The 72,089-nt window shown below is 35.3% G+C and overlaps 1 protein-coding gene across 1 annotated transcript; it reads right to left on the bottom strand.

The window, feature by feature from the left end:
* Positions 1-41,862: 41,862 nt before the first annotated feature.
* On the bottom strand, positions 41,863-65,882 carry LOC149789466 (uncharacterized). Its single transcript, XM_089975559.1, has 5 exons — positions 65,774-65,882; positions 61,647-63,115; positions 60,897-61,047; positions 49,006-49,144; positions 41,863-47,662 (listed from the first exon to the last, which is right to left on the bottom strand). Exons 2-5 carry the CDS (start codon positions 63,104-63,106, stop codon positions 46,839-46,841), a joined length of 2,574 nt encoding a protein of 857 aa, XP_089831685.1. The 5' UTR covers positions 63,107-63,115; positions 65,774-65,882; the 3' UTR covers positions 41,863-46,838.
* Positions 65,883-72,089: the final 6,207 nt, after the last annotated feature.

The following is a 72,089-nucleotide window of genomic DNA, read 5'->3' as shown; positions in this document are numbered from 1 at the left end:
CAATAATTTTATCTAGGAAGATGTTTTCCTCCTGGGTGTTTAACCCATGGCGCTCCTTGTAATTTTCCTAAGGAAGCAACGATATCATCACCTGTTTACCTTGACTTGTCAAGGGAGATAAATTTGTATTTGCTTGTACCACATTTTAAACACTTATCTGGAAGTGTACGCTTTGTTCGTTATTATTATTGTTAATCCACTTGGTTGGGTGAGTGCTCTGCATCGAATACAATATAAATTCATAAATTTATTATATTTATACAACATGGATGTCATTGATTTCTTAGCGACACGAAACCAAACATCATCCAGCGCTACCAAATTATATCAGAGCAATTATCATAAGTCCATGTGGGTCTGGCAAGAGGCATTTATTGCTTAATCTGATAATGAGATCGCTCAAGTGGGATAAGTTATATTTAGTGGCACCATCTTGTAGATGATCAGAGATGATACGATGTGCTTAAAGATTTTAACAAGAATGCAGAATTATTGGACAAGGATGGTAATGCTATTATTGATTTTATCACCGATATTGTTGAAGCCATATCCGTAGATGACCTCGATGGATTTCTTAATAATCTAGTAGTATACGATAATTTGATGCTGAACAAACAATCAAATCCAGCTAGGTATTTTCTCGAGGCGTGCGTACAAATACAGACGTAATTTGTGTTACTCAGCGATATACACAAATACTGAAAGTAATCAGAGATAACTGCAATATTTTAGTTTTGTTTAATGTAGTTGATACACATATTTTGCGAAACATTCATCAGACTTGCTGTTCGGGGGATATGTATGTGATTAAGTTCAGAAACTTAATTTCACTTCCACAAGCTATCTCACACGGATGTATCACAATACATGTACGTGATCCTCTGTCGCAATATCGTGTAGGTCTTGGTGAAATATTTGGTTAAGAAACAGCAGCAGTGAGGGTGACGAAAAACAATGAGTGTCCGGATGGGTATACAAACACACACGAACACAAACGTCAAAAATAAAGTTACCCAATTAGAGAAATCTCGATCGGTTAGGGGCTTTGGTTTAGCGTTATTAATCTTTTATTTTCATTTTCGTAGGAAGCTTTATATTCGCTAACGGACTCTTTTAAAACGTGGTATGTTCACCCTTCTTGCTGCTTAGCTACCTTAATTTAGTTTTAAATTGCATATATTCTAGGAGAATTTTAGGCAATATCTGTCATTTAAAAACACATTTCTGTAGTATTACATGCACATCTTGACCTTTTACTCATTCACTGCATACTATGAAAAGGCTGATAATATATTTGAATCTGAAATTGAAGAGAGATAAATGGTAATAGTTATAAAGGTAACTCTTGAGTACACAGCTTATTTTAATATTTTATCTGAGTTTCTTAAATGAAGCTCACACTCTTAAATGTTGCAGGAAATGCACCATTGGTTTTATTGAGTCATGGAAATTGTGATATAACTTAATATTTACTAACGTAATCTGTGATAAGCATTATTAATTCACATTTGGAAATGGAGGTAAATGCAGATTTGGTTGGTTTGGTTGACATAAGTAGATAGCAATTATTAAGCCTGTTGTTTCCATGTAATTTATTTTGCGTGCTTGACTTTTGTCCATGATTTAGGACAGATTTGTTTGCGATTAAATGACTTTTATATTTTTAAAAAGCGTTATTTACTGATATTTGAGTTGAAGGTCAAGCTTAGAACTAAGATTCATCAAGATTTGTATTTGTGGTATGTTCATTCTTTAACTGAGGTTTCTTGTTGCTATTCTTTCGCTTGGATTTTCTTTATATTGTCTATATCCATACAGTTGCTAATGTCACTTGTTAATGAATAGGAGTCTGAGCACAATGTTTTGGTTAAACTGTGTGTAATATGTATTTGGTTAACATTATGGGATTGAGAATGGTTAATATTAATGGTTACTTTTCACTCGATTTGTTTGATGTGTCCCTGTATGTTCAGTAGAGATCACCACAACAGTAACATGGCCTGAAGTTTCATTCGTTTGCTTAGCGTTAATCTTTCCCAGTCAGCTATATAATGGTATACCCTTTCACCCATCCATGTATTTTATAACATCACTACAACAACAAATCCAGATCGGAACGTTTGGTGTGTGTCCGTCTAAAATTCGTTTTCAAGAATATTATAAATGCAAATGTATGATAACATTTTTCTTACATGATACTCTTTAAAAACGTAACTAACACTTTTTCCAGCATGTAGTTCTATCATTGGATTACTACGAGTGTCTCATATTCAGTCACATTTTTGCAGTGGGAACATGCATTCTTAACATTCAGTCAACATTCGTAGAGAATGTGGGTATGTTCCTGACTATGATTGCAAATGACATGACCGACAGATCCCATTGTAACCAATTTTAGTTCTATTAAAGAAGGCAGTCTCAGCACATAGTATATACAATGCAATTGAATTTGCCGCCGTTTAGTAGTTCTTCTCGAGGAGGAATAGACTATTCATTTTGCACAACAATACTTTTGCACGTACAAGCGTACCAGATAATTTATAAATATGTATAAATATGGGATATGTACAAACCTTTTGACAGAACTTATATGAGACAAAATGCATAAGGTGGCAGGGGTGTAACATGATGAACCAGGTTCGGGTCAGATCACAGCGAGGACAGTAGGATTGATAGCGAAAATACAATTTTTATTTATTGATGATTTAAAAATAGGAAAACCCTATACCATACTAGTTAGCAACAAATCCAAAAATTGGATATTTAACACAATTATACGTACTGAGTTAAATAATGGATATAAAAAATACAGTTTCTAAGTGGAACGAATTGCAATTTATACGAAACATAGATTGATATTGAAGAAATATTAAACGCAAAAAGGAAACGTATTATTAATGACTGTTCAAACCATAAATAATGACAAAATGATTTACATAAACAATCACGAAATTTCCATTCAAATAATGATAAAATGATTTAGATAAACATTGACGAAATTTCCACTCAAAAAGTTACAATTAACAAGTTTTTACTCAAATAGTGATAAATGACAAATTCTAACACGTTTTCAGTCAAATAGTGATGTATGACAAGTTTTTACCTAATAGTGATACATGATAATACTACAAAATGAAGCGCATCTTTCGGCGTCCATTTCATCACCACAAGGTATTTCATACCCAATGCTCTACCAGATGGTCAAGGAGCCACAACGAATGATCAGCCCATCCCGGTATGCTTAAGAATATTTAGAACCTTTTGTTCCCTGCGGACCTGTTGGTCGCGAAGCTTTCGTCCCTCACCAATAGATAACCATTATCTTCTTCCGGTAAAAGGTCACCACCAACAGGAGCACACTTGGTATATTCCAAACCAAATTAGCACCACTGCTAAAACAATGCATTCGGTACGGTGCAACGGGAACATTCAGCATAGTTCTATCGCTCCGTCACTCCTTCACTCCTTTTAGGCATTCACCCCTTTCACAGCTCTATCACTGAAGTTATCGCGTCGAAATCAAAATAATGTATGCTATAGATACCCCCCCCCCCAAGTAACGCTTAACACAGAAATGTATCCTGACTACATTATATTCCAAGTAATATGTAAACAATATATATGCAGAATTGCCTGACAAGAAGACAGTTTCGTAAACTGGCCCTGGCAAATTTCCTAACTTAAGACTATGGTGTGATTGTTTGAGATAGTATTGTTTAATAATTTAAGATATGGATATATTTGGGAATTAGAGCTTCTCCCTTGTGTTATTCTTTAAACTGATATGAAAGACATACACCCTTACCAGTAGATACGTGGGATCAAGGCAAAAAAGTTAATCCCACTGTTAAACGGTATGTTGTTTATAAAGCAAGAATTAAGTGAGCTGTGTGATTATCTCTGATCCTGAGGTTTACAGCCATCTGAATAGGCACATTGGCTGATCGGTTGATGTTTTGTTGACATATATTTTATTTTCATAGTATGATAGAGTAAGATTGGACAGATGTTTCCAACAGTTGAATAACCCCTGCCGTTACAGGTCATACATATTTCAACACGATAAACAGTTTAGTGAAAACAAATATAGAAGAAATGTTTTTTTTTGGGGGTGGGTGGGTGGTAGTAGGCATACAATATTCAATATTGTTCATTGAAATAAACTATTGCAATCGTCAGGTATCATTGGCATGTTTGCACACGTTATATAATTCTATATTTTTCACTTGAATCACCGATAACAGAAAATCTAAGCAAACAGGTACATATGACAGTAGAGTACCTTTTTAATCAACGTATTTGGTTGCTGTCGATACTTCAGACAGAACATCAAACAAACGTTCGTTGGTTTCTATTAGAAAAGGAGTTCAAAACGTTGAAAACTATTAGATCAGCCTTTAATACGCTTACCTTCTGTTGCAATCTAAACATAAGGCTCGATTACTATATTTGATATTTGAACAGAAACACGTTTTATAGCAGAATATATTGATATACAGTTCAATCTAGCCCCATGGTGTCACTGGTGAGGGTACGCTGTATGAATCATTACATTGTTAGTTGAAATTCAAAGTGACTAAACTGTTTGAATGTCGAAGATTTTAATTTGTTGGCTCAGACACGAGATGGGAGGATTTGGATAAATCTGGAGTTTGCCTGGTATGAATTGTGCAGAGCGTTAATACCTTTCTTCTCTTTTATCTAGATTGCATACGTTCCAACTCATTTTCAAAATAAAGAAATTGGTCGGCTGTATCATTGATAATGCGGATCGTTTTAACATGCAGACATGTCATCGCTTTCGTACAGGTTTGACAGTGTGGTTTCTAAATCCCGTCAAAGGGTAACCAACATATGTAATGTGGTTCCAAACGATCAATGTCATCTTGTAAAATTTAGTTTCAATTACTAATATCTGACTGAATACTCAAGGTCTAGCAAAGTTAAGAATAGGCTAGTAACCAAACGAATGAAATTATCGCGAATTCATAATTCGTTTAAGTACAATGCCATGTATATGTAGAAGCATGCAAGATCCTTTTGAATTAAACGAACCTGTTTGTAACGTCTAAAGAAGGCGTAGTTCGGGTGCTATTAAATCTGGGTTAATTTAAGCCTTCTTTTGATATCTAAAAATGTCGCCGAATCAAAATGTTTATATGAATCTGGACTTAGGTGCATACTATTTTTATTCTAATACCGTCATTCGACTTGCCAAGTCATGTGAAATATATTTTTACGTTTTGCTAATTATGCATATATTCAAAAATATGAATCTCTTTGACCGCACTAGTGTATTTTATTTTTGAACGATGTTTTATATTAGTCTAGTGCATACTACATTAAACGTGTGCATAATAGTGTCCCTTGCACCCTTATGAAAGTTATTCTTTTCCTAGCGCTATGATTGACAACCGTTACTATTTTCTTTTCTATGTACAGTGGTCTCACTATATCACCTTTCTGTTTATTTTTCCCGAATCGCTCGGATCTGTGACAGCTTCATATTAAAGGGGATGTAACTACTTTTTGCACCTCTAAATTTCTGCTATTTTCATCAAGACAATGTATCATGTTTGGAGCTTCATGTAGTAGATAAGTGAAGTACTAACGAGGATTATAATGTATAAAATTGCTTTTCCTGAAGGTGTTAAGTACTCTACTCCTATTTTAATGAAAGTTTTTCTAATTTCATTACAGACAAACAAAATCATTACATTACGTGTCATCACACATTTTCCACAGTAATGTAATTCCACGTGATCAAATGCATTTTAAATAAATCATACGTATCTATACTGTTATGGATGGTGAATACTACGCATGGAACAGTGATAGAAAGTTCATATTGTCAACAATGTTACGGGACTAAAGACTTAAAAGTTTAAGTACCCCGGCTTGCTTTATACCTGCATGACCCGACTGCAATGTTGATATCATATATTCACATTTCACACCTTTGCCACAATATAAACTTTATAAAATTTCTATAACTGTATGTTGAAATTTGAAGAGTTATTAATAATAAAAGCAATGTCTGTAAAATAAATGGAGAATGTGTCTCACATCAATGGTTACGCTGAATGTATAATAGGAGCAACATTCTACCCTGTTAAGTCTACGCTATATGCATATTCTTTACGAGTTGATGGTTTGGCATTTGTGTAAAATGAATTTACATAAAGTTTCAAGTTAATATTTATTTTCCGATGTTATGGTGAAAAGTTCCATTGTATCGGATTTAAGATCACAGTTATTGCATTACATATAAGCAATAATGTTCAAACCCTGTCTGTTATGGATCGTAACAGCAGGAAAAGCATGTCACATTGATTTGCTGTTGAAATACTCCAATTAGTTCAGAACTGTCATTGATGTTACCAATGCAGCATTCCTCTGACATATTATTTATTGTACTGAGTACTTAATTAAATATTGTCAGGATCTAGTCCATCAGTGATATTGGTAGAAATAACTAACTTAAAATACATCCATATACATTCTGTCCCAAGAGCGCATACATTTATTACGACGGAGAGACTCAGACTCATCAAGAGTTGTATTTTGTGTTATGTAAAGTCTTCAACTGAATTTTATTCTTGCCATTCTTTCTATTGTCTATATCATCAAGTTGCCAATGTCACTTGTCAATGAATAGGAGTCTGAGAACAATGTTTGTGTTAATATATTTGCATTTAGTTAGCATTATGGGATTGAGAATGGTTAATTTCAATGTTTATTTGATGTATAACTATATGTTCAGCAGAGTTCACCACAACAGTAAACCATTCTTTCAACATGGCCTGATGTTTCATTCTTTTACATAAATTTCACTTTTCCAATTAACTATAGAATGGTATACAACTTTATCCCTCCATGTACTTTGTAACATCATCAATGCAACACAAAATTCAGATCAGAACGTTTGGTGTATGTGTCCGACTCAAATTCCATTTAAAGTATATTACAAATGTAAATGTATAGTGACTTTTTCATTGCCAGCAACTTTTTAAAAGTTCAACAAACAAATGCTTCCAGATGATGGTTCTATCACTGGATTACTTCGAGTGTTTAATATTCAGTCATATTTTGCAAAGGGAAAATCTATTCGTAGCATTTAGCCAACATTTTCAGAGAATTAGGATATGTTCCTGACTCTACTATTGCAAACGACGCGATTGAAAGATCACAATATACACAATTTTAGTTCCATTTAAAAAGGCAGTTTAAGCACAGAGTATATACAATGCAGTGGATTTTGCCGCAGTTTAGTCACTCTTAGCAAGAAGCAATAGACTATTACTTTTGCATTAAAATAATGTTCTACGTACAAGCTTGCCAGATAATGTATAAATATGAGATATGTGAAAACATTACGACGAACCTATTTGGCACAAGCTATTTAATGTGGCAGGAGTGTAAAAATGTGAACCGGGTCGGGATCAGATCACAACGAACATACCAAGAATGATTTGCGAAATACGATGTTTATTTATAGATGACTTAATGGGAGAAAAATCCTATACCACACTCGTTGGCGACAAAATCCCAATATTGGATATTTAACACAATAATCTGCACTGAGTTAAGTAATAGATATATATAATACAGTTCCTAACTGGAACGAGTTGCATTTTACACGAGAAATAAACTGATACAGAAGACAACTTAAACGAAAGAAAGAGATTGATTAATGAATATTAACAAACATTGATTTCCCTCAAATATTGACAAAATTATTTACATAAACATTGACGAAATTTTCACTCAAATAGTGATAAATGATTGTCAAAAAATAGATCATGTATCTTAGGGAGTCCAATCCTATTTTAGCCCCAGTGCTCTGTCGGATGGTCAAGGAGCCACCACGAATGATCAGCTCATCCCGGTCTGCCTAAGTATCCTTACAACCTCTTTCGGACCGTTGGTCCCGAAGCCTTGGTCCCCGGCTTCGAGATAACCATTATCTTGTTCTGGGCTTACGTCACCACCGACAGCAGCATATGGAGTAGCCAGTTAGAAATCCCATGCATAATTGTGCCACATGACGCGCTTACTTCTTAGAACCGCTAAGGTGGCCTAGTGGTTAGATCGTTCGCCTCGGATGCGGGAGGTCGTAGGTTCGATCCCACGCCGAATCATACCAAAAACTTACAAACATGGTACTAACAGCCGCATCGCTTGGCGCTCAACATTAAAAGGTTAGTGTTATGACTGGTCGGCCTGGGGTCAGTGTAATGTGACTGCTGTGGGACATCATAATACATGTCTGCGGCATGATGACCCAGTGCTAGACATCACTATAAACTGCCACATAGTAGCCATCGTAGCGATATGAATGAAAAAGTGTTAAAGCTAAGTTAAATATCCGAATCACACACACACACACACACACACACACACACACACACTTACTTCTTAGCCTTATTTATTTTACTTCAGGAAAACCATTATGCCGTTTTTGCCCTCGGTTTATCTCGGCGTTATTTACTATCTGCAAACATGTCATTACCCTGGTAAAGTACTAGTATCGAGCACAAATTAGTTCATGTTTTGTCTGAGTGTCACAAGCATTTACTTTGCTATTTATGTTGACAAATTACCGAGCGAACCCATGATTCGGAAATTTAGGGCAAATGATGAGTACAGACTATGGAGTACATAATTACATCCACATTTTAGCAAAAGCCTTAGATCCTCCACTTACCAAATTCGTGGTCCCTCTGCTGGCTACTAACCTCTCTACACATTGCTGCACCCAGTAACCAACGACACGTTTATCTTCCTGCTCAATAGGAAGGTAATTTTAAACGCGTATGCAGGCCACTCCAGTTTATACGTTGAATATGATTGATAGTGTAATGCCTGTAACAGCTTGAACGGAAAGCACAAAGTGTACGTAGACACATACATACATACATACATACATACATGCATACATACATACATACATACATACATACATACATACATACATAAATACAGACAGACAGACAGACATACAGACATACAGACCACCGGCCCACATTACGTTGTTACGACATAGCAATCATTGTTATGCCGAAAGACAGGAACATGAAATTTGCCATACATATCCCTTAGGTGTTACAAAACAAATTGTCGTTGGAAAAAGAATAGAACAGATTGGGTAATATATTTTAATGGCGAAATATTATCACAATATATTTATCTTACTTAATGCAACAGTTTTAGATTTATGTTCACATAACCTCGTGTGTTTTAAGACTTCTCTTTTCCCCAAGAAGTCAATGGACACACAATGCTGCCCCAATTCACAATGCGCAGGTAAAAGCTAAAGACACATAATTAGCTCTTTTCATGCAGAGCATCAATGTCAATGTGCTGTTTTTATGAACATCATACACAATGATACGAAAATAAGAAAATCATTGCATACGTTTTCATACTTGCTTTAACGTGGAGATCTAAAGGTTTGTATGTGATTAGGGTCCGAGGTTTAAAGAATGATTTCGCCAGGTTTTCTTCATTGATCATACTGCCTATTTAAAAGGATATTTTTATCTTAGATTGATTGGTGTCATTTGTGATATACAGTATACAGCTTGGCCATACTTCAGATTTGCACTAATTAAAAACTGACAAAGAGAAAGAATTTCACTTTCTAGACTTCAGAGACTTCAGTACAAAATTGCAATTAAAGAATGGAGAAAAATTCTGCATTTTATATATTTTGTAACTCATTCATTTCACTTTTAGAAGTTAGTCAAGTCTAGTCTGACTAAATGGGTGTTCTTTATTTTGATAAGTACTAAAGATATTCCACGTTAGATTAAATCAGGCTAATTTTTCTATACCAAAGGAGAAATCATTTTCGTTACGTGGTTGATTGGACCATGCACAAGTTCCACCAGTACATTATCTAAGGGAATATCAGAAAAATTACATGAAAATAACATATGAGGTATGCCAAACATATCTCCGCTGTGCATGTTGTATATGCAAACAACTTCACCTTACACATGATCTTCTTTCAAAAGTTCATAATATCTGTATCGCGACGCCTTCATATACTGCCTACGCTATGTTGGCATTGTATTTTCCGGTTTGAATTACAAGCATAATCTACCAAATTGGAAACTAAATTGTAGACAAGACGCATCAACTAAAATGTTCAAAATTGTCTTAAAAATTGTAAAACTGTTGTTCTTTCTTGAAACGTACCATGTGATATTATAATCATCCGAATAAGACAATCAAATGAAATGTTAACATTTCGTCGGGCCTTTTGAAATACGCTGTAAAATTAGAATCGGGACAGATGCACAAAACTTGGAGTGTTTGCTTTACATCAAAACATATAATTTCATGCAAGAAGTTAGCATGCGAGTACAATGTATTTTGCAAAAGTACACCTGCTTTACGCACATCTTAGTCCTACAATGTAGGCCGTCGGCCCTTATAACACTGCGGTACTGAGAATCTAGGAGATCGATTAATTATCAGCATGTCACCTAGTTGTGTAAACTTGATAACTTCATCCCGTGACTCTGATTTACTTTCAAAGCAATACAGCTCATGAAACAGTCGTAAGTTTAGTTTAATTTCTAACATATAGGGAACAGTGATTTTGTGTAACGGTTTAGCAAGTAATTGAATTGTTACACAGGCGTGGATTTATTGCTCGTGGTAAGTGTTCATTATTTACACAATTATCTTACTTGCAACCACATGTGATCCGTGACTGATCTTTTATCTCCCTGTTAGCGTGGGTCGTAGTCATTTGATTTCGTGTATTGTTTCGTTTTCATTGTATTTTATCTTCGTGATTTTCTTTGTGTACGTTAACCGTAACTGTTATAATGGTAATTTATCGATATCTAGGACATTAATTGATGGATATTTCTTTTTCCGAGACGATGACTATTTTCTGTAGAAAACGGACTGCCCACAAGTAAGACTTTTAATTTATCGCCAAGAGAATTATTGCCGGAAATGATAAATTTCACAATCTTTCTGGACTTTTACCTGACAAAGTCCAAAGCGAGATCATACTGGTTTTTTCAAATTAGATGAAACACAGATATTGCAAAAATATTTGATCGAAGAAAAGACTAACGTCACGTCACACTTTTGTAATTTTGATTGCAGAATGTTTTCATTAGCTCGAAATATAATAGATAAACAGTTGCTCATCCTGAAAAAGAATAGAATAATGAACACAACATTAGTAATACAGATATACTGCAACTGCAACTGACAAATCATCCTTGGAAATGGAGGTGAAAAGCACATTTGTTTAGTTTGGTAGACACACGTATATAAGAAATTTTAAGCCTATTAGGTCTATGCGATTTGTTTTGTGTGACTGACCTTTGTCCATGATGTACGATACATTTGTTAGAGACTAACTTTTGTATTTTGTTTAAAATAAATTTATTGATATTTGAGTAAAAGGTCTAGTTTAGAACTAAGAATGTTCTGGCTGCAAATTTTCGACCCATATCCCGGTTATTTTATTGTGTCTTAAGTTGCTGGATAGAAATGATCGGGATGTTAAATGGAAATTTGAACGTAATCAAAAGGTTCTCATAAAGCTACATCCTCTATACCAGAAATGGAATAATGACAAAGATTACAATTTTTACTTTTCAATGCATATTTAAGGGATATTATCCATGAATTGCTTAATGTTGATCACGTGTTTCATGTCATCTGCATACATTTTAATGGCAATCATTTAATGAGGACTCTATCAAAGATTCTACATTTTGAAACTGAAAACAAGATTATTGAAGTACAAATGGAATCACTTGAAGAGAATAACGATCAATACTGTTGCGATACAGTAGAGAGCTTAGGAAGAAATACTCATCTACTGACATATATATATATATATATATATATATATATATATATATATATATATATATATATATATAAACCACATTCTTTTACTTTCAATATGGTCGTATCTGTACACAAGAACGTTTCTAGTTCAGAATTGGATTGCTCATATGTTGCAGTATTAACTTTTCCTGTTACTAGTGCAATGTTAATTGAAAATAGTTCGTTTTGCAACTATGACAGCTTTAGAGAACTGATAGTTTTGTATTTTACCACCACGTATAGGGGATGCTACATAATTATGAAATCATCATTTTTAATCATCAAAAACTTACTAGTCTAGATAAAGAGTAAATGCAATTGTCTCTTCAAGACAATGTAGCCTGTCCTTGAGGAGACGTGTTACCAGTAACAATGTCTCTAGATCCAGGTTATTCATCGACATTTGTTTGGAATTATGACAACACTAGCAAGCTAGAATAGAATAGGTATAAAAACCTCTAATGACCTGTATATTAGTTGATTATGGATGGAGAAATGCATTATTAACAAAATTTGTCTTTGGTGAAATACAATTTCTGCTACAGGCTATGGTCTGAGCTATTAGAAAGCATTCAAACTTGCTGAAGAGTTTTAACTGCAGAAAAGACACTTCAGACGTTCGGTTGAATATTTATATTATTTCAAAAGCATACAGTAATATGTAAAGTTGCTTATATAGAAGCTACGTATTTACTAAAATTAGCTACATAATTGACTATTTATGGATTATTAGTACATGAGATTGATTAAAGGGAATTACTATCTCAGTGTTTGCATGAGAGAACTATTTGTAGTATCTAAATATTGTTCCTTCTGGAAAAGCCTTGCAGTATGTTAATATCGTGTTAGTATGCAAGGTCATTCGTGAAAACTTATAGGTATTGCGATTCAAAGCCAAAGTAGGCCATCTGAATCGTTGCTTTAGGATGATATTTTATACAGACAGAAACACCTTCACTGACCGGCAAATGAAAAAAGCGGATCAAATATACTACTCAGTGATGATAAACACACTAGATTAGAAAAGGATTAAATATGGGGATGCAAGAAGAAACGAATAGCATGTGGTATCTTGTATTGCACGACAAAGTCCTTATATGTAGGCAATTCACATATAAGGATGTCCAGTTTTTAAAGCAAATGAAACACAACCATGAAACACAGTTTCATGTTGTGGCTAACATACAAAAGGCCGTTAGTAATGGGTTTAGCTGAACCATACTCAAATAATGTGGATCACTGGTGGGCCACCACATACAGTCGTGCAAGAGTACACTAGCAGTTGTTTTAAACAGGTTAGAGATCATTTTAATCAGACTGGTCTTTGTGATATTGATTTGACAGCATGTGCAACTAAAGATTGACTCGCTGATCTTATGAACCTCTCTAGGGCTGACAAAGATGTAGTTATTGTTTTTCTGGATCAACATGGATGGATACAAACAAGCAATATTAGGTGGGTTAATATTGTCAGACTGTTCTTCGGTGCGGTCACTGATAATATTCTAGTATTTACTGATGGCGGAAGAATCAGAGACTCAAGCGTATTAATCGCGACGATCAGAAACGAGATCCACAATGAGGCAAGTAAACGTGTGCTGAAACGGTTGATTCAATGACAGACGAACTTAATGTGAATAACAATAAAATTGTTTTCTTGAGAGAACCAGCGTCTGACGATGACGCCGCAAAGAAGAAATACGTTGTCGACATTGGCACTACAGTTAGTGATAAAATAGCCACAATGAGACCTGAGTTTGACGTTTATGTAAGAATGTTTACAGATGTTCGAAAGATTTCAGAAACTCGACAAAGTCACCGATGATGTTTTTGGAAGTCCAATGGTCGTCAGTATAAGGCTCGCCGAAATTAATAATTCGATCATCCAGTTCGCTAAAGAATCGACCAATATTTTAAACGAATTGCCGCTATCAATAAAATGCTCCTGATATTACTAGTGTAACCCCAGGCAAAACTTAACTGCAACGCCGTATTGGTGGTGTCTTGAATTTGTCGCCCAAAAGCCTCAATTAATCATTTAGAGTATATTGTACAAAATGAGCATGTAGAACTTCAACGTCCACTCAGGCAGTCAGGCTTCTAGCGATCAAATAAACAGCCTCCATCTTCGAATGTAATTATCGGGTCAGGATCCACTGGACCCATACAGGCAATGGTATACTTACTATCTCGTGAATACATGGGACTGGAATAAACAGGATTCTGCAAAGTGTTGGGAAATTGTAAACGCGTACAGATTCAAACAAACGAGCAGCTCGTGGCAATCATCCCTGAAAAATATCATTCACGCCCATGCACACGCGGATAAAACATATCGATGACTCACGACAGCCATCGACGTTGTGGTTTATGCGTCATCGGCCATAGTATCCTGAACAACGACATATTTCGGCACATTATCGGCAACCTTCTTGATATCGGCTGTAATATGAATCGGTGTGGCCAATCTCGCAGTCGTAGCTAGTTTCCTCAGCATTATAGCTAAATGTAGATCATCCAGCGCTGCTATCGGCAGTATCGCATGTCCATGAGCGACTATCACTGCTATTATCAACAGGGTTCAACGACGGAATGATATACGATCACGAATTCTCCAAAATGAGCAAAATATATCAAACTATTTGCGAGCAGGTTGCTAGCATCCAGACAATCAGCGGCCCGAACACTCAGAACTTTAACGTTCGGGCTGCTAGTAGCCTGAGCGTTAACACTTTGGGTGATCGTACCCCATTAGACTTTGTATAAACAATAATGGCAGCGGCCATATAAATTTCTACGAGAGATTACACCGAAGAAATATATAGTTCATATATTAGAACCGTGATTGGATGGCTATTGGTATCATCACCAGCACCAATAATACCAGAGCCACATCAATCCGACTTAACCACAGACGCACGCGCGTGTATAAACCCACACGATTAGCCGTATGTTATTAATATCGAGGATGTATGATGCTATACGCGTCGAAGATAATCTCAGTATGGTTTATGATGAACACGTGCCTGTTGTCGGTGTCATATGGCAACTTTTTCCCCGCTATGTAATGAATACCACAATGAATACTTACGCGGATCGATCCACGCAAGCACATCGGAACTAAATACGGGCTCAGGCCGATTGTTATCGCGAAATTATCGTAGAATCGGTTATTTATCGGTTATTTATCTGATTCAAGGTCAAGATATGACATGGTAAGGGAACGAGTTTCTCATGCGCTATAATACCAATTGCGATGAATTAACATCGCGTTTAACTTTCCATGTTTTGGCAGTAGAAAAAGATCGACATCATTGACAAATATCTTCCAAGGAACATCGACACATGGAGCAAAATACCTTCTCCGAGGGTTATGCTCAAACACAACAATGGCGTTGATGATTCTCGACGATTTATATCACCTGGCAGTGCCTATATCACGTCGACTTTAGCAATTATTCCGCACATCTCATTGAGGTCAGCAGTCTCCTACTTATATAGTATGTCCGCCGGGTGATTTAACCATGTACTAATTAACCGTCATTGTGATTGGAAGTTAGACGCTGTACCATCGTAGAACGTTTATAGTGTTACATATATTTGATATTATTTATATTTGATTTAAGCTGTGTTTGATTTGATTTGATTGTTTGTTGGTTTTGGAGTCTTTACATTTTCTTTACATGTGAATATAATGTAATTTTGTTTACTTGGAATTTGATATTTTCAAGAAAAGTCAGTTTGACCTGCGTTTTCCTTAGATAATTAATAATAGAAACACTTGTTTCTATTTTTGGCTTAGTTCCTGGCCTTGATTGAGGGTCAAGTAAACAAACTTTTATATGAGTAAAATGATTGGTTCTTATTAAGGACATGCATGAGCTCTGTGACTTTTACATGTAAGCATGATCACGTCATCCTCTATTTCGCAATATATTTCGCAGTTAGGCATTTCCGAAATTGCGAAATACTTAGTATTAATAGTGATGTTTAGAGAGAGAGAGAGAGAGAAAGAGAGAGAGAGGATATCAGAGTCCATGGCGTTTAAACACTTGATGTCAAGATGCTTTATTATATTGTCATCATAAATGAACTTTTGAGTTTTTGAGTTATTAACTATTTTTTCTCCAAATTATTTGGATTCTAAAAGATTAATTAGTTTTTCTGGAAATATCATTGTATTCATAGATAATTCTTGAACAAGGACATTTATTGAGAACAAAATTATATTTCCAAGACCTGATGATAAATTTTTGTTTGTACAAGGAAATGTGCTTTGATTTACTAGAATATCCATACTGGTGGTAATTGTGAACGTTTAGAAATAATTTGTAATTGTTCATGGACAAATCCACGCTGAGAGCCGTTGAATCTAATCTGTAAATTGAGGGCCTGCTTGTAAATCTTACCACGCTGGAAATTGTATGTATGGTTATACTACACTCCAAATATGATCATTTGCTCCTTTTTTTTTTTTACTACCTTCAAGTTAACCAGGTTCATATAGATACCTGACAGTCACGTTACCGAGTAATGGTTCTTGTGAGGAAGCGTCATGTTGCTTAAATGGTATGTGTTTCTTCGAGATTGCATTCATGGGTGTCCTATAAATTCCACGAGTAATTTCGTTGTTTAACGAATTAATCACACCTGATAGTCTTGCAACCCATTCCAGAGATCTCTTGTCAGTGGAAAATACTTGAGCATACTGATATCCGACTTCTCTAATTGGGATCTTTAATTCGTAGATATAATAGTCCGTCCAGCCTTCCTGCTGATCAAACACAGTAGCACTGATTCGCTCTCTTATTAAGTAATTATTGCTTTGATAAGTTTACATTGTAAAAGAGATTCTGTAATGGGTAAAATGAATGCGCATGACATTAATCATTCAGACAAGAATATTAGCTCATGAACACAGTTGAAAAAGTGAAAATTGTTTCCTACCTTGGGGTTCATGTGATATTTTATGTGCACATGTGTATCGATCTTTTCTCCGGGCATTATGTAAGAACATTCATAACTTTTTCGTTTGTAAGAATGACAATAATATATTCATGGACTGCGTTACATCAATTTTGCATATAATCTATTCAGAGAATCTATAAACTTCTGGACTATTAGTAATTTTACATTATACATTTGTTCATTAATATAATGTTTTGATAATTCTCGTTACAGAATGGACATAAACAGTATATGCTGAATATATTTTATATCAATTTATTTTAATGAGTGTAAACATGAAATATCTATAAAGACACTTTGATGTTAATGATAGCAATGCCAATGTTGATTCCTTTATCTCACGATAAAAGTTGCATTATAAACGTACTATAGGTGATAACATGCAATATAAAATGTGTTTTGATTATGACGATGTTGGCTGGTATCAACCATAATTATGTTAGCTTTAAATCAAAGTTCTATCAATGTCATCCGCTATACTCCGAGTGCTCAGCAGTGTCTTACATCATGTATTTTATGATAATGTTACTGCAGAACGTATTGTATTTTGAACTGAATTAAATTCATATTGAAATCGATCGGGCTAGTGTTCTCAAACTCAACACAAGCATTTGGGTAACTTTCATTTCGGACTTAACTTAGCACTCTTTCAAAACTTTTTTCTTGTAATTGCTCACATTGGAACCAATTATTAATGGTAGAGGTAGCACTATACAACTAAATTTCGTATTTTCCTATCAGATGATTTTAAGCATGGTGCACCATTTTGAAAAGACAACCGGTTCATCGAAATTCACGTCTATATTTTCCGGTAGTTTTGTCATTTCAGTAATCTCCTATTACTATATGCCTTTAGGTGATCGTGATCACGGGTTGTGTTTGTATTCCATTCGCGCGGTCAGGAAGGTGGTTCCGGATTGGCTGATCGATTTAATTCCAATCAATCCATGATTTGTTTACCAAACTACTTACATGTGCCAGCCATGTAAATAGAAAGAAAATGTTTAAACTTATACAAATCTACCCCGTAAAGTAACAATATCAGAGTTAAACCAGTCATTGAAAACAAATGAGAGAATTAATAGATCTATACATTTGGGAACGAAATTTCATTCACGATATTATGATCGTCACAATTTCAAAGTCTATAATTCTGAAGCCATGAATTTGAATTATGAATCTCGCATTGAATTAGCACACAAAAGTTGTTAATGTCTAATTTAGAGAATTGGTCATTAAATGAAATGACATTTCGAAGTATAACGTTCACCCACAATATCAACTGTTCACAAACAGGATGAGTCATTGTATGAAATATGAAATTTATGAAGCTAATGTTTATATAGAGGAGAAACGCCCAATATATTTTAACTGCAAATATCATATTTATCTTCATATTCTCCTAACAAAATAAACATGGCAAGATATTTAGTAAGTCGGTCCTGCATTTGTATTTTTCTGGATATTGTCTTCCATCGCTATGGGTGGAGCCAGTCGAACCGCTTGTAGTGTCAAGGTCCGGAAAATATGAAAATCCTGACAGATAATGGCAGGCAAATCTTATAGTAGATCAAACATTTTGACTTACTGTAAAATCAGAAATAATTGTTGAATAAGATTTCGTGAAGGACAGTTACCTAAAAATCTAATAACTAATACAATTATCAGTTGCGTATTTATTATCATTGATAGGTATACCCAAGAAGATAAACACATTGAATACTCCACGGAATTTCAGACGTTTCATTGGACTAGTAACTATTACAGGAATATACTCAGCAAGTGAAAAATGGAAAATGACAAACATCAATTGATATGGAAAACGTGATTATGAAGGGAGTTTTTTAAGAAGGTGAATGAGAGTATATATTGACAGAAACACTTCATTTCAAGTGGAATTAGAGTAATGTTCGACTCCAGAAGCTTTTCACAGGTTTACAACATGATATGCGTTTCTGTCAATTATGTTCCCCGCCAATTTGATGATATATAAAGCAACATTTTCAATTTTATGATATGGATAAACCTGTACTTAATAAATTTGTTTTGGAATAATTTTGTTTCAGACATTAAAACATGTGGATTCACTACATACGTTTCCCGAAATTTTGTTCTTATAATATTTGAATTCCGTTTTATGCCTTGTGTTATGAAATGCAGTTTGACAAGCTTTTCAAGTAGAACCAGTATCTTGTAATTCTCTATAATCATCAATAACACATCACTAGATGAACAGCGCTAAAAATTAATCCACACTCCAGGAAACAAATTACAATAGAAATAATCGAACATATACTTTTTTAATAATTTGTCTGATTAGTAATATGCAGTGCTCGTGCATTGTGTATGGTTTTAAAATACAACAATACATGGACACCCACTGACAAGGTGTGAGGACATTACGAAGTACAAACATCATTTTGTGATAATTTTAAGAGGACGACTACATGTAAATATGGCCTTGCAGAATAACAATGATTGCTGCATTTGGTAGTTTTCTCTCGGATTTCCCCAATCAGATTTAAGACCTACAATACAAAGTGCTTCGTTTATGATCTTTATGATAAAATTAATCAATGCTCTTTTAGGAATAGATGTAGGCTTGCATGTACATTAATATTAGCTGTCGTACGTAATCAAATTCCTACTGTTTGATCAGATTGTGAGTATCTACAAATAAAAGTCTTGTACGAACACTTTGAGTACTTTATTTGCTAATTCATATAGCCTTGACACGACAAAGTAAGTATCATAGCAAGAAACAATGTATCTTAATGTTTGTTTGTAAACTCTAATGAATATAAAAACAAACAAATATGAAATCGGCCAATCCTTTTTCTACTACGTGTAAAAATTCTGATTTCGGATGAAATAAATGCAATCAAACAATCAATAAATAAATCAATCAATCAATCAAGTGTATCTGCAACTGGTCCGCTGCATTATACATTTTAATGTTTTAAAGTGCTTTGCTAATTTTTAGTGCATTTTCAGCCTGATATCAATTACAGTCATATTCTTCTACCTCTGCAAAGAGTCTTATATATATACACACACACATATATATCTACATCTATCGATCTATCTATGTATCTATCTATCTATATCTATCTATATATATATATATATATGTGTGTGTGTGTGTGTGTGTGTGTGTGTGTGTAACGGTGACCCCTAACTTTAGAAGATTTTGTAATATAATAACTGTCACTTTCCTGTTTTTCAGATACCAATAAATATGGTTATCAGGAGGAGGAATATCAAGATACTCATTCCATTTGTCTTGATAATGCTCCTTATGTTGTATGTTATTTCATGGATGTCTAATTTGTTACATAAAGGCCCAAACAATTTTGTCAAAAGAAAACAATCCACCGCTGCAGAAACAACAATGCGGAGTATTGTCCAAGATAATTCCACTCCAATGAAATCAATGAATGATACCAAACGGAGCTTGGGCAAAACCAAAGGACCTGTACTTTCTCTTGAGTACATGCATATGCTACTCGATGGAGGTTGCGGTAAGAATGACAGTAAAAGTTATGAACTCGTTCCAGAGAAAAATTCCTGGATACCTAGAAAAATGTGCAAAACATTTATGGGACCATATTACATCAAGTCAGAAAATGGAAAAGAGATCCCATACACAAATTATACGTTTATGCCACTAACTCTTCATTCGAAATATTTACTTAACAATCCAAATATCTGTGAAGATGTTCCAGAAAATCTGACATTTCTAATATTGGTGCATAGCGCGGTACAACATTTTCACAAACGAAAGGCCCTACGCGAGACCTGGGCAAACCCTTTGCTCTTAAAAGAACACATTTCTCGACTTGTATTTATTGTAGGGAGAACAGACAAATCTTATACCCAAAGACATTTAGAAGACGAGGAAAGGATACATAAAGATATAGTGCAAGGAGATTTCATAGATGACTACCATAACTTGACACACAAAGCTGTTCTAGGCCATCGTTGGACACAGGAACATTGTCAAAACGCAAAATTTTTATTAAAGGTTGATGATGATGTGATGATAAATATTTTTAAAGTTATTGAAGATCTGTTGCCTATTTTGTCAAATTCTAGCAACATGATTGCTTGCAGAGTTCGTGAAACAGTGCCCATAGGCAGAAACGATAGATGGGCTGTCAGTTATGACTATTTTCCGGGCTATGAGAATTTTCCTTTCGAATTCTGCCCTGGTGCATTCGCACTAATGCCGCTTCAAACGTCTTTAATGTTATTTCGAGCGTCTCATGTCACTCCATTTCTTTGGCTTGATGACGTGTATGTGTATGGAATATTGGTCAAAATAGCAAATCTTCACTTACATCACACAGACAGTCTCTACAACGTAGAAAATGATGCCACAAAATGCTTTCAGGAACAAAGCACATGCCATATGCTACTCGTTCTTACATCTAGATCGGAATCAATGTACATTTATTGGAAGAAAATAATCGAACAGCACAAAGACCTTATTGAGAAATACGCTCATATGGATCAGGTAGCAATATCGAATTAGAACATTTAGCGCAAACTGTTTAATGAATATATTAGTTTGCAAACATTGAACGTCTGGAATAAATTATATTACATGGTTGTATTCCTATCTTTACAGAGCACTTAATCCTATTCTCTCTCTCTTTGTCTGTGAGTCTGTCTGACTCTGTCTGTCTCGGTCGGTCTGTTTTTATGTATGTCTGTCTGTCTATCTCTCTCTCTCTCTCTCTCTCTCTCTCTCTCTCTCTCTCTATATATATATATATATATATATATATATATATATATATATATATATATATATATATATATATATATGTAGAGAGAGAGAGAGAGAGAGAGAGAGAGAGAGAGAGAGAGAAAGAGAGAGAGAGAGAGAGAGAGAGAGAGAGAGAAACGGTCTATGTAATGCAAAGCTAATTGTGGTTATTATATTGAACAACTTCTGGGAATACAATGCCAAGAAGGCATCCAAACGTCGTGTACCCGATTTCGAAATGTGTTTAAGAATATATAGGTTTCTTATTGTGATCTTTTCTTTTGATGATCGGCGCAAAGATTCGGCCCATGGCTTACATCAGTTCTCAAAAAATGTTAAGAAAGTTTGTATTCCTACAGTTGAAACAAGTGGCTGAAAATAACATGGACATTTGATGAACTGAGATGCTTTGAAAGTTTAAATGATGTCATGTACCTATTATTTGTGTTCTGTAACATAATGTTAATCATATATAGTACGATATAGTTATATATAATAGTGTGTTCATGGTCACTTGTGTGCAGCTGAATGCGGGGTATACGAGGAAAACAAGCCCCCTCAAAGGTCTTGTTTCAGACTGGGGATTGTGATTAATATTCAGGCCATGATTTTGAACTGTGTGGATGGAACGTTGGTTATTGACTAACATATTTGAATATGTTTGCTTTTGCTACTGACTGATGTGGCTGTTTTCTATGATGCGTTGCTCAATTTTATGTTTTCTAATTTGTGTTATATCTGTATATAGTTCATTTTATGATCGCAGGTTTTTAACCAGATGATTGTTAACAGTATATTTTGCTAAAATTGCCTTTATTATTTTGGAATTTATTGACAGCTGTTTTAACCATATCCATGACTTCTATTGCTATGCAGAATGTGTCATCATACTTTGGGAAACCTTCTGGGCGTTTAGATCAGCAGTGTTGTACATAACGAAAGGATTACGGTCAGAATGTGTTAAAAACATTTTCGGTGTCTCCCACATTCACTGATGTTTTTCTTCTGTTCGATATTTTGCTTCCCGGGGTCGGAATTACAAATACTCAGCCCCATGTATTGCAATTCTTGTGCATTTCTTATCCGTTATTCAACACGTAATGTTCCTTTGCACCCCTTATATCATAATGTAAAAAGATATTGAGCCACATTTCACTAACCAAACGCTCTGCAAAGCTACCGTATAACCTATTTCTTCAACAATGTTAATTTCGTCGCCCGAAATTGGTTACGGATTATTATCGCGGTTGGCTTTGCCTCTCATTTTCAATGAGTTAATCTCAGCCGAAGGGCCTATCTTATCGTGGGAATAAGATCCACATTATAATTAATTATATTGTTGTCTTACTTTTATATTTTTAATTACCTGTTCACAATGTTGATGACTGATCCTATGATGGTATGCACACATTCCTACCTGGATGTTTTCCTGACAGAATGGCAATAGCCATCTAACGATGAAGATGATTGTGGGGAATTCCCTTGTTTCTTTAGACATTTCTAAGATTTCGTTATAGAACGCTTAGGCTAGACAATCAGTGTTACAAATTTCACACATAAGTAATGTCATTGTCACCACTGAAAGTTGTTGGATACTCATGTGCAATGATCAATATTGGATGACGAAATTCCATATTAACTGTAATGTATTGTGACCGGATATTTGAGGAGATGCTGTGATTTGAAAGGCCTATCGTTCTGTCAGTTGGAAGACCGGTTTATCTTCATATTTTACTTTTAGAAGTTACCATTTAAAGCACTGTTGCATATAAGGCGAAATCCATGTTACATGGTTAACGCTGGCTCACCCACCAATGCCAACTATCACTTCACCAATATCCTTAGTTTTATTTGGTTGTATTGTTATTCAAGTTTAGGGTTTAACACCATGTTTTATCCAATTATTGGCGATTCATAGCGCAATGAACCATTGTAGAGTAATTTTGCAATATTCAGAAGACGTAAGCTTTTATTCCCAATTCCTTTTCGGCAGTCGATTCGAAAATTGGCCTCCAAAATGCACATAGTTGTTTTCAAAAGAAAATGTTCATCAGGCTGCCTAAAGAAAGAAATCCTACGATCGCAGTCAATCTGTGTGTGTGTGTGTGTGTGTGTGTTTGTGTGTGTGTGTGTGTGTGTGTGTGGAATTTGGATTTTTAACGTAGCTTTAACAATTTTTAAGTCATATCACTACAATGGCTACAGACTTGTATTATGATATCCCACCCCATGTTAATATCCTCACACCAGCCAAACCAGTCCTTAAACTAACCGCTTAATGCTGATCGCCAAGCAAGGTAGCCGTTAGTACCATTTTTTATATGCCATTGATTTGACTAGGAAAGGGATCGAACCTACGACCTCCCGCATCCGAGGCGGAGGCTCTAACCAATAGACCACCAGATCGGTCCATGTCTTTCTGAATTATTTCCTGCGCATACTGATATCCAAATAACCACTCAGCAAGTTTTCAATTAAACTGTTTAACTACTGCCTGGTCGCCATGAATTGCGGTATGTCTTCGTCTGATTTTGACGTTATGTTTTTTCATCAGCGATGATAGTGCACCTAGAAACTCCTTGCCAGGATCAACATGTAGTAACTGTAGCCACTGTAGACCACCATGCTGATAAGTCCGTTCAAAAGCAGATGCTAATTCAGTTGTTGCTTTAGTTGATAATGGTTCTGCTTCTTTATATCTACTTGCAACGTCAACGACAGTTAATGCGTATTTGTATGTGAGTCATTGACGTCTACCAATTTTAATGGCATCGTGTGGCAAAAATAAATATTGTGCCTGATGAACTTCTTTTGGGAACGCTGACATCAAATTGTGCGTGATGCATTCATTTAGGTGCTGATATATAAATTTGCCATATTGTCTGCCGTGTTAACCAGATTGCAGCAAAAGAACACGTCGCATTTGCTGCGTTAGCGAGTTTACTAATCGCTGGTCTACCCCTGAAATAACCTCTTGGGCTATAATAAATTAATTCTTTTAAAATAACATTAATAAACGGTTGAATATTTACCGGTTACTAATACTAGTTTACCTTTGATCGCGGAATTTACTAAGAAGCTAGCTAGTTTTTTCTGAGAGATTTATTTTTTATAGAATATAATGAGGGAATCAACTTCACATCTGCAATATATCGTTGTTGTAAATTCTTTTTTTTATTCGTTACATCATGAATGTGACATCCTTGATCAATCGCATTTAGTGGATACTCTCCAAGTCTTGATTGATCTCGATCGGCAAGTCGGATATCAAGTCAGATTCCAGGACCACAATAATTTTATCTAGGAAGATGTTTTTCTCATGGGTGTTTAACCCATGGCGCTCCTGGTAATTTTCCTAAGGAAGCAGCGATATCATCACCTGTTTTCCTTGACTTGTCAGGGAGAAAAATTTGTATTTGCTTGTACCACATTTTAAACACTTATCTGGAAGTGTACGCTTTGTTCGTTATTATTATTGTTAATCCACTTGGTTGGGTGAGTGCTCTGCATCGAGTACAATATAAACTCATGAATATATTATATTTATACAACATGGATGTCATTGATTTCTTAGCGACACGAAACCAAACATCATCCAGCGCTACCAGATTATATCAGAGCAATTATCATAAGTCCATGTGGGTCTGGCAAGAGGCATATGTTGCTTAATCTGATAATGAGATTGCTCAAGTGGGATAAGTTATATTTAGTGGCACCATCTTGTAGATGATCAGAGATGATACGATGTGCTTAAAGATTTTAATAATAATGCAAACTTATTGGACGAGGATGGTAATGCTATTATTGATTTTATCACCGTTATTGTTGAAGCCATATCCGTAGATGACCTCGATGGATTTCTTAATAATCTAGTAGTATACGATAATGTGATGCTGAAAAAACAATCAAATCCAGCTAGGTATTTTCTCGAGACGTGCATACAAATACAGACGTAATTTATGTTACTCAGCGATATACACAAATACCTAAAGTAATCGGAGATAACTTCAATATTTTAGTTTTGTTTAATACAGTCGATACACATATTCTGCGAAACATTCATCAGACTTGCTGTTCGGGGGATATATGTATGATTAAGTTCAGAAACTTAATTTCACTTCCACAAGCTACCTCACACGGATGTATCACAATACATATACATGATCCTCTGTCGCAATATTGTGTAGGTCTTGGTGAAATGTTTGGTTAAGAAACAGCAGCAGTGAGGGTGACGAAAAAGAATGAGTGTCCGGATGGGTATACAAACACACAAGAACACAAACGTCAAAAATAAAGTTACCCAATTAGAGACATCTCGGTCGGTTAGAGGCTTTGGTTTGGCGTTATTAATCTTTTATTTTCATTTTCGTAGGAAGCTTTATATTCGCTAACGGACTCTTCTAAAACGTGGTCTGTTCACCCTTCTTGCTGCTTAGCTACCTTAATTTAGTTTTAAGTTGCATATACTCTAGGAGAATTTTAGGCAATATCTGTCATTTAAAAATACATTTCTGTAGTATTTGCATGCACATCTTGACCTTTTACTCATTCACTGCATACTATAAAAATGCTGATAATATATTTGAATCTGAAATTGAAGAGAGATAAATGGTAATAGTTATAAAGGTAACTCTTGAGTACACAGCTTATTTTAATATTTTATCTGAGTTTCTTAAATGAAGCTCACACTCTTAAATGTTGCATGAAACGCACTATTGGTTTTATTGAGTCATGGAAATTGTGATATAACTTAATATTTACTAACGTAATCTGTAATAAGCATTATTAATTCACATTTGAGCTAAAACACTTGCAAAGGTACAAAATGGAGACATAAGACTTTTTACTAACAAAATGGAGACAGCATTAATTTTATAAATTATAGACAAAATCTTTATTATCTATAATGAAATGTTATTCAATTAATTTATAAATCCATAGTATCAGAAGACTGCATATTAATTGGCATATTAATTAACACGTTATAAACATTAGCTGAGAACGCGTTAATATATAAACTGAGGACATCTTCAGCTAAGCAAGTTATTCTGACGGTGTGAAATGCAAGCATTTGCATAGCAAATGAGGTTGTATATAGGTATATTCATGGTATTTATATGTGCAGTGCTTGATGTCCCTAACGTGTATGTAAAATGTCAAAATTAGCTTACCAATCAGTACAAATGATGTTACAGTCACCACAAAATGGAAATTGCTGAAATACGTTTTTGCTACTTTTGTGTAATATAGCTGACATTTCTTTGACTACTGTACATGTGTAAACTATACGAGATCTAAGCACACAGCTAACCAAAATGACTGTTGTCATGTAGTTAAAAAAAACAGACTAAATTAATCTAAACTGAACTATCTTGATCAGTTATTAGAAAGGGGACACACATTGTACATACACTAGAAAATAAAAGATTCTAAAATTGCAATGAATGGATTACCAAATGTGTAACATTAAAAAACAAACACATTATAGCTTTTTTACGATTTTCTAAATGTAAACTAAGGCAAGCAAAGATAGCATTTTGTATTGATAAATGCACATCTAAAGTACGGCCAAGCTGTATACTTTATAAGCTATATTACTTCAAACAGTCATACAAAATTTAAACGGAATTAAACGTCTTTTTGTAGTACCTATGATAAACAAGGTTTTGTTTTCTAAATAGCTTTTATGGCTAGTGAGGAAAACCTGGTACATTATTTTTCTTTAAAACAAATCTCACCTCATGCAAAATATGAAAAACTAGAGTCCCACCTTAATAAAAAGTTACCGTTATGATATTTTGCTGATGGGGAACAACAAAAACACTATTCTGGAAGTCAGAATACTAAACTGAATTTGATAAAGAAATGTTATACTCAAATAACCGTGGCAAAATGTAATTATTTGCTTCCCAAACATCACTTAGAAAACACTAACACTTCACTAGTTTTAAACATTTCACCCGTTTTTAGGCTTAGGAATTTAGGACAGTATTAATTATGATCTGGTTATACATCTATTTATATAGAAAAACTGTTTTTCAAATATGTGTGTGTGGTTTGAATTTTTAACGTAGCTTTAACAGTGTTTAGTCATATCGCTACGATATATGCAGTGTGACAGTTTATAGCAATGTCTAGCACAGGGGCATCTTCCCGCAGATATGTAGCATGATGTCCCACAGAGTCACATTATCCTTGCACCAGGCCGACCAGTCCTAACTCTAACCTCTTAATGCTGAGCGCTAAGCGAGGCAGCTGTTAGTACCATTTTTGTAAGTCTTTGGTATGACTCGCCCGGGGTTCGAACCCATGACCTATCGCATCCGAGTCGGACTCTCTAAATGCTAGGCCACCGGAGCGGTTTCAAATATATGACATCCGCAGTAAACTGAAAACTTTACAAAAGCAAACATTTAATTTAGTCCTGAAGGTTTTCTGTTTTGATGGGTTTCACTGTAATTCGTGGACTACACAGTATTATATCACACTGAATGATGAATCAAATGGATGCCTTAATGAGCGCAATACAAATATTTTGAAAGAAAATGTGGAGGTGTGATTTGCATTGATTTCATCAGGAAACCTCTAACACGGCGGTCTACGTTCATTGTGAAAACATATATAGGCAGTTTACGGTAAAATTTTGTATTGTAGTGAAGAACTTGAAAATGAGTTTAGTATATGGAGTATTCCAAATATGGTCTGCTCTGTATTTCCTTGAGAAGATTACACATTCATGACACAAATAAACATTGTTGGTTGTACTTTAATATTTAGTTTGCCTCTTTAGAAAAAATAACTTTGGTACTACACGCGACATCTGCCCATACAAAGGCTCAAACAAAAGTACAGCCTCTCGTCATCTCAGCTATTCTTTCATTCACAGGTCTTAGGAGACATTTTGAAATCAGTTTCAGGGATGTGTGCTATGGGGCTTAATTTTGTACATATACATTATTAATTTTATAGTAAAGGCTTTGCATTTTACTCGGGTTTGGGCGTTTTTCTGTGCATACTTTTATACCAGAAATCGTGTTGCTTGGTGAAATAATATATATTGACCAGTGCTTGATCGCCATTACAAAAGTGGGCCACTGTGATCCATCACTGGCTAATTAAAAGTTATTTACTTCTCAAAGTCTGGTCATGCAACATTCACCATTCAAGACAAGTTATACTTCTCTAAAAGTACCAATGCTTGCAAGTGACCTATACTTCATATTATACTGGATTAAGTTAAAATGTTTTCATTTTCTTCATAAAAATACTGGTTTTTACAGAATGAATACTTACAATGCTTACAAGTAAGGTCTCTGTGACCTATATTTCACATTATACCGGATAAAGGTTTTGCATTTGCCTCATAACCATATTGGTTTTTACACCATATATTCATACTGTGATGTATATAATTATGAATCTTGGTGAAAGGGTTCATCTCGAAGATTAAACCCTCATAACAAGTTAAATATTGATTTGTTTCTTTATGATAATATTTTTTTCAATATATGTCAGTGACTGACACATAAATCAAAGAGCCAATGACATAAACTTCCACTGACATGTAAAACTTTAAAGTTTAAAACTAAATATCTCAAAAATATCAATGGATGTATATATATATATATATATATATATATATATATATATATATATATATATATATATATATATATATATATGTATATATATATATAAACAAGGTAATACAAATAAAGGAAATATTACATATTCTTGCCAAATGGAGTCTAGATAACAAGGTTGTTGTACATCATACAAGTCTTACATGTGTCATGATGGCCTGAGTTTTTGAAAATGCCCAATTCAAAAGAAGGGCTGAGAATAACCTAGCAATGTTTTACAGAGATTTCTTGTATGTGATAATAACCTCACACCCCCTCTCCATGTCAGGTTTATTCCTACTGGAGATGAGATTACACACCAAGAAAATGATCAGCATTTTGAGTTGAGTATTCCATGTTACCTAACAGGCAAGGAATCTTCCTTCAAATCATCACTGATATCCAATATCAGCATAGAACAAACATTTCCCACTTATCGGAATGAGCACCAAACGCCAGAGTAATAGGTCATGGGATCCATCTCCAGGATCAAAGGTCCTTAGTTTCACGGAATTTGATTTGATTAACGTTATCTAATGCACAGTTTGTGATCATAAAGCTTGAATCCCCATCTAACAAATACCAACTTATTTTTTAAACAAATTACTCTACGAAATACAGCAAGGATGTTGTTAGTGTGCGATTTTCGTCAAGAAGATGAGAAGAATATTATTCAGGAAACAAGGGCTGATGTGACAGAAAATAGTAATTATGTTTTATGTGTGTGTGTGTTCATAAATACATCTCAAACGTATTATATTAAATGTGATTTCATCATAAGACATTGCAGTGTTAGATCTGCAAAATAAAACCTTTAAGATAGAAAAGGTTCAATGTAGTATCACAGGTTAAATCATTATCTTAATAGTCAAATACAATTTCTACATTGGGTATGCAAAACAGATATCCATTTATCTTGGATTTTGCAGTGTTTGGGACATTCTTGCCTTAAAGGTTGACCATGCCATTCTATCACATAATATATGCAAGAACGAGATTATTTATGAAAAAGAAAAAGATGATTGAATTGAAGTCGTTTACAAATAATGCCTGTGAAAATCTGGATTTGAACACAACTGTATGTCTTTTCTTATAGATTGAAATAAATGCTACAAGCTTGTATCAGCTGAGTAGTAATGACTTTATGGTGAAAACTTTGAATAAATGTAATTAGCAAAAGCATTTTTAAAGTTTTGAGTTTAGTACATTCACTTCAGCAACCACTGTGTTTCAAAAATGTGTCTCTGAGAAATGATGATGTAGTTCATGATTAATGTAATATTTACTTCTTTATATTAGCAGGCTGCGTATCCCTTTTCAGGGGTTGAACATTTTTCTTCTCTTCTTCAACACTTGCTCCTTGCTCTTCAACAAAAACATTTTTGTCAAATTTGAACAAACAAGACAATGACAATGTTAAGGGAGATAACATCAAACAAACTAGTCTATCTTTTTGTCGTATATTTTTACATAGCAATATCCACTGCTGTTTCCAAGCAGCAGTGTTTTGTTTGTGAATAAATCGTGCTGCACAACTAAGACTGAATATCTTTTTCGGTGTGGATTTTATATCAATATGTTCTACAATACTGGCATTTCAATATGTTCTACAATACTGGCATTTCAATATGTTCTACAATACTGGCATTTCAATATGTTCTACAATACTGGCATTTCAATATGTTCTACAATACTGGCATTTCAATATGTTCTACAATACTGGCATTTCAATATTGTTCCATGACACTAATAAGTTTTTATTAGTCACGAATCAGACTTGCAACCAAGGTAGTCATGATTTCGTTGCATACACTAATCGCTGTTTCCATACAAAGGACATTTACCCTGATGCAACATTTAACATTATTTTTCACATCCAGCCTTCAAAAAATGAACTCTTATCATGTGGAAAATTATTGTGGATTGTCAGCTTTATACTGATTTCATTATGCCAGTGTGCAAATAATTTATTGTCAAATTTGTTGTCACTGTTTATCATTAAAATACGTTGTCAATGCATGGAAACCCATATGATTTCTGTATTTATTTTCCAAAGACCCGCACATCCTTGAAAATATTTTTTTCACCATGATGTACTTTAACAGTCATTTCATAGAGTTTACTTGTGTAATTATCAATATATCGTGTTTAACAGTTTACGTATGGATTTGTAAACTTCACATGAATGAAGATTCATTTTCTTCTTACTATTTAAAACTCAAACTCTTTCACTGAGTAATTAAAATAGTGATTATTTAGAATTTAAATGTCTGCAGTGGTTAAAATAACCCCTTGGCATCGGAGTGAGCAGTCAGGAAGGATGACCAGAATATTTCAGTCTTGTATAAAACTAAATTTTATGCAAATTAAGATTAAATATATAATTGACCTATGTATGTTTTCTTTACAAATGATTAATGGCAATATATTGTTTTTATATCAAATCAGACCACCAATCATATTCCTGAGCACAAGTTCACCAGTGTCCATGTTGGCTACCACTACCAAAGAAATTCATCTCTGCAAAAATAGTAAAAAATATTAATCAAATCGACAAATCATACAAAATATTTTAAACATTTTAGAAAATTCAGAATTAAATCAATATCACTTTTACTATTTAAATCCAGCAGCAAGCAAAATTGATGTCATACCATATAAAGAATCAATCAATTTAAGCCACTCTCTCAAATGTAGGTAACACATATCTTATCTTCCCTGTATTGATACTAATTTTCGGACTCATTTTGTCTAGTCCTAAGAAACCATTCATACACTGTAGTGAAGAAATACATTGAGAATCAGTCTCTCTTGTTATATTGTCCTGTGCCTTTTTTAATGAACAGAGGAATGGCTAGCATAATATCTGGGGGTTTCAAAGTACAAATACATTTCTTGCCCTTTTTGTTTTGCACTCTGCAACTTTAAAACTGTTTGACAGATACATTTTCTTATTTTCTTTCCTTTCTGCCATATTATCATAATGCAATTAGAGATGAATGAAAGAATATCTTAGTATGCCACCACTTGCAGACAAGTTGCACACAATATTTTATATCCAGTCTTCAAGAGCAATATCAGTGGTCAATATTGCATGCATTCTTGCATCTTTGTATTGGTATTGTAATTAAAGAGCCATTTGAGAAAAATGGATGGAACTTTACATAAATTGTATAATTATCAGAAGGTCTATCATATACCAAATGCTGGACTAGAATTTAATGCCCTAGATTATGTATAAAATTTTTAAATTAAAAGTTGTCTGAAAAACAAGGATGAACCTTAGAAGACTTATTTTGTATCAAGCATACATCTGTGTGCATACCACAGTCAAAATGGCATGAAGGTCACCGAACGGTTTAACGCATCCTTTTCCCCATTGTGTCATATTACTTTAAGGCCTTTAAGATTAATCATGACTTTTGTTAATGAAAATAGATGTATTACATTCAGAGTCATCTTACAATGTCTGGATCAAAAGTCATCTTACAATGTTTGGATCAAAGATATCTTACAATATCTGGATCCTAAGTCATCTTACAATGTCTGGATCAAATGTCATCTTACAATGTCTGGATCAAAGGTATCTTACAATGTCTGGATCCAAAGTCATCTTACAATGTCTGGATCAAATGTCATCTTACAATGTCTGGATCAAAGGTATCTTACAATGTCTGGATCCAAAGTCATCTTGCAATGTCTGGATCCAAAGTCATCTTACAATGTCTGGATCAAATGTCATCTTACAATGTCTGGATCAAAGGTCATCTTACAATCTCTGGATCAAATGTCCTCTTACAATGTCTGGATCAAATGTCATCTTACAATGTCTGGATCAAATGTCATCTTACAATGTCTGGATCCAAAGTCATATTACAATGTCTGGATCAAATGTCATCATAACTTATCTGCAGACTGTTTTTGCAATCAGTATCACATTTTTGAGGCCAAGGTCTGTTATTGCAATCAGTATCACATTTTTGAGGCCATGGTCTGATATTGAACTCAGTATCATATTTTTTGGCCAAGGTCTGTTATTGCAATCAGTATCACATTTTTCTGGCCATGGTCTGTTATTGAATCAGTATCACATTTTTATGGCTAAGGTCTGTTATTGCAATCAGTATCACATTTTTATGGCTAAGGTCTGTTATTGCAATCAGTATCACATTTTTCTGGCCATGGTCTGTTATTGCAATCAGTATCACATTTTTCTGGCCATGGTCTGTTATTGAACTCAGTATCATATTTTTTGGCCAAGGTCTATTGCAATCAGTATCACATTTTTGTGTGGGCAGGGTCTGTTATTAACATAGTTTTTCTGTAATACGATATGAAAACTTTTAATGTAAATATTGATTTCTTCCCCTGTAACCGTACCAAAACATAGGGTATAATTCAGGAGACATGCCAAATTTACATTTGAATAAAACCGCATTAATAACAGATGTGATTTGCAAATACTGACCTGTATTTTGTCAGATATACACAACCCGATAAGCAACAGGTGGCTGTCGTAGAAAACACCTCGACCAAGAAAATATACTGTTCACACTTATGTGCTATACCTCGCGGATGATATAGTTTTTTAAATTGGTCACGTTACATAAGTTGTGACCTCAGTAGTAGCACTTGAACTATACAAAATGAAAGAATTTAAGTGTCACTAAGCTCATTTAGGTTCTTGAGAACATCATTCAAGTTTGGGCTCTTGAGAATATCATTTAAGTTTAGGCTCTTGAGAAGGTCATTCAGGTGTAGGCTCTTGAGAAGGTCATTCAAGTTTAGGCTCTTGAGAAGGTCATTCAAGTTTAGGCTCTTGAGAACGTCATTCAAGTTTAGGCTCTTGAGAACGTCATTCAAGTTTAGGCTCTTGAGAACGTCATTCAAGTTTAGGCTCTTGAGAACGTCATTCAGGTTTAGGCTCTTGAGAACATCATTCAAGTTTAGGCTCTTGAGAACATCATTCAAGTTTAGGCTCTTAAGAACATCATTCAAGTTTAGGCTCTTGAGAACATCATTCAGGTGTAGGCTCTTGAGAACGTCATTCAAGTTTAGGCCCTTGAGAACATCATTCAAGTTTAGGCTCTTGAGAACATCATTCAGGTGTAGGCTCTTGAGAACATCATTCAAGTTTAGGCTCTTAAGAACATCTTTCAAGTTTAGGCTCTTGAGAACATTAATCAAGTTTAGGCTCTTGAGAACGTCATTCAAGTTTAGGCTCTTGAGAACATCATTCAGGTGTAGGCTCTTGAGAACGTCATTCAAGTTTAGGCTCTTGAGAACATCATTCAAGTTTAGGCTCTTGAGAACATCATTCAGGTGTAGGCTCTTGAGAACATCATTCAGGTGTAGGCTCTTGAGAACATTATTCAGGTGTAGGCTCTTGAGAACATTATTCAGGTGTAGGCTCTTGAGAACATTATTCAGGTGTAGGCTCTTGAGAACATTATTCAGGTGTAAGCTCTTGAGAACATTATTCAGGTGTAGGCTCTTGAGAACATTATTCAGGTGTAGGCTCTTGAGAACGTCATTCAAGTTTAGGCTCTTGAGAACATCATTCAGGTGTAGGCTCTTGAGAACGTCATTCAAGTTTAGGCTCTTGAGAACATCATTCAAGTTTAGGCTCTTGAGAACATCATTCAGGTGTAGGCTCTTGAGAACATCATTCAGGTGTAGGCTCTTGAGAACATTATTCAGGTGTAGGCTCTTGAGAACATTATTCAGGTGTAGGCTCTTGAGAACATTATTCAGGTGTAGGCTCTTGAGAACATTATTCAGGTGTAAGCTCTTGAGAACATTATTCAGGTGTAGGCTCTTGAGAACATTATTCAGGTGTAGGCTCTTGAGAACGTCATTCAAGTTTAGGCTCTTGAGAACGTCATTCAAGTTTAGGCTCTTGAGAACGTCATTCAAGTTAAGGCTATTATACAGATTCAGTGCATCTTTTATTAAGAAAAATGCCAATAACAATAAAGGGACAAATTAAAGAGAAATCTTTTTGTTCTATAAACAATGAATTATTGCACGCTTTTGTAATCTTGGACATTTGTCTCCATATCATGCACCCATCAGACCACTATAAAGTGTATATTGTTTGTATATATAGTACGCAAATGCTATAGGAATCTTCACACTCAACAAACATGTCAGCTTTTAACATTTCCGTTCTGTTAATTATAGTTTGTTTCCTTGTCAACGTAGCTCTTATTTAATGTGTAAATAAAATTCTCACCTCATCAAATGGTACTTTTCATATGCATACTGTATTCATCACATGGTACTTTTCATATGCATGCTGTATTCATCACATGGTACTTTTCATATGCATGCTGTATTCGTCATATGGTACTTTTCATATGCATGCTGTATTTATTACATGGTACTTTTCATATGCATGCTGTATTCGTCATATGGTACTTTTCATATGCATGCTGTATTTATCACATGGTACTTTTCATATGCATGCTGTATTCGTCATATGGTACTTTTCATATGCATGCTGTATTTATTACATGGTACTTTTCATATGCATGCTGTATACATCAGTTTAATTTTCATGTGCAATCTACACCCTTTCAGTTGGGGGTGAAATAAATATTTAGTCAATTTAAACATTTGTTTAAAAACTTTTGCTTTTCTCTAGGTTTTGTATCTATCAGTATTATTGTTGTTCCATCTCTCTGTTGCGTATTTTGTATGACATTTAGGTTTTTGTCAGAGCTATAATAAAAAGAACTTCAATTTAGGAGCTTTGTATATATTGTCTCCAGCATGTTTACCCAATATTTATAATTAGAGGCCACAGGCATTAAGCAAATGTGTGGCCAAGCATACAGTTAGCCAAAATTGATATTACTGCCTATGATCCATACATGTATGATATGAAAATGGACATAACAGTAGCTAGCCAAACTTGGCTAAATATACATTTAGCCAAATTTGGGTTTCTTAGAGACATACCACCCAATCTGGGTTTCTAAGAGACATACCTGTAGGTTATACTACAGGTCATTTCAGACACTAGCCAAATCTTGGCTAAGCATATGTGTACATTTAGGAACGAGACTGTGACGTTGATGGCCACATTTTGACTGATCAAACAGTTATCTTCAATTAGGTTACTAACAGCCATACAAAAGGGTAATGCTAAAAGGCATTGTAGGCACTAGCCAAATGTTGGCTAACAATACATTTATCAAACATTTGGTTTCCTTCTAAGAGGAAAAATTAATGCTTGTAAAGTGCAACTTTATATTAAATAGCTAAATTTGGCTAAATATACATTACTTGTTAACACGCCACTCTGAGAATACTTAGCCAAAAGTTGACTTACTTAAAGTATCCCTGGCTGATCCAGCAGACAGTAAAACTATTCTATAGTTATATAATGGGATTTGACCAGACATTTGTCAAAAGGTCTACAGGATTCTCATTAGGTGCATTTAGTAAAACTGGGCCAAAAACATTTAGCCAATGGACGAGGCCTGATTTGATTAAATGGAAAAACTCAAGTGAAATCGGAAGCTGTTAGAAATGGTTTACTACCAACTTCGTGCTACAAATAATTTATTTAGAAATAAAATACCTTCCAAATTACACAAAATAAATTCTAGTTTCAGAATAAAGATTTAATAATATACTTGATTTAAAATAACTTTGGTATTAATTTGTAATATTTTACTCTTAAGCATTTTTGCACTATTGGCAATTTAATTTTTTTAAATATATTTTTAATGAAATGTGTGCAAATTCGTTTTCTATAGCTAGTGTAGTTTTATTTAATTTTGATAAAGAATCGCTGCCATAGACTTAGACCTTGACTTCCTGTTTCCAGTTCGATCCCAGTACCCCTTCGCACATATTAACGATGTAACACCTGTATCTATGGAGTGACACCGCCGCTTAAAGAAGTCCCAACGACACCTATCTCTCTCTCTCTCTCTCTCTCTCTCTCTCTCTTGATCGGAGAGTTTTTCCATCTAATGAGTGGGAAATGATGAACAGACTTTATGTACAATAAACTGACCATCACAAATGGGTTAAATTACGCATCAATTACGGGAAAAAGAATTATTAAACTATCTCGTATCGTTTAAGTACAGTTATCCCGATTTCGATTTCTAAAAGCCATACATGTAAGTTGTACAAAAAGGCATTCCATACACTAGCCAAATTTTGTCTAAGCATACATTTAACTAAAATGCGGTTTTGCCTAAGAACATACATGCATGCATTGCAACCAATAGTAAAAGTATGCAATGCTAGTTTGAAACTAGCCTGAGCGCTTTTGGCACTGTGTTTATTCAAGGCAAACACAAAACAGTGACAAGACAAACAATACACACAAAAACTTAAACATACAAAAGTTAACATAACTGTTTCTACTGACATAAAAGCTTAAAAATGTTTGATACTTTGGCTTCAGCTTATTGATGATGTTGTGCAGTAGTTTATATGTACCTAGAAATGGATGAACCATATCCGCATCTGTTTTGTATGTAGATTGGCTTAACCGTAAATTATGTCCCGTTTATTTCATTGTTATAGTAGTAAATATAGTAACTAATGACCAAAATGAAATAATTATTTAAATCAAAACGTGCTGGCTATAAATAGATGATGATTTTATTTGCGTGTGGTTGTCTTTATCTAGCCTTTGTGTAAACCGCTTGGTTTGAATGTTCCAAGGCGGCGTATTAAGTAACATTCCTTGCCTGGTTTCAGAACCATATTTAGTGTTACTAAGCAATTACAATTGGTGTTACGTCCCTGAAAGCTTGGGAATGGGACGGGAAGTGTTCTGCAACTGGGCTTCTCTCCAGATTCTTTGTCATCCAGTTCGCCCCATAAAGATTGGTCCGTTGTGTAGCTTTTAAGTTTCTTCGACATACTCAAGAACACAGATCCTCTTACCTGATATAAGATAAATTACATTCTCTGTTTCGCACGCTCTGTTTGGACCATGTATGTTCAATGTTTCGCTTGTCGCTGTGATAGAGAAAGTGCTGGTCTATAACCAATAATGAACATTTACTACTTTGGGCGAATACATTTTAACCCACATCAGAGGGATGATTTTATGATATAGAAAAACTCAAATCAAATTGTAAGATGTTTTACGATAGCATTGATATGCACACTTTCTCAGATCTTTTAAAAGTTGCTAAAATAACAAGGCAACATAAGATAATATTCAGGACTCTCTAAAACATTTCATCGATATCCACCTTCTAAATGCAGTGCAATCAGAACGATATATATATATATATATATATATATGAATTATTAAACTTGGCTGAAAATCATCTGCAATGTATATCCCAATCTAGCCTCTAACAAGATTGTTCAACAAATATCTTTCTCACGACGCTCAAAAGACTTTATATTGTGCTTACATTATTTGCCTTCATGATTACTTCTAGTGCACTTATTTGGACACGTTGCTTAAACGAACCACATGTTACAAGTGTTGTGAATAATGTTGAATGAGACCACAATGACAGCATGCAAAGATATGTTTGCAGAACGTGACATGGTATCATTTCAATGTGTGTGATTAGGATTTTTAAAGTAGTTTTAACAATATTGCAGTGTGGCAGTTCATAGTGATGTCTAGCACTGGGGCATCATGTCACAGGCATGTAGCACAATGTCCCACCCAGTCACATTACCATGACATCAGGCTGACCATGCCTACCATTTACCTCTTAATCCTGAGCGCCTAGCGAGGCGGCTAACACTAGCCTCTTAATACTGAAAGTCGAGAGAGGAGGCCGTTTGTTCCATTTTTATAAGTCTTTAGTATGGCTAGGCCGGGGTTCGAACCCGCGACCTCCCGCATCCGAGGCGGATGCTCTAACCTATAGTCCTCCTGAGCGGCCTCCTCTGAATATATAATTAAATATTACATTGGTGCCCTTGCATACAAAGCGTTGAAAGACGTATCATCAAAATATACCAGATCTATAGTAACATAGACATTCACGTACTTTGTACAGCTTCTTGAGTGTAATATGATGCTTGAGGGAAAAATTTGTTTTGCTTAGATCAGATTCTGAACTCTTTAGGGAAAAAATGTCAGTTAGCCTGGCGTCCAAATATGGAATGCCATTGCACAACAAATTATTAACTGCAATAAATAGCAAGTTTCAAGTCCAATTTTATGAAATTTCTTATCACAAATTATTTAAAGAGTGAGCAGTAATTCAAAACGTGGCTTTTTTATCTGATGCAATGTCATTACCAAATGACTATGATGATACATGTCCTGCTTGCTTAGTGTTACAATCATTATATGATAGTATAATGAATATATTTTAGATGTCTTTGTAGGCGTTTGAAGGTTCTTTTAGTACATTTTATTTTCTACTAAACTATATTTGCATGAGACATCACATGTATTGGATATGTGCTTGTGACGAATAGTGTTTAGAGGACGTGATTCATTGTTTTTAAAATGTCCAACATACTTGTATTACACTTAGAAGCGTTCTTTTAAGACATTTTTTGGGTGGCGGTGATGACATCCACCACGAACCTCCGACCCCGCCCCTCATCTAAATTCGCTTCTGAAATAAAGAAGTTGTCTAAGCCTGAAGGTAAAATATGTGAACATTTTCTTTCACAGTAGAGAAAACGGCTACGTTTGTTTCTTTGTACAGAACAACTTATGGATCAGCCTGAATTTCTGGAATCTTTCCTTAGTAATGAATTGGGTATAGTCCAGATAATATAACCACTGTGTTTATTTTATTTGGTTTTTGTTCAACTAAGATACAACGACAGTAGTATACGTCATTTAAAGAGACAGACTATAGCAGTTAACGAAATATATTTTGTGTACGACGTGCTATTATAAACGATATTGCACATTATATCAGTACATGTTGGTACTCTCTTGACATGTTTCATTGTACAAAAGCTCAAAATGTTATGTTAGAAACTAACGTTAACTAATATATTGAATTACTATTTAAAAGAATATTTAACATTGATAAATACTCTTTCAAACAATTATAAATTTCTAATCACTCGTTCCATTTTGTTTCCTTTAATTTATCCACAGATTTCTGAGGTAATTAGTATCAAGTGAAGCTCGATTATGTTTAATAAGTTTGTTAGAAAAATGTATTTGTGTAAAATAGGAATACTTCAAGCTACACCGCTAGTAGTATGAAAATTGTGACACCAGAAGTGGGGACCATGGGGGACCGAGTGGTCTAAAACCCTCGACTTTATCGATCACTGCCATCTCATCTCTGTCCACATGGGTTCGAGTCGCAGGTTCCGCCAGTGTGGGTATGAGAGATTCTTGCCAGTGGCTTATCGTGGATAGGTGGTTCTTCCCGGTCTTTCTCTTCATCAGTTAAACTGAACTCCGCGTATAGCGTATACTATGCTAAAAATGGCGTTAAGCCTACAACAACAGCAACATCAGAAGTGTATGTCGTATATTGTCTGCCATTATATTCCGTTGTATTGTACACGCTCCATTACTAACGAAAAGGAAATACAAATAAGTATTTGGTGCGTTCATCATAGTTTATTTTCTTTGTCATATAACATATTTACAAGTAAATATCTGTGTCACTATGATGGAAACCTGTGATGATACCCAGTGTATCTACAACATAATAATGTACAGAAACCCACTTTGTCCATGTGCTTAGCTGCTAGTAACCTAGACATTTTGTCCCGTTGAAATGGAGCATGATTACAGCATGAAATGTATTATTAGAGTACTAATGCTGTCATTATGCTGGTAGCATCTGCACCGCCTTTGCAGCTTATATCCAGCATTGTTATGGTCTAACAGTCTATTTATAGGAGACTGGTGCTATCATATGCTGGTTATCTGCTATGCTACTTGTGGTGCAAGTTGATCAGAGTTAAATCAAGCACCATTTAAATCCATGAAACATACTCTAATCTTTCTGATTGTTGAGCGATCTAAAGGAAATCATTTTCTCAGCATTACAGCAACCGTGATGTTAATATACAGCCAACATACTGGTAATTTATGCTGCAAGCATAGTTATTGTATGGGAAATGTTCTTCTAGTTTGTAATCTTCAAAAATTCTAAGATAAAGTCTGATCCTTATTCAACTTAGATCCCATAGTTTTTTATCATCCGTAGGAAGAAATAACAACAACAACAACAACAACAACGATAATAATAATAATAGTTAAATACACATTTCAGGATCTGAAGATTGTTGTTCCAGATGACAAAGTTACCAAGTTATTACACTATGTGTATGTCCGCCACACCATTCAAGAGACAATATCGAATAAGTGAAAAATAATATCGAATGTTTTCAGGGTAGCTAACGTTATTTTGAGCATCAATTTGCTGGTATATAAAAATAAATAACATGATACAGGTAAGATACTTTTTAATTCATTCTCTATGGAGATCCAAGCCTAGGTCCACAGGTTAGGACACCCAATAGCCTTGGCCGTAAGCACCAATCACCATAACATCTCAACTATGGGTTCCAAGCTCTATACAGTGTGAATTTAAACTTATCTATGTGTGATATATATATATATATATATATATATATATATATACACAGAATGAGAGACATATACAGAGAGGGAGAGAGATTTGTTAATTCAACAGCAAATCAGAAATATATTCATACTTTATTCCATCAAGTACTTTCATATCATTGTCATGGATGCCCTTCAGGTAGATACATTATAATTTTCGAATGAATAAATCATTTGAAGAATTGGTGTGTCAAATTCGTCATTGATTATAGGAAAAGTTATAAACATCTTAACATCTATATATGACATTTACATACAAAACGAATTTGCAAGACCGACAAAATTATCAAAAACTCTTCACAGTCAGAAACTTAATAAATTAAGCTGGTTAGAAATAGACTCAATACCGACTTTCAACAGTATGTTATGCAAGCGCATCAATTATTGATAAAATTTATAAAGTATTTGTTTTTGATTTTACAATAAACTCTAACAATTATTTGCAATAATTTAAGTCTTACTGTACAATGCATGTAAGAAAGGTTCATATATGTTATCTCCTATATATTAATTATCAGTAAATAGTTAATTTAAAGAATAGACTATAAGGTATCCTCCTAAGCAATTATGTGGATGTTTATAAACTTGTAATATTCTAAGATATATATTCTGTTATTCTTTCCTATCTATATAGGTTTCAGTTCACTATTTTTCAGTTATGTAACCCACTGGTCCGTGATACAAGCAATTTATATATATACATGTTGGTGTTGTTTATTTTATATATATCATATGCAAACTATGTATCAAACAGTTTCACTTTGTTCTATATTATCTCTATATTATCTCATTTTCTTCAAAATTATAGTTTTACTAATGATAATCATATACATTTGATGTGAAAAAGAACAAAATCTGGAATCGACACTTTGACAATGGCATGAAAAGAAAGTCTGCAACCCCCCCCCCCCCCGGCAAAAGTTAATAATGGCCATCCTCCCAATAACCAGGTGGTCTACAAGGAAAACAGATTCTCACTAGGTTTGGCCCCCTTCTCCCAACTTCCTCCCATAGTTGCAAGGTTTGCTTGGGTTACAAAGTAGCTACATCACTGACTATGTCTAGATAAGTAATCCATTTATGTTTGTAAACTGGAAAGTATTTACCCGTTTCAGAATTTGTCTACTGATATGAACATACCTTTCCCACTTAAATAAAAATTATAAAATTACCAAGCAATATTTTGGTCGTCATCCTTTCATGTTGCAAATACTCAGGTCCCTTTCACTTAGCATTACTTGTAATTACTACTTGTAACTCTTCCATTAGACAAACTTTTGTATAATTTTTATATTCTAACACTCATTTTGAGTAAAATAAATACTTTGTTCAGTAATTACTAGTAATTGTATTTATTGTTTGACAATGCCATGTTTAGTTAACTACCTTTCATTTTGTAACTATGCATGTATGGCTATAATAATGTTCCTCTAAACACCATACATGCATACTTGCACATGGAAACATACATATATAATACAACATTACTAGAAACTTTATCAAATTTCCTCATGAAGGTGAAATGCATAAGCTTTATAATATTAGAAATAAAATATTAAAATTGCGGGAAATATGCATAATAAATGAATAATATCATATTTCAATTTGCAAAGTTTATCGCCAGACCAGAAAAAAGATGATCATCAAAATATAAAATATCACAAGAGGTCAAAAATATTAAAAGGATCTTACAATTGCAAGAAAAGTAATGCCCTGCATGAGTTCATATCTTTGCCAGTCAAAAACTGGAGATCAGGAATGAATGGACGTGTTTGTACACGTTTGTCTGGCCATTCAGCCATCTTCGACTAGCTAACAATATTATCATCTAACCATTTTCAGCTTTTAACAATAAAAAGTCAATAAAAAAACAATTCTACAACCGTTATTTACATGTATAAATACAATCGATTCCTCCTCTGTAATATATAACCTCTACCTTTCAGAGTTTCATACAAGACGTATTACACCGAATACGCAAGTAGCCTTACATCCTTACGCAATTTATCTTATCAATCTCAGCTAGAACAAACTTGCAGTCAGGAGACCAAATATTTTATTACACATCCTTGTTTTCTTAATTCATCCAGCTGCTAACGGCAAATAAGCACATTGAATGATATTTAGTGTCGAATGAATGGGCCTTGCACAAAGAATATTGATGGCAGTTGACCTGTCATGGTCTGAGAAGGATTCGAATCCGCAACTCATAGACTATGAGCTTGACAAGCTATCTACTGAACCACATCAGCTTGACATGCTATTTACTGAACCACATCAGCCTGACATGCAATCGATATGCCTCCCAAAACTCCAAAACACAAAACATTCTTTGTCCCTCGGTCAAGCTGTAATTATTTACAGTTAGCATATAATGTGTTCATTTTAATTAATATTTTTAATTAACATTCAGTAAATAAATTGTGTACAAATGCTATAACGATTCTGATTTCGCATATGATATTTTTAAAGTTCTATTTAAGAAATTAAACATTTTGTACAGAGTGTGAATGTCATTTTCGACAACAGAAATGAAAGTGTATTTAAAGTATATTCACTGATGTCCTTACAAACATATTTTCATATCCTGCGCCTGCATATTTACCTATTTGTCTAATATGACTATTAAGGAAAGAAAATGTTCTTGGAAATTTATTTAACTGTACATCTGAGGATATGTTACAACTATATGTGCAATGTTTTGTGACAACCAAACTTTTGCGAAATTTTTTTGGATTATTCTTTCCACTTTCAAAAAGACAGCAATTGAAATTGTATTAGCTATCTCAAAATTGATTAAAAGAACAATAAATTATGAATTTTGAGAAAATACAGAAGGAAATGCAGCCTATATGAAATATCCAAAATGGGGATGATATGATGGTATATATTTATCTACAATTTTGTCCAAAATATTATTTGATATGAAATGATAAATATAAACCAAACTACAAAACACAATAGCATCACAAGGAAATAATACAATCGGTATAATAGAGAGTTGTGCACATAGGTGCATCAGAATATTCACCACTACTTTATTACATCAGGAAAATATTTTGTAATGCACAAGTGACATGTTGAGTAACTAATTAAGAATAATGTGCAACCTTTTGCTAGGTTTTTGTTCCATATGACCCAAGCTGTTTATTCACAGTCACATGTCAAAAAATGATGTTTTAATCTAAACCAATAATTTCAGAACTATAAACTGCAGCATAATTCGCTGTTTCTTTCTTTGACATTTTCAAACTGCAAAAGGTGCCGAATTCCCACGGATGGTATGACTGTATCCTCATTAATGTTCTCTTCCCCTCCACAATCTCCTGTTTGACATCACCTGCCAAGTCATGCCCCAATCACTCCTTCCTCTATATCAACGATGCCCAACAAATATCAAACTATCTTTTATACTTGCATGACTGTCACTATTATGCACCATCACTACACATTCTGAAACACTCACCATTAAGGGACATTGCACAGCTATAATGCACATGTTACAGATAATATATACAAACTAGGTTAATTGCGTGTCCTAATATGAAAATAAGAAAAAGTAAAAAATATTTTTAAAAATTAGGATGAGCAAGTTTAAAAGAAAGTCTAAGCATAAAAATAAAAACAAAAAATTGCATTTACCCACGAGATTTGAACTTGCGACCTCTTGTTAGGCAAGAGTTACTTACATAAAGAAAGACAAATTTAGATGTTTATAAGCTATCATATATGAAAAGGATTGATAATTAATGTGCGACTTAAAGCTTTTCAGATATCTTAGGAGTTATGTGTTTTGTTCCAGATTCATTGTAAATCATGAATATTATATTCCAAAGATAAAAATTACAATCAGGATGACAAAAGAGAAAGTATGATATAATGTCATACAGCCTTTTTAAAAATGAATATAAAACAATGTGTAATTATTAATTTACGATGTTAGAATCCACATCAACATCTATCGTTGAAGTAACCTACCCCTTCCTGTATTCAGGATGAATGCAACAGAAACACCTAATCCTGACTTTCTGACCTAACCACATATATTTTGAAAAAATGACAATGTTCATTCTGATCAGCATCCGTGAAGTGATAACACAGCTCTATATATAAACCCCATCCTTTCACAGACACAAAACAATTCAAGTGTGTGTGTGTGTGTGTTAAAGAAGTGAAAAATATATATAAAAGCAGATGCATTGTACATTTTATCAATATAGGCATGGCCTAATCTGTCTAGTATTCCTATGCTGAAAACTATTGCTGACACAGCCGTAAAATTCAACATTCGATAAAAATGAATTAGAAACAAAATAATGGAAATGTACCTATTTGCCTTTATCAGGGCTTATTATTAATTATATTTCTATAGACTTTGCATCTCATTCAAATATGTAATTAATTCAGGTTTTTTCTATGTCTGCATGCTTTTATTTTTTGAAAGTTCCAATATTAACTCACCAAATTTCCAATATAAGTGGACAGATATACTTAACCCAAATCATTAATTCCAAAGAGATTATTCAAGGTATGTAATAGAATTGACCATGAACCACAGAACTGCTGCATTGTGATACAATTAAATGGAAACTTTATTACTTCTCAAAACTTTTAACAATAGCAATCATAACAATTTATCATACCACAGTGATCACTGACTCCAAAGTCAAAACAATGTAAATTCATATGCTCCTCTTTCTCCAATTAACTGTTAAAATGTAATTAATATCATACCATTTATTTATAACTTATGTTATAAACTAATTTATATTCCAATGTTGGAACATAATTTTCATCTGATTTTTGTTCTTTCTAGAAAACAACTGAATTATACATGTAAAATGATGCTCCTAATAAAATTATTCATATCTCCATTATTGGTATTTTATCAGATCTGGCAATCACTTAACTGAATGCTTAGTATTTGCTCTAATTGAAATAATGTCCGAGCCTTCATCACAAATTAAATCATTAAAAATGAGAATAAACTATAGCATGGAAAGTGGTCAAGACTCGTATATCTAACTTATCAACAACCATCACTTCCTCGTCATCCCCCTCCACAACCTCCTCCACCCCCACATCCTCCTCCACCCCCACATCCTCCTCCACCCCCACATCCTCCTCCTCCCCCACCACCACAGCCTCCACCTCCAGCACCACCACCACCGCATCCACCCCCACCTCCACAGCCTCCACCACCTCCACAACCTCCCCCACCACCTTCGCCTCCACCACCGCATCCACCACAACCTCCACCACCACATCCACCACAACCTCCACATCCTGCTGTATCCACGCTCACATCAAAACCAAATTCTCCACCCACATTGACACCAGAGTAACAGTCATTACCATCATTTGCCGAATCAAGTTGTCCGGCAACATCCCCAAAATCACTTACAGCAACATTTTCACCACCCCCTCCACATCCTGCGCATGCATATGCTCCATACTGGCTATGGATATAGTGATTTGATGGTGTGCCCCAAAGCAAACCACAAGCAAGAACAAGGGACATGTTTTCAGATGGAATAGTGTAAACCACATGTACTCCACGTGATTGTGATGGTGTCTTTGCCACAATGCTTTCTCCTACTTTCCAGTTCTTGGGACGAGGAATGCAGAGAACATGTAGAAGTGACACTGAAAACACCAAGGCCAAATTTTCTGCAACTTCTTCCTGATTGGTATTGACTTCGATAAGCCCACGATAGAGGTCTGCCTGCACTGATTCCATTCTGAAGGCAAAGTCTTTAGCCATATATCCAAGATCTAAATGTGTCCATCGCCGTGTAGACATTTTGTAGAAACTGACTTTAAGGGTACCTGGTGAGCCAGGGACACCACGCTTACCCGGTCGACCTCTTTGTCCTGTAAGTGAAAATGAGGGCTGTATAGCATAATATCAATACACTTTGCAGTATTGTATCCTCCTAAATTCATGAATAAATGATCATTTTTCATTGCTCAATATTTACAATCTTCTACCAGTTATATATAATAGTCATAGTGTCATAGACCATCATCCAGTGTCTCACCAATTGTACGCTGATGACACCCAAATATACAAATCTAGCCACCAAGCTGAAGTTGATGCTACCATTCAAGGTGTAGAGAGGTAGATTTCTGATGTGAAATCATGAATGTCATGTAACAAGCTGCAGCTGAATGATGATAAAACTAAGGTCATTCTGATTACAACACAAATATTGTCTCATTCACATCCTTTACCTCAAACAATAAATATCAGCAACACCAATATTAAATTCACACAATCAGTACAAAACCTAGGTGTTACTCTGGACAGTACTCTCACATTGCACTAACATGTCATGAACATATGCAAGGCTTCATATCTTGAGCTGAGTCGCATCAGCTCCATTCGCAAATATCTTTCAGCTGATTCCACCAAAACACTTGTGTGTTCATTAGTACTTTAAAGACTGGACTATTGTAACTCAATTCTGTCTGGTTTGTCTCAATAACTACTCCAAAAACTTCAAAAATTTTTAAACACAGCTGCTCGGATCATACTTAGAGTACCACGATCAGAGCACACCTCCCCGCTGCTCTGTACCCTACACTGGCTATAAATTCGATCCAGAATCCAAATTTGTTCTCTGTGCTACGTTTCACTGATGGACTCAAGTCCAACATACCTATCTGACCTCACCCATGTGTACACACCAGCAAGATACTTACGCTCCTCTTCTGACAATCGTATGCTCATTATTTTCGCTATGAAAACAAAGTCATATTGACCGCGTTCATTTGCATACCAAGGCCAAGCAATGTGGAATGAATTACAGACCAAACTTAGACACAAAGACAGGGATCACATTCAAGAGTGCTCTCAAATGCGTCTTCACTTATTTTGACTGCAAGAACAAACTTAAAGACCTAATAATGTTTCCTACCTTACATATTTTCATCATGGTTTTTTATGTTTTCTAATTTCATGGTGTTTGTTCTGATAATCATATCATTATATATGTTTTTTATCTTATAGGTGTTGTCTAATGTTGTAAAGTGCTTATAGCTTCTAAAGATATACAAAGTCCTCATTATTATTATTATTATTATTAAGAAAACAACTATTTTTATGTGAGAAACTGATATCATTGTTATTACTGTTTGTTTTTAATCTCTTATTTATTTTACTTTATGTACAATTTTCAATTTTCTTCTATATCAAGTCCTCCATGTTACACTACCTTTAACTCCAGGAATTCCCCTTCGGAAGCCGGTCCATCTTCCCACACAGATTCCCCAATCGCCAGCATTGTTTTTGATAATGACTGCCCTTTCATTGCCCCTTGGGTTTAAGACCACACTTTCATCAGTTTTGGCAACCTTGAAGATATTACAGAATTTTAGTAAGGACATGAAAAATATATATTAATCTATTTTTGTAATAAAACAGACTATGCATAGTAAATTATGCTTCTGAATAATAAAAGATTCCTGTTGCCTCTTGGATATATTCATTTTGACACGCTGCATAAAATGATATGTGCTGATAATCGTGTCATGTTTTAGTAAACAAAAAACTTCTAAATCAATATCTTGAACGGACACACTGCATACATATGAGTTTCAGGACAATGGAAACTGGACAGAAATTATCTGTAAGTAAATGTTACTAGTATGGTTTCTTGGTAAATTCAATTTTGGAGATAAAAAATTCGGTAAACAAGATCTATCCATAACATTTCTTCAGGAATCAAGTCATTTCAAAATGGATTCTTGTGGATTCAGGTTGGAGCCTGTGTAGTTCAGGTGCGAAGTGTTGCTAATTTCATTCGGTACACATTTATTATGGTTTCCATGCAGGAAATGAATGGAAAGTTAAAAGAATTATATCAGTTTCCATAGCTTAAAGGGTAATTTTCCAAATGTAGAAAATGTCTGACAGTACGAAAACCGCTCCGATTTCTATCTTTATAGCAATTTACTAAACACGGAAACAACATACATCACAGGATTCCACTCGAGTTTCCAATGATTCTGGCAGTTACCGTTATTTTTTGGGCTCTGCCCTTTGACAAGGAGACATCGAACAAGAATCCTTTTCAGTTTTCAATGCTATCTTTAATATTCGTTACATGTAATTAAATAGTTTCAAATACTGAATGTTTCTAAATTTATTCCTGAAAATCTATAAAGTCAGACCCTCGTCTGATGACATGGTAGCTTGATCAAAGTTAGACACCGCATAGATCAGCAGACAAGCTAAACACAATTACATGCTTTGTACGCATTAAATGAGAAGAAACATTCCATGTTTTATCATCCAGTACATCATTCTTAGGAAGGAATATAGTATGAGATGATGTCGAGTTGTGTGCTCGCATGCGTAATGTCTACCTCTATATTTGCATTCAATGTCGTCCCATGTAGTACATGGCTCAACTATTGTATTTTTAACTGTTATGGAGATTCGTTGACCTCCATGAAGTTGCATAATCTGCATAATGCTGTAAATGTTGTTGCTGGTTCGAGGGACGAAATTGGTTATCTGAGAAAGAAGGGCCAAAGGTTCTGTACCAAATGGTCTGCAGGCAATCGAGTTTCCTTTTGTGTTCTTTCAGCTGGATCAGAAATATATGTGCTCATCTCATGGATACCATGAGATAACATCACTATATATTTTGATGCATTGATAATTCCACACATAAGGGCTCATAAATCCATATTTAAATAAAATCTGTCGATAAATCTATGTATTGATTATATCCAATAAAACCATATAATTTGTGATTTTTTTCTTGAAAATCCTTACTTTAATTGTATCCTTACTTTAATTGTATCCATGGAGGAACAGTGCTATCTTCTTCTAGCCATTATTGAAATTCATATCCATGAACAGGGTAGGGTTTTCAGTTTTTATTGTTTAATTTTTGAGAGGTGGAGGTAGAGGAAGTGAGGTAGGGCATGAGAGTTTAGGAACAATACTATTACAACTATATGGTAGTAAAATAGATAACAGAAAAGAGAGAAAACCAACAAATTTTGTAAAATTAAACCAAAAAAATTATTTCCGTAACATACAAAGTGAGAAATTAAACAATAATATACAGTATACAGTATGTGTAATGAAATCTAAATAGTCCTAAAAATTATATCACAAGTCAAAACGTATCCATTATTCGAGGTTAGTTCTAGTGGTGTTCTGAATGAAGTTGAATATAATGTGCTGCTGTGCCAATATTCTGGAGTATTTCTGAGCTAACAATTTTGATTTTATCACAGTGTTATTATCTAAAATGTCCTTAAATGAATTCACAGAAATTCCAACACAGTTACTCCAGAGTTTACGAACAGATTGTAATTCCAATGAATAATTAGAATAAACTAATCCTCTCATTTAATAATTAAACACAACTAATATAACTGATTCTACAGCAGATGTTAAGCTAGGAGAAACTGATTCTCTGGTAAACATTCCTTAATTTAAAACCTACGAGGCAGTTTCAGAACCAGAAAGAGGGTTGAATAATAATTTCCAGAATATTTTACTCGTCAACAAGGTTAGGTCCTTTAACAGCTAACGGCTCATAAAAGTAAGTGTTCAATGGGGGAATCCCATGAATTCTGTCAAAAAATGTCTTCTACAATCTCCAAGGTCAAAAGGCCACAATAACGTTTACCTAACAAAATGACCTCATGCTAAACTACAAACCCACTCTCACGAATCTAATGAATGTGTTTACAAATAACTCTTATTGTCAATAATCATATAAATAAACAAATATAATATAGATATACATAACACTATTTTGTTATATCCATTGTTTGACCTTGAGCACATCAGTAGGATAGGATTTTCAGTTATTTGTTTAGCTTATCAAAAGTGGAATCAAGGGTGGACCTAGGGCGTGAGAGATTTAATTATCATTAAGCGTGTTTGCAACATCTAATTCCACCCAATTTCATCCTGTTAATTACGTAACAATTCAATTTACAGTACTCAAACAGTTATCAAAGCGCGGAAGCTCCAGAATCCATTCCAGGTTCCAACGTATTCTGCCAGTTTCGGCAACATGAAAACAACGGAAAACCTCAAAGTTACAGTATTCGGTGCTTACTACCAGTTTCCGTAACATGAAAATACCAGAAACCACGAGACACTGGTTCAATTTTAAAGGACTTCGTACAGTTTCCTTACAAGGGAAACAACATCAATCAAATCCGAACATAACAGTATTAGATATTTAGTTGCAGTTTCTATAGCAGAGAAATGTTAGAAATCAACTTATTAAAATATATATTTCAGCTTGTCTGTTGTTTCCTTTTATTTTGAATGTAACAGCAGCATATCGTATTTTAGCTTATTTAATCAGCAAAAGCTAATAAACCGCTGACTCAACACTCGTATAATGTGAAAACTTTCCATTGTTGTTAAAACATTGACAGAGATAGAATTTACGTTTAATTGTTACTTTTTTATAAAAAAAATGAACTACTAGGAATAACAAGTGTTTGCTTTTAATTGAAAAATATTATTCGCTGGGACATTGATTTTAAAGCTTTCGACAAGGGAAACATACAGAAGCTGGGCGCAGTTTGCACTGGTTGGCATCTTTAAAGTCAACATCATTTTTGTTCCCTCTTTAACACTACTGTCTGTGCTATGCGTGTCTAAGATATATTCGCATATTTTTCTTCTTGTTCCAACAATATATTTTTTAGTTTGAACTGTTGTTCCGATTTCTCTGTCAAACATTTTCAGCATATCTGGCCAATACGTATTAACATTTTCTTTTTCAAACTGAATCTATGCGTAAAGCATCATTATAGACGACCTTTCTTTACACCGATCACAAAATTTGCAATAAGGTGCAAGTTCTTTAATGTCTTTATTCAAATAATAACAGTAACAATAACTGAATGAATCAAAATGGAAAAATACAATTCTACTTATACTGAAACCGTTTTTTGATTCTGAACACAACCAGAATAATGTTGCACAATTGTTCTCGTTAATGAGGTATTATAGAAGAACACTTGGTTCAAGAATTCCAGAATAGCCTTTTTGTTGTACTCTTTGCTTTCGAGGACTGTTATCGAAGACACGCCCAACTATAATAAGTTCTCAATTCTGATATTATATCACTCAAACATTAAACCAGAATCATTATATTTGTTTGTAACTATTTCCCGTTATTTACACACAAATATCTTTAAAACAAAACTTAGTTGGGGAGTGGGTTTAATCAATAGATGGGATACATCACATCTACAATATTGTAGGATACTATTTAAAAGAAGTCAGTTGTTGATGCTATGTGAATTGGGCATTCACGTGCTGTGTGCCAAATTCTACAAATAAGGAGCACAAAGTAACGTTTTACTCCAATATGCTTGCAACGTCATCCAATAATCGTTCTGCTATAGTGCGGCATGAATTGAGCAGCATAAAGTTCACCCATGTCTCAGTGACATAAACATTCTACTCGTATCTAAACAACCAGATGCTCATTTCACTGAAGTAAACGAACTCAAATCATTCTAATTTCAGAACACTGATACAAACCCTCTGGTGATACAATACTAGTCCTACAAAAAAAAAAAAAAAAAAAAAACAAAAAAAAAAAACCACTAACTGCACCAAACAAGTCTCTTTATATAGGATTATCTCAACATGGAAACTTGTGAAAGCATCAGTCATGTATAAGGTATGTCTAGTAGCTTCACTCCTGAAAAAATGAATGGAGCATGACCGAGAAATTATTACATTGAGTTTAAAGTGGACCATAAACTTGGAGATGCAATGATATGTGTGGCCAAATCATTTATCTTACCCTGAGATTACAAGTGCAAGAACATCAGTTAAAACAATTAGTTATGAAATAAATATAATCACTTGATCATTATTGTCAGGTAGAAGTAACGTGAATTCACATTTAGCTATGTTAAGCAATGCGCTGAAACAACATAACAATACAAGTGAGTTACTTCCCCTACTCCAGTACAGCTAAGGAACAGGGGTGTGTGTGTGTGAGAGAGAGAGAGAGAGAGATTTTTAGAGTAGTTTATACAATTTTTCAGTCATATTGCTACGATGTCTGAACTGTGACAGTTTATACTGGTGTCTAGCACTGAGACATCATGTCACAGACATGTGATATCATGTCCCACCCATAAAAATGTCATGTCAGGCCGCCTAGTCCGAATACTAGCCTCTTAATACTGAGCGCCATACTAGACAACTGCTAGTACCACTTCTTATAAGTCTGTGGCATGACTCGGCCAGACTTTGAACCCGCAACCTCCCGTATCCGTGACGGACGCTCGAACCACATAGGCTACTGGAGTGGTCCACCAAGTGAATAGCGTTGTGCATGGAAAGGGTCCAGGATATTTTTCGTAACCCGAAAATGTTCTTGAATATTCATATATACAGCTTAAAGATACTCAAACCTGAGCACATTTGTACCAAGAAAAAATGTAATTTAGACTTGAAGAAGGCAAACACAGTTGTTATTATTTTTTTTTAAAACTACAGAATTAAAATTAGAATTTAACAGTCCGGTACAACCATAAATGAAATTAATAACTTGTGTTGAAGTTACTGTCTTACACAGAGTATTCCTTTAGCATAGTGAATTATTAAATTTTGTTTTTTATATATTAGCGGATATCTTCTAATACAAACCATTAAGTCTGGTGGGCATGTTTGGACAGAAGTAATGTTTGAATCTACTTAAAACTGTATTCATTGGAAACTGAACTGGTATCCCCCTTCTGATTCTGTACTGTCTTACATAGTGAACACTACCATTTCAGATTTGGACTGAAGTAGGTCTCTCTCTCTCTCTCTCTCTCTCTCTCAGCAGAGCCCTGTTCATCAGGGCTAATGTGAATCTGGACAACAATGCATTTATCAACTACTGTCCACAAAGATATATTTCGATCTTGATTTCCCACACCTATATGCAATATAAAGCACCTGTTAAGTTAGAAAATGTGACCGGAGTAAATTCTAGTCTCTTTCCCTGCATGGTATGCTCCCCGCGTTGCACTCCGCTATACGAAGTCAGATCAACGCCGATGTCACATTAGTACTGGTCGCATATGGAGAATACGTTATTTTACCACATCATCAGTCAATCTGATGCCAACATTGTGTAACATCGCACTTTTTACGCTCTGTTTCTATTAGACATAGTCGTTTAAATTCTTGTACTTTCAAAGCTGTTATGTTTTTATTTTTTATTTTGTGTCTGCTTTGTGTTTTCTTTTAACAATAACTCAATGAGAGTCGAAAGCGCTTAGGCTACTTAAAAACTAGTGTCTTCACTGCTTGTTGTCAGCTGGTTGTAATAATATACCATTTTCATTTGAAAAATATTAATATAACAATTACATCAGCGAAACATCTTTCTATTTAAAATGTTTCACCCATCTTATGCTGTTCGCATTAATTAAACATACAATATTAAATTTAAGTTCCCCAGACAAAAGTATACTTATTTAATAATAATAATAATAATAATAATAATAATAATAACGATGACTTTGTATAGCGAATAATCTTTAAAAGCTCTAAGCGCTTTACATTAGACAACACCTATAACATAAAAAGCATATATAATGATATTATAGCAAAAAACAAAGACCATGGAATTTTAGATTAAAAAATACCATACTGAAAATATTTAAGGTAGGTAACATTATGTCTTTAAGTTTGTTCTTGGAGTCGAAATAAGTGAGTTTTAAGAGCACTCTTGAATGGAATCACTGTGTCTTAGTGTCGAAGTTCAGTGGGCAATTCATTCCATGCTGTACCCTGGTATGCAAAAGAACGTGGTCCACATGACTCCAGTTTTGTAGTGGGAATACTGAGTATACGATTGTCAGAAGAGGGGCGTAAGTATCTTGCTGGTGTGTACACATGGGTGAGGTCGGATATGTATTTTGGACTGGAGTCCGTCAGTGAAATGCAGCACAGAGAACAAATGTTTGATTCTGGATCGAATGGATAGCCAGTGTAGGGTATGTGTGTTCTGATCGTGGTTCTCTAAGTATGATCCGAGCAGCTGTGTTTTGAACTTTTTGAAGTTTCTGAGGTAGACATTGAGATGAACCAGACAGAACTGAGTTACAATAGTCCAGTCTTGAAAGTGCTAATGAGCACACAAGTGTTATATGCGTATCAACTAAAAGATATTTGCAAATGGAGCTGATTTAACTTAAAAAGAGTTTGTGATGCACTTTGGCATGTTCGGGTCCAGTTTTAATTCTTGAAACCGCAACTTGTTTCTCTTCAACTGCCCAATATAAACACCTTATATCATAATAACATGATTACTAATTTGAAGGGGGCCCCGAGTGGCCGAGTGGTCTAAAGCACTCTCCGTTACGGATCACTGTCATCTCACCTTTGTCTGCGTGGGTTCGAGTCTAGTATTCGGCTAATGTGGGTTTGTGAGAAAGCTTGCCAGTAGCTTCTCGTTTGTCGGTGGTTCCGGGGTTTTCCCGGGTTCATCCTCCACCATTAATACTGGCCGCCATGTATAGCCTATCGTGTGCTGAAAAATGGCGTTAAACCCACAACAACAGCAACAACAACTACTTTGAAGACTGTCCTAATGCTAGTCTGTGAGTTTTGAGCTTATATGATGTTTTATCATGTACTCCATCGCAATTTTTTACCTCTAAATAAGCAAAAGAAACAATACTTATAAAACGTTTGAAATTTGATTTTCAATGCACTGCAAGCTAATACTTCTGAAACCTAGCCTAAAATGGTCTGCGTTCTCTGGTTCTCTCACACGTTTGGCTATATTGTTTTCATCCTGTTCCACGTATATCACACCTACGTTTGAAGCAAGGTTTTCAAGATAAAGTATGAATGACACTAATGTTCCTATTAAAGAAATATAGTGAAATTATAAACTACAGGTGAAGACTAATGTTCAATATTGCTATAACTTGTATAATAACCAATGATTTAATCATCCATTATCTTGAGGATGTTCACCTATTTACCCATTTTGATTCAAATCTAGTCGGAATATCACATCTCTGGTAGAACATTAATCCAATCAGATGCAAGATCGCCGCCTGCATAGGTATAGATCATGCCCATTTTACAACCCGTTGTATATCTTGAGGATACATGCCGATTGACAATGTGCTAACAATATGATGAGAAATTGCGTGGCTAAAGTATCGACGAGCTCAGCCGAACATGTAGATTAGAAGATCGGCTCATTAATAAAAGCAGATATCAGTCATAAGTGCATTCAAACGAGATCTTGGTGATTTAATTATATATGTAATTATCTAGCTTAATCAAAATCGGCTCAGAAATAGTATATATAGGTAGCATGTGGAGACAATCCAATGCAAAGAACACCTTAAGAACACCAATGAATAACACCCACTTTCAACCTTTTGCAAGATCTTGATCACATGGAACTATATCTCATGACCGAATAAAATTGGGAGCTCAAACATGTTGAGTTCATTCAATTAGATGCAAGATCACTTCAATAATATGCGTGGCTTATGTTCATTAAGAAGGCAAAAAACTCCATCGACTGACTAGCTCAGATAACTATAAATCATTGTTGGGCAACATAATTCCATTTAAGCACTACAAAGAGGAAAACAAAATCGAGTTGCCCTACCGTGTTCCCATCAACATCTTGCCGCGCTTGTAAGCGAACACTGGAATTGTCGCACCCTGTATTTGTGCAACTCTTTCGAAATCTTTATTATAAAACTTCATTTTCCAAATTTGATCTAAATTAGATCAGAAATATGGTCTCCTAAATAGTAACAAATTCGGCCTATCAGATGTTTGGCCACCTTATTTGTTTGAATGGATCTCGCTCATTATTGACCTCGTCTGAAATCATCTTCCGACGATATAAGCACATGATCTATGTTTGACTATAACAAACTGTCAGAACAATGATCCCCAGAGTACTTACAAGCTTTTTTTCAATAGACATACCATTGGTGCAGTGACATTTACTTGAGTTTGAGTAACAACATTTGTCAATGACATACATATTAACAAATGGTGTCGAACTACATGTTCTCGCAACTTAGAAAAGGCCCTTTCCCTATAATCTATAAAAAAAAATTACACCGATAGCGGCACTAAATAAATATGATTTTATAGTTATATGTAAACATATACGAGTCAGGAAAAATAGGTATTACAGACACACACACACACACACAAAGAGAATTGAATACATTAATGATCGTTGATAAAATTGCACATGAATACATACACCAAATGAAAACAGTGGTAAAATATTAACATTATCGTATAATTATGTCTGTATTAAAATTGACAGCAATTGACTGAGTAGAGAAATCAAATTTGAAATACTCGTTAACTATATGAAGCGTTTAGTGTCTTCGATACATATTGGGAACAAGTCAAATATGCGAATATTAATGTTCACTGTAAAATCGGATGATCCTAATAACATATTACTTGCAGTGGCAGGTGTATAGAGATGGTGTAGACTTTGAATCAATCTCATATGCTGTTAAATATAATATTGGTAGTAAATATGCATCAAAGTACAGAACACTGCAGATCTTCAAACAGTGGAAATGACCATTTTTCATCAAAGGAAGGAAAGCTGTAAATGAAACACCAATTTAGGTATCTGGAGGTAAATTCGTATACGGGACCAGAGCAGCTATTATACAATGGTAAGATCAACGTACACGCACACACTTCACAAGAAATATAGTTTATTGGCATGGAGAGAACACTGCCAAGGCTTTATCAACATAATCTAGAGTTGCCGACCAAATCTGTTTGAAATAAATTTGTTCCCAGTAAAGTTTATTTGTGGAGAGAACACTACTGACAAATGGACTGATGGACCTTCTATGCTTATATTGTGCCTCGAGGTTTGTACAGCAGGGTTGTAATGAAAAATGTGCATGCATGCTCCAGGCTGAGACACGAAAATATCAATCTTTGGTAAGCTTAGACATAACCCAGGTCAAAATGGTACGGACAATCGACGCGATCATAATATCTGAGCAATAAGCAGAAAATTGACACACATTTACCAGGTGTTAAGATGATATCGTTCAAACTGGTCTAACACACTGTGCATAAATTGTGAAAATAACTGCCTGTCGTCTGCCACTGTTGTGATGTTATGACTGCCTTATGCACAATCTACGTGAAGATCTGACGCCGACATGTTAGGAGCAATGTTTTTGGGTTTTGGTGACCTTTGAATTAGCCAATTGAAATGCAGCTTTCAAAAATCTGAAAGTGAATCAAATCGTTTCGTAAACAGTCATGCTTTTGATTCAAACTGCTTAGTCTCCAAAACGCGAACATATAAGACTTCATTTGATTGGCTGATAACATTAGCGATTATGGTAGTTATACATAGGTTACCAGAACATGACCCTTAAGCGGTCGCTGTCAGATCTTTATGCATAACTGTGGAGCGTAGGCTGTAGAATTTGTAAAGACTAATTTTATGAAATTCGGAATCATCTAATTTCTGCTTTCGGACAACTGTGTTTGTTCTGTGACTTGACTTTTTAACCAGGCTTTAACAACCTGTCAACCATATCGCAACGATGTCTGCAGTGTGACAGTTTATAGTGATGTCTAGCATTAGGCATTGTGCTGCGGACATGTAGCATCATGACCCACCCAACCACATTACCCTGACACCACGCTGACTATTTCTAGCACTAACCTCTTAATACTGAGCGCCAAGCGAGGCAGCTACTAGTAACATTTTTATAAGTCTTTGTTATGACTTGACCGGGGTTCGAACCCGCGACCTCCCGCATCCAAGGCGGACGCTCAAACCACTGGGTCACCGGAGCGGTCGCTTTTGGACAACTGCGAAAGAAAGCTATGTTATGACACACACACACACACACACATATATATATAGCCTAACTGCATGCGATGTGTACACACGTATCCAACAGATACACAATACTCGTCATGTTCTAGTTGGGGGAGGGCAAACAGCAGAAATCATGTTGAATTTTAGATGCCTTTACCATTCTTCAAAGTTTACTTCAATAACTTCTTGGTATAAAGTTTAAATGTTCTGAAGCCGTGTTTCCGCTCACTGTCCCGTTTCCACAATTCTGAATATTGTTTGCAATATATGGGCGCTGTGTGATGCGACTGCGAACACTAGGGAGACTCTTTTGTGATCATGATGGTGCTTAAGGATGTGTTTAAAAAACGCAGTCGTATTCTACGGACAAGATTCTATCCGAGGCCTGGGCAAACAGATAATAGTGGTAGTTCAGCACGTATGATCTTAAAATAAAGGTCAAACAATAAAAACTGAATTTTGTTTTTATCACGTGGTTTGATGTCAGCTTAGTTGCTATTTGAAGAAAAATTGACAGACAGGGGCAAATTCAGAAAGGTCGAGTAGATCAACGCGTGGCTTGCAAAATGAAAGATCAGCATATATTAATTTGATACCTTCAGCTGATATGATAATTATTATACCATGCCTAATATAGGATGATTGACCAATTAATAATAGGTCGTACATATCTAATTTATTATCATCATAAGGAAACTATAACTGTCACGCCGACCATGCTTAAGCATAAAATAGTTCCATCTGTCACCTTTTAACCACGGGTCGAATGCAAAGCTCAGCATTTAACCCTATATTACCATCAGCAAGATTCAGCCAACACAAATGTGTTTGTTTACATGTTTGTTTTGCAAACTGCATCCTAAGCTGTCAGCTTTCCTTCAGCTTCCGATCTATGGAAACTTTTCTTGCATTGGCAAGTTACATGGTAGCAAATATCTAGGTGGTATCAGGAGAAACTTAATAAAAGAGTGAAAACAAACCGGCTTGTATGACGCATAACTGGCATGTACATGGACTTCAGTGCTTGACAACAATTATTACTTTTGTCTTCCAAATATGTCTTTAGACTGAACTATTTTAACAATATTTCCTTCTATCTTCTTGTAAAATTATCTCTTCATCATTTTTTTAAAACTGTCATGTAAAATTCGTATTAAGCCACTGACAGTACAAAATATAAGAATTCAAAAGCTATTGGAGTCTGTGAATATTATATGTTAACTGACTATGTTTTGATCTACCTGTGTAGGTATAGGAAGTTGGTCTGATCCGATCAAGTGTGCGACTGCCACCATCTTATCATAATAGTACATCTGGATAGCGGACATCAGCAAAGGTAAACTGTGGGTAATTCTACAGGTGAATATCACTTGACCTGTGTGATTTAATAATCTGAAAGTATATTTTAAAAATGCGTAAATTTGACATAATGCTACATTTTTACTTTGATTTAAAAACATTTTGAAATAACAGTGATTCACTTTGTTAAATTTTAAAAGTATCTTATCTCAAAGCACCAAACTATTTATGTCGGCTTAACGTTCAAAATATCTACCCTACAAACACCAAACTATGTATGTCGGCTTAACTTTGAAACTATCTGCCTACAAACACCAAACTATGTCGGCTTAACTTTGAAACTATCTGCCCTACAAACACCAAACTATGTCGGCTTAACTTTGAAACTATCTACCCTACAAACACCAAACTATGTCGGCTTTAACTTTGAAACTATCTGCCCTACAAACACCAAGCTATGTATTTCGGTTAACTTTCGCACTATCTATCCTACAAACATAACTATGTCGCCTTAACATTTTATAAGTGCCAATTGGAAATATTACCAAATCAAAATCTTGGCCAAAGTCTACGACAAAAAAGACGATCACAAACAGATCTGGAATGCAATGTTTCCACTGTAAAATATATGCCGAAAGAAGAAATAAAAGATATGTATGATAAAAAAGATCAAAACCTATTCAAGTCTTTACCTATGATCAGCTACTTGACACCTATTGTCAATACCAGCTGGTAAGTGTGCCAGTTTGATAGGTCCCCATAACTGCTCTAGATGCTCTGGAATAACGGCTTCTTCGTAGAAACCTGATTCAAGAGAGAAGATTGCCGCTCCACTTATCGGTGGTGCCACTGTGCCCTTAAGAGACACGCTCAGCTCATGAGCTAGGTCAAACTTTGTCTCAAATGAGATTGCGGATGATGTACGAGGTCTTTCCACCAGAGGAAGAAGGCTGTAAATACCAACACCACCTACATCGAACTCGACACCGCCGCAACATGCACCACCAGACTTTTCAGAAAGAGATACCAGAAGATTGTGTATATTTCTAGTACTGATATCCAGCTGCTTCAAATCATTTTGTCTCCATACGATTTGGCTTCCTGTCGATGTACCCTTTGCTTTTTTCAAAATTATTGCAAGGGGATCATTTCTGGCTCGGTGCATAATTTCAGACCCGCTCATCGTTCCTCTGCTGCAGCATATGTTCAACTTAAACTGCTTGTAACGTTCTGGTGGTTTGTTCAAAACACATTCCGTCAACTGAATGACAGTCTTCTTAATTGAGAGATTATATAAATCTGATGGCTGGAGTTGGTAAAGTCTTCCTCTCGAAGAATCTCCACGATACATAGTACCATATGTTGAGAAAGTTTCATTAAAAGCGTTCTTCCAAAGTTCTGTAGTGATAAATTGTGCTGACGTACGTTTAGAGTAAGGGGTTCGGTCATTAGCAGTGTCATCATGGTTGAACAATTGGCCAAACCATGCCTCTGTGTCATTCTTGTAAGCCAATGGGTACAGCTGATGCGTATGCCATATGAGATCGATATCATAACAAGGAACGAGAAACTGTTCTGGGTTTTGCTGTCTCAGAAACAAAAATTTCTTGTATCGTACAATACTGTTACTCAAAAACTTTGAATCCCGGTAGTGAGGTAATGAGACAGAATAGTAGAACAAAGCTTGTCTTGAGGCCGCTTTCTTTATGTCGTAGGATAATCGAGATCTTTCGTTGTAATTCCTTTCATCACTACTGCAAGCACTCAGATCGATTTCAAACGGTTCATTTACATCTCGGTACTTTCTAAGCCAAAGATCTTGTGACCTTTGGAGGGATCTTTTTCCATCGTGGACTAAGCTGTGGTCAATTACAACACCGACAATGTCCATGCAGTCTTTGACATAGGACGTGGGACAAAGCATGTGACAGTGCCATACCCAAGATATATCTAAAGGGGCCATGAGAACCTCATCCCGATGCTCAGCCGTTAGAGGCAGCCAGTAGTACTCGTATCTATAAACAGCCCTGTTCAGAACATTAGTGTTATTCAGAAGTGGAGTGACATCCACCTGCTTGAGGTAGTCCAAATGACGTGTAGTTGCCTCCAAAAGATCCACATCGAATGAGAAACTTGCTTCATTGAACTCCATGTTTTTGGTCTGCAAATACAAAAATTTACACTGATTACAGACAAGTATTCACCGTATTCGGTAAGTGTACATTTATTATAAAAATGGGTCAGTCGCGTAGTGTAAGCAATTACCTAAAACGCAGAAAAGCCAAATTTCAAAGTTATTGTGCTTTATAACGATAATGATCGGAATATGTTTTGGATACGAGTATTCTATTAATTTCAAGATTAGTATATCTTTATTTACTTCTATGTCTATGACAATCAACCCTGGCAGTAAAAAACATGTCTCATATGAGTTAACTTTGAACTACGAGTATTCTTTGGAAAGTACTCACTGTGCAACTCTTGTCCTGAAATAATATTTAAAGTAGATTTTTCTCCGATAGAATCGATTGTTTAGCACATAAACTACATTATACCGAACCACAGATTCTCTTGTGTGTACCATTCGAGTGTTCTTACTTGGTCACCTCAGTTTTGGCTGTTTTGACTTCAACGACTTCGCAGCGATTTCGTAATGTTAGCCTTGCTTAAACAGCGCAATAGCTATCAGAAAAGAGGTTCCTTTGTGTTTAGGGAGGTATGTTTCACTGTGTCATTGATTATGTGTTGTTTGTGTGTCCCTTTATTTCATATAGGATGTTTTGCCCCAGCTAAAACTTGTACACAAATAAACGGGTATGATACCTATATAATAATAGAAGCACCTGTCAACCCAAACATCCAAATCAAAGTGACTCAGAACGAGCAACTGCTAAATTATCTTACATGCAGACAAAACAACGCCCGTAATAGTCTAACGATTGTATAAACATTGATAATTATAGTATGGTCGTTGTTGATATATACAAACAAGTTGGTTTCAACAAGGCTTAAGGACACATTTATCATCATATAACATGCTGTAACATTGTGTTATGTTTAGTAAGTACTCATCTCTGTGTGGATCTCCTCAAATTGTTCGCTGCAACTACTCCAGAGTTTGCAACGGCCTCGATGGGTGAGCAACTAGTATCCCGGTTTCTCCCATATTCCCTGTTTCGGTAAACTACGAAATGGCTGGCAGCTTATTGCTGTCTCGCCTCATACAATCCGCTGCGGTCAGTGTCCAAACATAAATGTTGCTTTAACTGGGTCTCCACTCATTCCTGGTTGCCTAAGTAGGATTAATAACTCTTTCGCCAGCTGGCTCCCAATGCTGACCTTGTTTTATTATTAATCAACTAGAATGTAGCACTTGCGATCATTGGGCAATAAATAAATTATCGACTAGTCAAAATCAATCACTAAACATTCTACCTGAAGACTGACGTCAGCACGTAAACACGAGGATCCACAAAGTGACACATTAAAGAATTAACCCCACATATTTCCACAAGAATGATTACGAATTAAATGCTTTATACACAAAACATCATAGACCTAAGATATAAATGAATGAACATTCAAATCACGCCTGCAGAACTTGTCTACTTATTAGTGAATGAGCATTGAGACATATAAGCGGTGACAAAATGCGCACAGCAAATGCAGTCATTCAAAATTGTCTGAAATGGCACTTTTTATGAACAAAAATGAATTTTATTTCACACTTTCATTTTTAACAAACCCAGTTAACATATATCATCACTACATTAAACCGTTACTGTAGACAGATATACGATTTTACAAACAGACCTCGTACTTAATCTTTTCACACACTGCTGGCTCACATGATCCAATATATCGTGGGCTACGTTTGACTTGAAGTCAGAAGTCAAACACGGGATACATACAGCTATTTCCAGCAAATGATAGGCTATACATGACGACCAGTGTGTGTGTGTGTATGAGATTTGGATTTTTAACGTGTGCAGTGTGGCAGTTTATAGTGATGTCAAGCACTGGGGCATCATGCCGCAGACATGTAGCATGATGTCCCACCCAGCCTCATTATCCTGAAACCAGACCGGACGTCCTAACACTAACGCCTTAATGCTGAGCGCCAAGCGAGGCAGTAGTTAGTATAATTTGTATAAGTCTTTGGTATGAGTCGGCCGGGGATCCAACCGACAACCTAACGCTAACCTAACCACTAGGCCACCTTAGCGCTGGCGGCCAGAGTGTTTCGCGGAAGAAGAACATTGAAGTCCTGGGTCTCATGGTTTATCAATTTGCTTTAAATCACCACTTTAAAAGCCATGATATATATATATATATATATATATATATATATATATATACACACACACACATCAGGGAATAGGGTTAATATATATAAGAGTAATGGGGCACTTCCTCCCCCCACCCCCTGATTTCCCCTCCATATGTTTTGGCCTGCATCCGGAACACTTAACAGCTGACCACTTCATTGAAGCATGATAGTATTTTCTGTAACCTGCATCAGCTTTCTCGTAAGCCGCTGTGGCTCAGTTGGTACAGCGTCGGATAAGTATTACACGGATTCCAGACGTTTCCAGCCCACCCACCCCCGTCAGTTGGATGTGTATATGTATAGTAAATATAAGGTGATTTTGTGCTCACACGGATTTCATCGTACTTTAATGATAAAATGTCAAACTCCTGCTTTTTACCTTATGACCATGTATTCATTATTCTGATGTGTCGACTACATTGGATTAGTCAATACTTGATCTTCTGGTACATGTGACACTGAAAATTATCTACATAGGCAAGTACTTACCTAGAAAAACCGTCGTCAGCTCACAACTCTCAAATGTTCACGCTGCATCGTGTTTATGCGTCTTCGACGTGCCTCGTTGTTGACACTTTACAGATACGAGAAGTGTAGGTCGAGGTCACATGAATGAATAGTGTCACGTGACTTAAATGGGGCGGGTTACTGAGCATAGTGCAGATTAGTGAAGCGTAGAACAAGGTCGCACAACTGAACTTAATCCATAGATTTCTTTATTAATTAATATCAGCGAGGCCCACTTGCTATGCAGGAATGCATGCCTTACCTCGCGCAAGACGAGAAATGACGAAGTGCTATATGAATTAATAATTCATCTTAAATAATAATAATAATAATAATAATAATAATGTAAGCATTTTTAGAGAAAGTTAAGGATATACTTGTCAGATAATATTGTGCTTTGAAAGTAGCATGACTAATTGGGAACAACTTTTAGAATGCAGTTCACGTTTCTACTATTTATCCACGTATGTAGCTAGAAGGCTTGACATTTATGAGGTATTTGGTGACCTGAAGACCGTCTCAAACTATAAAATAGTTTCTTTTGTTTTTCAGATACTTTATTGAAAGATCAATGCAACCTAGGATGTGTAAAACAGTCAACAATTGGAAACTTGATATTGTATTTGAGATTGTGGCCAAGTATATTTGAACGTGGAACATCATATTCTGTATGCAATACATGTGAAATCAACTTAGATACACTTGCTATTTAAACGTACTTGTAAGCACCAAGCCCGAGTCACGTTTACAGACTGAGTGAAATATTTGTCAAACCCAAGTTGTAAGAGTAACCGCTCCAGTCACTTAGTGGTTGGAGCGTCCACCTCGGATGCGGGAGGTCGCGGGTTCAATCCCCGGTCGAGTCATATCAAAGACTTATAAAAATGTTCTGACTTGTGCGGCATCATAATGTTAGCCTTACTTAAACAGCGGAATATCTATCAGAGAATCGGTTCCTTTGTGTAGAGCCTAGTTTAGGGAGGTATTTTTCAGATATACGTTTAACTGTGTCATTGATTAGGTGATGCTTGTGTGTCCCTGTATTTCAGATAGGATATGTCTTGTCCCCGGAAATATTTGTACACAGATAACTGGATATGATACCTAATAATAATAGACCCAATCATCCAGATCAAAGTGACTCAGACCGTGCAACTATTAAAATTCTCTCAAAGGCAAACAGAACAACGCCCATAGCAGTCTAACGATTGTATAAACATTGATAATTATAGTATGGCCCCACTTTTGTATATACAAACGAGTTGGTTTCAACAAGAGTGATTGACACATTTAGGCCTTACATGGATGCGCACCATTTATTCCGCAAATATACGCATATATCATCATATAACATACTGTAACATTGTGTTATATTTGTCATATTGTTTGCCTACATTGCACAAAAAGGATTAATAAACAAGGTAGTACATGACGCTGATCTCAAACAAATGAATCGAACTTTTTTTCGTCCCGTATGTGTCAAAATATTTTCAGCTTATACATAGCTTTTATGTTTATGCTTCAACACCAGCCTAATTTCAAAAAGAAAGATAAAGGATAAATGGTCACGGATCTAAAGGTATGCTGAAAAACAGTTTTCTCTTTGGTAATTTTTATAATATATGTCCGTTTATTCAATGCGTATTATGACCCTATGGAATACCTACTGCGTAAAATATAAGAGTTCCATGCATTATATAGGAACGTGTTGGTGGATAATCCCGGTGTAGTATAACGTAAGTCCATGCATGTGCTGTGAAACCTTTCTATGAAACTTAGACTTCAGGGGACCTTTAAGTGTGTGCTGTGTGGTTTTATGTTCTTTAAAAACAAAGTACAATGTGTGTTAATAGAAGCATATGGATTCATAAGCATTATATACTGTGTCAACATAGTTTCATTTTAATGATAAATCCGCTTTAAAATATTTTACTGTATTTCTTTAGATGACGTTATTAAAGTATGCAGGTAGGCATGGATTCGCCTTCAGAATGTCTTCGTCAGCATAAAACCTTCAAATGCATAGGACACCCTCGTGTTTACAAGGTCGACAACAATAATATTGCCAACTGTTTGTAAATACGTACAAGTTTTAGGCAACAAAGATAATGGACGCAACTGGTCAGCGGGAGAAAATATACATTATACCAACTTATTAAATGGCATGCTATACCACTATACGTTCTTCAACATATTGTTTTACTACCGTACACTTTAAAGCTTGAAACAATGAGTATCATAATGAAGGTGAAAATATGACTTCAAATCGACCTACAAACTTAAAAGTCGTTGTTTATTTATAGACGAAACGAATGTTTATGGTTGTGTTTATATTTCAAGACGGGTTTTGTTTTTAGACAAAAATGATTAATTGGTATAATTTCAAATGAACCTGAAAACAATGGATTTTTGGGGGAATGCACCATGTCCCGTTACACTTAAGGAACAATAGCCAGATTGTAACATGTATATGCTAGATCCTGAGGCTAATTATTCGATTCATAAATGTTGCGAGTGTAAGCCGACATCAATGGCCATATGAACTTGTTACTGGCGCCTTAGTTGGCTGCGTGCGATTCACAGGTAATTGGCATGAATTCCGGTGTTGGGCTCAAAGGAACATCAAGTTGGGGTCGTAAATCCACCCTTGACAGACTGCCGGGGAGGGGGCAATGTCTGCTAATTATGTAGACCATGGGTGAATCGACATCCACTCGGAACTGAGCAAGGAGTGGCCACCATTGGAATCGCAAGGTTAAATCTAGTGTCTTGAAACTAAACGTCAGTAGACGCTAAACCATCTTGTGGTAATTATATAAGTATATTAAAAGCTACTCCGACGTCATTCGAAATTTTCGGGAAACATTGTTATTCTGTGAATTACAAAGGAGCTTCGGACACGAAGCTTTTAGGGACCGGAGGAGCAGTAGGAGACAGAGAAGGGAAATACCATGTTACAGTTTGTCCCGAGTTTCTGGGAGACACAAAAGTAGAGAACGGATGTGGAGGAAGTGGAAGGGTGAAGGACGTGGTTGTTGGACTGAAGGGGTACTGGGTACCAGTCAAGAAATACTACAGATGAGTAGAAACACAGGACATGAGGAAAATATATCACTCTAAGTCAGATGATGAAATAGGCAGTCACTTGGTCGAGTGAAAGACGAGTGTTAGGGTTTTGAATATTTAATTTCATTTGAGGAAGGACTATATGTTACTGAATGACATTACATTTGTTGTTTATTTGAATTCCACTTTTTGTGTATTCAGTAATTTAACTGTCGGCATCGCTGACTGGGGGCTCGGAGCTTTGCATCTCTATCACTACTTCAACTGCTAACAAAAACGAGCCAAGGGTGGGTCTTCTGTAATAACTGAAGATAATGCTTGAAGCACCCCACCCCAACCTAAGGCATTCTACGAGGTCTTTACACACCTAAACGTAATCCATACACCATAATGAAATAGACACAACGTAACGGACCCATTCTTCGGTCAAGAATAATGTGGGGGGTCATTCGCTGATTCTGAGTGTATTTCATTTACACTCTTGCCTGTTCTAACTATTTCAAATGGTGCAAAACTTCGACCAGTTTTTGTTTGTGTCTATGTGTGTGTATGTGTGTGTGATTAGGATTCATAACGTACCTTTAACAATGTTCCAGTCATATCGCTAGCTGTCTGCAGTGTGGCATTTTATAACGATGTCTAACACTGAGGCATCACACCGCAGACATGTAGCATCATGTGTCACCCAGTAACATTATTCTGACACGAGCCGATACGTCCTAACACTAGCCTCTTAATGGTGATTGCCAAGCGGGGCAACTGCTAGTACCATTTTTGTAAGTTTTTGGCATGACTCGGCCGAGAACCCGTGACCTACCGCTTCAATGGTGGACTTTCCATCCACTTTGGCCACAGAGCAGTCGGTCTGTTTTTGTAATCGGATGCCTGCATTATAGCTAAATATTGGCAATCATGACATGCACACATGCATGTCAGTCGAACGAATTAACAATGATGAGGTAGAGAGCTTGTAATCTTTGATGTTGGTGGATCATCCGATTGCAAAACTCAGAACTAGCATCCATGTACAATGAAAACATTTTATGCATGATCCCAAACTGGTTAATAATCCAAACAAAATGTTAACACGAGCAGTATTTCGGCTATTTTTTAATCCGAGATTGGTTTTAATTTTTATTTACAAGACTTCCATTTTAAGCTAATTGCAATCTTCCAGAGTGTTCATTACAATAAATACCGTAATGTTTTCCGGACTGTTTTTTCTTTAATACTTCAAGACTTCTCTTACAAAATCAAGAAACGTGAAGAGAGAAGAGGGTGTTTAAAACTTAGAATCGTGCTTGTGGCATAAAATAGTGCCAATGTTGATGATACTTTCTTTTAAATCCAAAACAAATTTTTAAGATCTGCAGAAGAGTAAAGCAAACATGATTGAATTGGAAGATACAGGACAAGTATTCATAGAACTTAGATAACCCTCCACTTTGTCTTAAATAACCTAACCGGAGGTATTCGCCAAGAATTGACACACGGATGGACACATTAGGCCCACCCACTTTCGTGGTGGAGAGCGCACATTTCAGTGCTTTATTATGCATTATCCAAAGTACAGTCTGTAATTCTTACCACTTTCTTATAATATACCTTGCAAAACACAAACAACATTCATTGGGTCCGAGATTGCTCTCAACTCTTCTACCATAAACTGAACAGTTATGCTTCCTTGGGAGGTCTATCACACCTGTTATGTATATTTGATTTAATTATATCTGATATATATTTATTTTAATTTGGTTGTTTGTTTGTTAGTTTTAAATTATTTTTTTCCATTACATCCAATTGCAATGTAAATTTATTCACTGGAGATGATACTTTTTCCAGATAATAGTTTGACATTGACTGTTCGATTTGTAAACATCATGTCTTGACATAGATCATGACCTTGATTCAAAATTAGTAGCAACAACGTTTATAAGTTCTATTTTTATGTTAAACTGATTGGTTTTTGGCGAGGTCATGATGGGACTACTGATTTAAGAAACAATGTTTTTTAAAAAAAATTAATTCTTAGAGTAAAATGTTTGGTTTTCGTCAGGGCAATACTGGGTGTACGTGATCTTTAACAAGTAAATAATTTCGACGAGGTTCTGGAATATGATCACGCGACCCCTATTTGCGTTTTAGATTACGATATAACCTTTGTTGTGGAGAGAGATTCTCAGTAGTTGGGCTCTTACTCTGGAAATTGTATGCTTTGTTGTTTGGAGTTATTTCAAATTACCTGGATTCAAAACGATCAATTTTGTTCCCAAGAAAATACTTGTGCTCATATGAAATTCCTGGGCAAAGACAGCTCTTATAAAAATTAAATTGGATTTTCAAACGGGTATGATAATTTTAGTTTCTGCAAAGAACTATAGACTTCAATACTACAGGTTACAATATACGTCATCGTCTTCAATCTTGGCCTCTTCGTCGGGATTCGAACTTAAACTCATTAGAACATTATGTTATTATGACTTCTAAAATTTTATTCGTGGATTATTCTTGGATTATTTTTGGATTTGATAATATAATACCGTAAGTTCATATTTTTTCATATTTGCAGAATTTTTCCAGGGCAATAAATTATTGTATTTTTGAAAGCTTGTTATTCTCACTCTTTCGTGTGTTACTGTTTATTCGAGCCTAAACACGTAACATAAGACACCCCTTTCCGAAAGCTAGAATTGCCTAAACGCACGCTAGTACCATAAGGTGGAGGCTTACTAAAACGTTAGTCACTACTGTCAACAAAATCCCGCATCCACGGCAACATATTCAGTAAGGGTCCATTTTTTCACCAGACATTGGCTTACTCAAGAAATTACTATCGTGTTCTAATGGTGATACATAATTAACGAAAAGATGCAGCAAGAGAATGTAACTTCATGTAATAGTAAAACAGGAGCAAAACAAAATACTTACATAAAGTGTTTGAAAATGTTAGTGGGAAAATGTACGGATTGCGTTATGATATTTGATGTACAGTAGATGCCACAATTTTCTTCTACAGGTTAAACGGATGAAAATATATCAATCTCAAGCAAAAGTTACCTACGTTTTTGCGATCTTAATATGGATGACGTACTAATTTACGTCAGTTATATGTAGTCTGATGATTGTCACCAAATGAATTAGGTAATCTGATTAGTACGAGCTATACCTAAATTGGGCTTTCAGAGACCAGAGTGAAAACCCGATAGCCTAAGTTAGCCAGTCGTGCTATGTA

The sequence above is a fragment of the Sinohyriopsis cumingii genome, chromosome 11, assembly GCF_028554795.1.
Source record: "Sinohyriopsis cumingii isolate HCF-2022 chromosome 11, ASM2855479v2, whole genome shotgun sequence".
Lineage (NCBI taxonomy): Eukaryota > Metazoa > Mollusca > Bivalvia > Unionida > Unionidae > Sinohyriopsis > Sinohyriopsis cumingii.
Note: the sequence above shows the minus strand (reverse complement) of the source record. Positions and strands in the feature narration are given on the sequence as shown.

What these genes read in the sequence shown, in the direction of transcription:
- LOC149789466 (XM_089975559.1), bottom strand. Translation starts at nt 63,106, where the DNA reads ATGGAGTTCAATGAAGCAAGTTTCTCATTCGATGTGGATCTTTTGGAG. An exon ending in TGTCAAGTAGCTGATCATAG is followed by an intron (nt 61,048 to 61,646) that starts GTAAAGACTTGA and finishes ATATACTTTCAG; the next exon opens with ATTATTAAATCACACAGGTC. An exon ending in AACTTCCTATACCTACACAG is followed by an intron (nt 49,145 to 60,896) that starts GTAGATCAAAAC and finishes AATATCTTCAAG; the next exon opens with GTTGCCAAAACTGATGAAAG.